The sequence below is a fragment of the Gnatocerus cornutus genome, chromosome 1, assembly GCF_029298725.1.
Source record: "Gnatocerus cornutus isolate USDA-ARS CGAHR chromosome 1, icGnaCorn1.1, whole genome shotgun sequence".
Lineage (NCBI taxonomy): Eukaryota > Metazoa > Arthropoda > Insecta > Coleoptera > Tenebrionidae > Gnatocerus > Gnatocerus cornutus.
The window spans coordinates 34,110,682-34,180,471 of NC_142233.1; the positions used below are offsets into that span (position 1 = coordinate 34,110,682).

Here is a 69,790-nt window from a genome sequence, read left to right on the forward strand (position 1 = left end):
ACCCATTACGCATAAGGTCCACTTTTAAAAGCACGATTTTCCGAAAGTTTACAAAGAAACGGAGAACTGCGCAAGTGCGTCTTACAGCGTCGTGGTATTCTGGTGTTTCCCTGAATTTCGCTTGTGTCTGCAGATAAGCGTTATTACAAGTGAAACAGTTCGATTTAAGACGTAAAAATGTAAGTAGAAGCTTTTCTTTAAGTAATTTCTCCGATTTGAGTCAATTCGAGCTTTTACACGTGTTGGAACTAAAGGCAGCAGCTCCGACAGACATTACAGCATTCGGTAGAACGCAATCTTGCAATTTCACTTGACCAGAGACATAAGCTAGATCTTAACGCCCTAAAAACGTAAAATTTGATCGCCTAAACTTCCATGAAAAAAATTCGGGTTATCTCTACATTAGTCATCAAGAAATAGAGAAGAGATGACATCATCGGATGTTTAGATATCTGATATCCAGCTCTTTCACTAAAATAAACATTTACATATACAGGGTGATTATTCAAAGTTGTTTAACAACAAAACTCGACCTCACAGTCTTTTTTGCACTCCAGGAACAAATCCAACAATGCAGAACTCGGGGCCTTCATCAAGAAAATGTTGGCCGAGAAGGCCTTCAGCTGCTCGATCTGCGAAAAGTTGCTCCTCGCGCCTGTAATCATCGTCGACAGCATAGGAAATGTTTGTCAACCTTGCTATGAATCCGCTGATAATTCCGACTGGACCAGCATCCCCAACACTAAACTAAACGTGATTCTTAAAGAGCTAACTTTTCCCTGCAAGTTCCAACCTGAAGGATGCAGCACTAATGTTATTTACGACGAGTTAAAAAACCACGAAGAAGAGTGCGTCTATCGCTCCATTTCTTGCTTATTGTCGGAGGACGACTGTGAATGGACCGGGCGTCCGATTGATCTGTTTCAACACTTCAAAGACGACCACTCAAGACACGTAATTATTAGCCCGTTCAACGAGTTTTCCTTTGAATTGAACGTGGCGCAGTTCAGCAACGTGACGAAGATCCTCAACAACAAAGGGAGGACTTGTGTCCTCAGGATCAAGACGATTGAAAACGACGGTTTGATTCACTCTCTTCAAGACATCCAACCCGGTAGCGACGTCTTCTTAACACTCAAATACGTTGGAGAAACCAGTGAGCATAAACTCAAAATGAAGTGTTTACCTTTCTCTTCAAGTGTTGATAAGCGCACTTCTCGAAAAATCCGCCTGTCTATGTTGACAGAACTTGGAGGAAACACCGTGAAAGTCGTGATCCAGCCGGACTTGCCAGAACTGAAGAACTTGAACGCTGAGGTTATCAGACACTTGGAGTGCTTTGTCTGCAAGGACTTGATGCGGCCTCCGATTGTGCAGTGTCCAACCGGGCACAGCGTCTGCGGTTCTTGCAAAACGAAGTTAACGGAGTGTCCTCCTTGTCGCGTCTCTTATTATGGTAGCAACATAAGAAACTTCTCTCTGGAGGGTTTAACACCTTCTGTACAATATCCGTGTGTTTACAGTCAGTACGGCTGCATCGCCACATTCCTAGGAACGGAAATTGACAAACACGAAGCAATTTGCGAGTTTAAGATGTACGATTGTCCAGTCACTTCCTGTAACTTCACAGGGAGTTACTCTGCTTGTAAGAATCACTTTAAAGCGAACCACAGCTGTAGCTTCATTCAAGGTACATTTTACGAAAGTAATTTTACTCTTGGTTCGACCACTACAGAGACGAAGTATTTTTTTGAACACAATAATATTTACGAGTTGACGTTTAGCCGATCTTCAAGATCGTGTTCTTGGTCCGTTCGCATTTTGAATCATTTTGATAAAGATGCGAAGTTCTTTTTTATGGTAGCTGTGAACGATCGGCAAGTTTTGCAAAAGAAAATGACCAAGGCTACCTTGTGCATGGATCAGGGTACTACGTCGACTGATGAAAATATGGTTTCGTTTCCTTCTGATGTTTTGAAGGTCTACGAGAATGTTGAAAACAGCATGATTTATTATTCTTGCGAAATTTTTGAGCAAGCAAATTGAAGTGTTCTTTTTATCTTATAACGTATGTTATAATTTTTATATCTTACCATTTGTGTTTTTTTACTTATTTTCGTATTTGCGATTTTGAATTACCATTTTTGCTTTTGTTTCTGTTCTAATTTTTTATTAAATTTTATTTGCATTCTTTTCGTTTTTCTGTATTAGATATTTAACAAAGTAAAAATTTTCAACGATTAGATTTTCAAGTTCCTCGATCTTCCAAATTCCCAATTTCCAGATTCTGGAGCTTTAGGTTCTTATTTTTTTAAATTCTTAGATTCAGTTTCAAAGTATTTAACTTTCTTCAATTGAGACTTCTTTGGATTCTCAAAATTCGAATTTAAATAATTAAGGGGATCTCGAACAAATTTTAATATAAGGCAATTTCAATGTATTTTTCCAAACACGATTACTCGAAAACTATTTGAGTAAATTGCTTTCTGTTTTTTGCATATGAATCTGTTCAACGTGCACTATGTTAAATGCTATATACAATATTTGTAAAGTGAATATATTTGATTAATTAAATACGAAAACTTGGCTGAAAGCGAAATAATTTTTAGCATTCCACATGCGTAGACTTTTCAAAATTCACACATACGTATTTTGAGAACAACCAAACAGTAGTATAACGTCTTGTTGTCAAAATTATGACTTTGGGGTGGTGAAACGACTAAAAAATATCTCGTAATTTAATAGCTATTAAGACAACTAGTGTTTTATAGAGAGTTTAAAAATCGAGTTCGTAGTTAAAATCCGAGCGAGCGGAGCGAGCGAGGATTTTATAGAACGAGATTTTTTAACTATAAAACATGAGTTCTCTTCAAGATTTTTTCTAACACTAATGCTTGTTTCATGAAAAATGTTCTTTGATTATAAAATTCTTAATTGTAGCAAAATTGACACATTGTGTGTGGTGGGTAAAGGGTGCGGTGGTAGGTTTCCTATAGTAACAGTAAACAAATTGTGAAAAAAACAATTTGCATCGGTTAAAATGTGCGAGAGTGTTCCTCAAAAAATTAAGGAAAAAGGTAAAGAATTACGGGGCAATTTGTTACCTGCAAAATCAAAACCCGCCTACGAGAAAGTGTATCATTCATTTCATGACTGGAAAAATAAGAATGGCATCACGGAAGTAACGGAAGATGTCATTTTAACATTCCTGGATATTGAGGGTAAGTGCGTAAACAGAAATGGAACATTTTTGAAAAACTAACACATTTACTTTTTAGTCGCAAAAGTTGTCACCAGCCTCATTGTGGCCAGAGTATTCCATGCTCAAGGCTACACTAAAAGCCAAAGACAACATACAAATTGACAAGTTTGGTGCTGTTATTCCTTTCTTAAAAAAATTAAATGTTGGTTATCGCAGTAAAAAGTCCAAGGTCTTGACACAAGAGGAAATTAGAACATTTTTACAACAAGCGGATGAAGGGGAATATTTATTTGTCAAAGTAAGGAATAAATTATACTTAGGGTGGGTTTCACCGACCGCAGTTAAATAACTTATTAACTGTCGAATAAGGATATTTTTTAAATAAATGTGACAGCTGTCGTTTTACCAACTTCAGTTAACGTTTATTAATCAAATAAAACCATAAATAAACTAACTGGGCAAAGTTGGTCGGTTAAATCAAAGTTAAATCAAATTCAATTTTTTGTGCAATGGATCCATTTTCTGTTTTGTAAATCTCAACTTGTATAATAATAAACACACATATTTTATTTGTATTACAAGCTTTGTAGGCATAGATTTACAACACAATTGCAAATATTCCACCTTTTGCACTATCGACCTCCAAAAACCTCGGTCTGTAACTACTTCCATCCACTCTTTCAAGATCCTCCTCGACCTTTTCTAACCATCGTTTTCTTAGTCTCCCTTTTCTTGTTTTATCTATCGGTCTCCTGCATAGGACTTGCTCATGGTAGAGTGCATACACACCTCTTGGTTAATTCTTCTCTGCCATCCCAATATTTAGATTTCAACATAGCTTTTAAACTTTCGTATTTTCAGTTTTCCTTTGCAACTCTGGCTTTTATTTCTTTCTCCTCTTTTCCTACTTGCACTAGATGCACGAAGTCTTCAACATCTTCAAAAATATATTTTCTATTAATTTCGCCGTCTCTCACTTCACATTGTCCAGCTTATTCTCTATCTGGACTCGCTATCACCATGTATTTTGTTTTTTTCTCATTAATTTCCAGTCCGACTTCAAATACTTCTCCTTATTCTAATTTTCTTACCACCCCCTTTAGCTCTTTTTCCGATTTAACTAACACACAGACATTTATAAAGCGATTCACCAACCCAAACTTTCATATCAATTGCTTGATTTCCTCAGAAGTTAGGACCACCATTTTGCCAATAATGCAATGTCGTTCGCAAATGCAATGCACTACCTCATTTATTGTTTCTACCAGCGTCATTCTTGTTAATCTTACTGATTTTTTCGGTATTACCAACTGTAGCATTGCGCGATAAACTTATTCTCTCTTGATACAGACATAACAAGGAGTTTTGGTATAATTTGCTGACTGTTTTCAAAAACGTAAACTTTTATATAACTGTCAACGATGGCACTTCAATGTACACTCTAGGCAAAAATAACTCTCTAGTTAACTATTCGTTAAATAATAAAACAGATGTTAAAATATTTTGGTGAAACAAAATTTTACTTAACTGACAAATAAAATTTATCTATTGAATAACTAACTGAGCATTTAACTGAAGTTGGTGAAACTCACCCTTAGACATAAATTTTATGAAATTTTTCAGGTTGCACTGATCTTCGGAGTTGCTGGAGCCTGTAGAAAAACCGAATTGGCCGCTATGGAATTCAGTGACGTACATGATTGTGGTGACACAATAAATGTCATTATTCCGGATTCTAAAACCCATAAGGAACGACGATTCACCATTGTTATTGAAGGTTTTGGGGTTAATCCCATCGAATTATATAGACGTTATATTGTTTTGCACCCAAGAAAATCGCCTACAAGATTTTTCTTACATTACAATAAGGGTAAGTGCAGCTGCCAATGTGTGGGAATCAACACCTTTGGGGCAATTCCTAAGAAAATCGCAACATATCTTAAACTAGAAAATCCATCGAGTTACACTGAGCATTGTTTTCGCCGCACTTCGGCGACTCTTTTTGTTACTGCTGGTGAGTAGTCAGTTTATTATTCAGAACATATAATAAAATTTACAATGTAGGGGGAGATATTACGTCCTTGAAGAGACATGGAGGATGGGAATCTGCAAAAGTAGCAGAATCTTATATTGAAGAGTCGCTGGGAGAAAGATTAAAGATAGCTAGACAAGTTTTTGGGAATGGAACATCTAATACTACGAGCGCCATTGGGAATGAAGTAGTCGTAGTAGAAGAATATGCTGGAAGAGAGTTTAAGAATGAAACGGCTATTACAAGAGCAACTGTGAATGAAATATTTGCAGAAGAAGCTGAAAACACATTAACGATGTTACGAGAGAAATGTGGTAGTTCTAACAACGTCGGTCAAAATTTCAATTACTGTACTTTTAACTTTTATGAAAAATATAAGCAAAATGAATAAAGTAAATTTTTGAATCGTATTTTATAACTCTATAAGATACGTTGCCATTGACGACGTACTTTATAAAAAAAAGCGTATTTTAAGAGCAATATAAAGGGTGAGTTCTTATGCACCATAGAAACAGTATAACAGTGTAATTAGTGTTAGAAAAAGGTTTTAAAAGATAGATCAATCACTAAAACAACAGAATATAATTATTATTTATAATTTAATTATTTCTAATCATGTTTACTATTTTTTGTTACATTCACAAAAATCTTGGACAAAATTTGAAGATCGCAGTCCATCTATTAATTCTTCAATTTTTGCAATTACACAAATCCTACCTTTTCGGGAAAAATTTAATTTATTTATGAAGATAAACATTAAATAAAAATAATGAGATATTGTAATTATTAAGTTTCATGGGTGTAATTTGTAAAGTATCGGACTCAACTATCAGAGAATTTAAGATTTACTGGCCATGGGCAATAATAATTTGACCATCAGTGCTGTCAAAACTATTAGCTATTGTCCTGACTACAAGATGATGATGGTAACAATAATCTAAACCACTCGGGCTGGGGTTTTAAGAAGTAGTTTTTATTTATGGTTTTATTACCGTAGTAAAGAGACTGACCAGGGGTAACTCACTAAAAGAGTGCCGTCTACAAATAATGAGGGTTGAAGGGAGATGCTACATTTGACGTGTGGATGTTTAAAATGTTTCAAATAATTTTTCCTTTACGCTGGATTTTGAAGCAGAATTTACCGTTACAGTTTGTTAAATATCCCCTTAATAAACGAATTTTATATTTCGTCAAAATTTTGTTTTTTTTATGATTAAACTATGCAGCTTACCAAATTTTATATGACAATGGTCGAAATTTTTGGTTGAAATGAAAATGGAAATATGTATTTATCTTCATCGATGCTCTAAAACTTTGCAATTTGGCACAGTTTAGACACATCTCTAAAGTAATAACTTCGTCAGTTTTCACTGTTTTCGGACCTAAACTGTCCAAGTTACGAAATTTTATAAAAACGGTGCATAATTTTGATTCATCCTAAAATGAAAATTTCTAAAAATGTTGGTTTTTGATTTAAAATTTTGAAATTTAGCACCGTTGACAAACAGATCTCAGACAGTAACTTCTACAAATTTCATTGTTCTAGAATTGAAACGATGCAAGTTACGAAATTTTACATGGCAGGATCGAAATTTTTGGTATAAATGGAAACCAAAATTTCTAAAAATCTTCTCTCTTGCTCTAAAATTTTGAAATTTAGCACTGGTAATGAACTGATCTCAGATAGTATTTCCTTCAAATTTAATTGTTCTAGAATTAAATCGAAGCAAGTTACGAAATTTTACATGACAATCGAATTTTTTGGTTGAAACCAAAACCAAAATTTCTAAAAATTCTCTTCTTTGCTCTAAAGTTTTGAAATTTGGCACAGTTAAGAAACAGTTTCAAAGTAATAACTTCTAAAAATGTCATTGTGCAAGGACGAAAACTCCCAAAATTACGCAATTTCGTTTCTTATTCGACGTTTAGAATTGTAGAGAGAAAAGTGCATTTTATTTACAATGCCATATTGTTCAAATTTTGACTATTTTGAGTTGCGATAATTCTTTGCCAGTCGTTACAAAACGTTCTAAAAAGTGATTCATTCATAATCCAGCCTGCATCGCCGTACGCCTCGTAGTACAACCGGAATTTTCTTGGAACCAGTCAGCCAAGCGCCTGAGGCCGCATTTCCGGATTCGCACCTGGCTAGCGCCACCCGCGCGCGTGTGTTTTTTAGCCCGAAGTGGTCGACCTTCACAGCGAAGAAGCGTGAGAACTGGAGCACTTTCACTGAAACTTGTTTGCCTGAATGGGCGAGCAATGACGCGGATTAAAACTGCCTATTTAATTCTAATAAAAAAAATATTTTTCATTCAAGTATTTTACAAATATAAATTCCATCTTCACTCTTCAACCTCCAACATAAATAATTTCCTAAAACAACCCCCGAATTTCTCCAGTCTCAGTATCGATATCAATATCATAAATCGCCGGCCTCGTCGGCAACCCCGGCATGGTAGAAATCTGCAAAACACCCTCAATTCAAACCCCCGAAGTCTCAACCCCCAAATCTCACCTCTCCAACAATGGGGACAACGAATCCCGCCCCCGCCGACAAACTAACGTCGTTAATTTTCAAGTCGAACCCGGTGGGAGCCCCCTTGATGGTGGGATCTCCTGTCAAAGACCCGGCGGTCTTCGCCATGCAGATCGGTAATCCTCCATATCCTTTCTCTTCGTACATCTGCAGCTTTGTTGCCGCTTCCGGTGTGTAGGTCACACTCTTCGCTCCGTACATTTCTCGTGAGATTGTTGTGATCTTCTCATCCAAAGACGCGTCTAAATTGTACAAGAACCGGAAGTTCTTCGGTGTCTCACAAGCCGCCATGACAATCTCCGCCAAGTTTGCCGCTCCCGCGCCGCCTTCAGACCAGTGGTTGCTCACTGTTGCTCCAAAAGCTCCGTGTTTCATTGCTTCGTCTTGGATTAGTTGGATTTCAGCGGCGGTGTCGCTTCTGAGGAATCTCTTTAAATTGGTGTTAAATTTGCGAGGTACTTACTGGAAGGAGTTGATGCACACTACGACAGGCAGGCCGTACTTCCCTCCATTGCTAATATGTTTGATTAAATTCGGCAGGCCCTTCCTCACCAGCTCTAGATTCTCGGTGGTGTACTCTGGTTTAAGAGGAGCCCCTGGGGGCACCGGCGGCCCTCCTCCGTGCATTTTCAACGCCCGCACCGTCGTCACCAACACCACGCAATCGGGGACGTCTCCAGAAGTCCGACATTTAATGTTGAGGAGCTTCTCCATTCCGATATCCGAACCGAAACCTCCTTCGGTGAGCACGTAGCCGTCTTCTCCAGCGAGTTTGAGAGCGACTTTGTCGGCCAAAACAGAGGAGCACCCGTGGGCTATGTTGGCAAAAGGTCCAGCGTGGACGAGGACCGGCGACCCTTCGATGGTTTGCATGAGATTGGGTTGGATTGCGTCTTTAAGTAAAACCATAAGAGCGCCGGTTACCCCCAAATCATCGGCGGTTACCGGATGGCCTCTGCGGTCAAACGCCACCACCATGGAGGCGATTCTTCGTTTAAAGTCTGAGAGGTCTTTTGCTAGAGCTAGAATGGCCATAAGCTCGCTGGCGACGGTTATCTTGAAGCTGCTTCCACGCGAAAATCCCTTTTCTGTGGGATTCTGCCCGATGGTAATCTTCCGGAGATACCGATCGTTTGTGTCCAGAACTGGAGGCACCAAAATCAGTCAGTTACTGGTAACAATAAGAGTTTTACCTCGACTCCATAAAACCTGCTCGGGGTCGATGTCCAACCTCGCGAAACTCGCCTTTTCCTCCTCACTAAGAAGCTCGGGGCTTCTTTTCTTGATTCCGAGCCTCTGGAGCCGCCTCAACTGAATCTCAGTAAAGTTCTTCGGGACGAGTCTGTTAAAAAGAATTTTGTCCGTCTGCGTGGCTTCGTGGAACATTCTAGCGTCCATCTGCGCCGCCAGTAAGTTATTCGCAGCGGTCAGAGCGTGGAAATCTCCGGTTAGATGAAGATTGAACTCCTCCATGGGGATTACTTGGGCGTAGCCGCCACCAGCAGCCCCTCCTTTAATCCCGAAAGTCGGACCTTGTGAGGGTTGGCGCAAAGTAGCGAAGGCGTTTACCCCCTTTTGGAAGGTCAGGGCTTGGGCTAGACCTATTAAAGTGGTGCTTTTACCCTCCCCCAAAGGGGTTGGAGTTATCCTGAAAATCAACTTCTTGTTTAGATAGGGGGAGTTGAGTTGGGAAACTTACCCGACGACCACGACGTATTTCCCGTTTTTCTCCCCTTGGAGGCGGTCTAAAATCGACAACGACACCTTCCCCTTAGTGGTACCATATGGGAGAATCTCGTGGGGTTGCACCCCGATCTCGTCCGCCAGCTGGAGGATGTGCTTGGGGTGTTGAGACCGCGCAATATCAATATCCCTGTAAAAATTCCTCTAACTTTGAGTTAAATGAAGTTTGAAGTACCTCGGCACTGGTCTCTTCAGATTCAAAGGAAGATGACTCAAATTCCAGGTGGTGTTCAACACCTGATCGCCGAGTTTTCCCACTTTTTGAACGCCGTGCTTCAACATGTCTATACAACTGCAGGAGAAACTGTTCAACACTCGCTTTTAATGAAACCGTTGCATTGTTATCAGCGAATTTGAGCGGAAATTGTACAAATGTGAATAAATGAAACTTGGAGGAAAGTGGTACAACCACCAGACACAATAAGATTTCAAAATTGATAAGATTACGCTAGAACAGGGTTAAAATTGCTAAAAATGGCAACATGTGTGGCGAAATGTTTGATAAAAAGAGGAAATTCGTACTTTAAAGATAGCATCTAAAAGTCAGTCCAAATTTCATATGAAGTCAATTTGGTTTTGTTTGATTGGTTTAATCTTCGCATTCTGCATCTAAAGTGGTGGAAAATTCATAAAAATAAAAAGATTTTGATTAGATGAGGCTTGATAATAATTTTGAGATTTCCAAGATTTAAGCTTGAGATTTAAATTTTTCAATTCGAAGAAAATCCTCTCCTGGTATTTGCCGTATGTCTTAGCTTGAATTTACAGTTCGTCCCCGACAGTTGGCCCCCAATCCCCGGTCAATTCGTCTCCCGGTTAATTCGTCCCCTTGAAAATTCTTCCTCTGCAAATTTGTCCCTAAAAGCTTCGTTTACATGCGCTATAATACATAGTAATAAGAGCATCAACTGCACGTATTTGCAGTTACATTCAATAAAAATGTAATCCGTTTTTTATAATTTATTGTCTGTCAATATTGCAATTTTTTGTACGATTTTTCTATAAATGTGTTTATTTACTAGTGACAATTTTATTATATTTGAATTTTTTAATTGCAATAAAACGATTTTTTAGTATATAGCTACCTTGTGTTGCAGATATCAATGGAGTTATTTTTCAAAACTCAATAAATCCAATTTTGACTGATAGTGAATTTGATGTAAATTTGAGATTATTTTGGGTAAATCTAACAATGAATATGTTTTATTCAGTAAAAAGCCTCTTTCTAAAACATTGTGTTACCTTCTTATGGCAAAATAGTTGAAGAAAATTGAACAATTTTTTTTCTAAACCCTTGTAAAAATTTATGAAATGGATTTATTGAGTTTTGAAAAATAACTCCTTAATTTTAAGCTAAAATTATATAAATCACATTCTTCAATTATTACCAAAAAGAACCCGGGACGAATTGACGGGGGCAAACCGTCGGGAACGAACTGGTCGTATCCCCTTGGCTTGTCAGAATTCCAAACATTTTCGAGATTTTCAAATTTAATTTTCCCGGAAAATCTTAGAAATAGTGAAGAACTGTAAAAAATAGACTAAATCAAAAGTGCTAAATTATGTTGCGAGCAAAGTTTCGTGTTGATCTGCACAATTTCATATTTTTCGCACAAAAAAGACAAATTCTGAAATCTAAAACCGAATTTTTCTAGCAATTTGGACCTCAGGAACAAGAATATCGTGACGATTTTTCCATTTGGTCCTCCGTACATATTTAATCGATTTTTTAAATTTGTCGCCTGACCTATTTTTTTTGGTGTCAATAAAAACATAATACGGTAGACTTTCGATAATTTGGAGTTTTTTCCGGGTCTCTCGATTTCTCTCGATAAATTGAAATTTTTTAATGTTTTTTGGGTCCCCTCGTTAATTTGAAGTAAAATCTAGAACTTTTTTCCCGTCAACACTCTATAATTTGAATTTTTCCTTTCCGAACTATCGTTAATTTGAAGTCTCTCGCGTGGGCAGACAAACAGAAAACTTCTGAACCAGAAATGCTTAAAACTTCCACTGCAGCTTTAAAATAAGATTTTTTTGACTCTTTTAATAAAGGGATCTTGAACGTTTCGTCGTAGCATAAATCTGTTTCACCAGAAGAATTTCTAGCTTAAACATAAGTTTCACGATATTTTTTCAAACTGGAGTTACTGGATTTTACGCTCTCTTTTCTGATTGATTTGTTTATTCTGACTATTGTCTGTTTGCCTTTAAACTCTCGATTATTTGAATTTTTTCTTCTCTTTCTCTCGATTATTTGAATCACACTATATTTTGAACTCTCGATAATTTGAACTTTTTGCCAGATCCCTTGTATTTCAAATTATCGAGAGTCTACTATACTTTTTAAATCAATTTTTTGTCCCATGAGAAAGAATCTGAACTCTGATTTAGGATTCAGGACTTAACTATTATTTTATTCTAAAATTTAATATTGTGTCTGAAGATAACTTTTTGACATCTGTCTTAGTTTGGCAGTATTCGAATTCCACTGGACTTCCAGCTGTTGTATTGTTCATATTTTTAAGTGCATTTTTTAAATGAATCGTTGAATCTAATCGAACTTCTATTAATACTCGTTCTTGGAATTGCAATCCAAAATCGTCATCACCTAATTACTGTTATTTCTTCTTATCTCTGATAGAGTTTGATTCATTCGTTTGTCATTTCATAACAATATGTACTTCCCATAGCATTGTCTAATCCCCAAACAATTCCAACAACTCCAAATCTTGATAATCAAATATTTATTATAACAATCACCTCTCCACAACATTAAAAATATTTATATCTCATTAAAACAATCCTTCGATGGCCCCCGTCTCAATGTTCACATCAATATCGTAAATATTCGGTCTGGTTGGCAACCCTGGCAGTACCGAAATCTAAAAAAAAAAAACAAATTCGAATGTCTTCTTTCGGTATTCTTATTTTACCTCTCCCACGATGGGCACGATGAACCCAGCGCCTGCCGACAAAGAAACATCTTGGACCTTCAACTCGAAACCTGTGGGGGCCCCTTTGACTGCCGCATCCCCCGTCAACGAAGCGGACGTCTTCGCCATGCACACCGCCAAGTTCCCGAAGCCTCTGTCTTCGTAGAATTTGATTTTTTCCAGAGCCTCCGGGGTGTAGGTGATGGTACCAGCGCCATACATCTCCCGAGCGATGATTTGGATTTTCTCCTTGATCGGTTTGTTCAAATCGTACAGGAATTTGAAGTTTGACGGTTTCTTGCAAGCTTCGACGACGGCTTCGGCCAGTTTGACGGCGCCGGCGCCTCCTTCCGCCCAGTGGTTGCCGATGACAGCGTCGAAGGCCCCGTTTTCCATGGCTTTTCGTTGGACCAACTTCAGTTCGGCTTCGGTGTCAGTGCTGGAAAAACAAGTCAAAGGTTGAGTTAACGCGAGTTAACACTAGAAGAACTTACTGGAAGGTGTTGATGCAGACGACGACGGGAATTCCGTATTTCACGCCGTTGCTGATGTGTTTCAACAAGTTGGGGATGCCTTTTTCCAACAACTGGAGGTTTTCTTCGGTGTATTCAGGACCAAGGGGTTTTCCAGGGGTCACCGGAGGACCACCTCCATGCATTTTCAACGCTCGGACTGACGACACCAAGACAATACAGTTGGGGACGTCCCCAGAGGTGCGACTCTTGATGTTGATGAGCTTCTCCAAACCGATATCGGAGCCAAAACCGGCTTCGGTGATGACGTAGCCGTCTTCTCCAGCGACTTTAAACGCGACTTTGTCTGCAAGGATGGACGAGCAGCCGTGGGCGATGTTGGCAAAAGGTCCGGCGTGGACCAACACCGGCGTGCCCTCGAGAGTTTGCATCAGAGTGGGATTTAACGACTCTTTTAACAGCACCATGGTGGCCCCAGTCACCCCCAGATCGTCGACAGTGACGGGGTGGCCCTTCTTGTCGAAAGCCACCACCACCGAAGCCACACGTTCTCTGAAGTTCTTCAGATCCGTAGCAAGGGCCAGGATCGCCATAAGTTCGCTCGCGACTGTAATCTGAAAACCGGTTTCCCGGGTCAGATTTTTCTCAGTGGGGGACTGGCCCACTGTGATCTTCCGCAGATATCTGTCACTGACGTCGACCACTGAAAAAGGGGGTTAGCAATCACAGACCGGCGGGAGCGAATTTTGTTCGAAAAAATTGCTTATAAAAAGGAAAACAAACAACCCTTTTTCAAAAAAAGTCTAATTTTAAAATATCTTAGGTTGAATTTCTTTTATTTTAAAAAAATATGAAAATTTATCTATCAATATTTGTCATTACAACTTTAAAACCAAGACAGAGGGGTAAGAATTTGCAATAACGTGGGTGCCCAAATGTCATAACTAGTTTTATATAAATTTTGATAATTTCAGTGCTACGGCTATGAAATTTGGGGAAAATACAACTTTTAAGCCGTCACCAAATTACAATACTGTAGAGCAAAAGACCCAATTTTAGAAATTGTTAAGATGGAGCAAAAAATTTAGACACCCTTTGTTTAAATTCCGCATGTTTTTATAATTTCAGTACATCGGCTACGAAATTTGAAAAAGTTACTACCTATGAGTTATGTACTAATTTTATTAAATTACAAAAGTCTAGAACAGAAGACAGACTTTAAATTTTTTTTTAAAAACGAAACAAAAATTTCCGACATCCACCATTAAAATGTCGGTAATTTTATTGCTTCAGCATGAACTTTGGGAAAACTACTACTTTTGAGCCGTGTATTAATTCTACCAAATTGCAAAAATTGCAGAGCACTAATTAGCAAGATGTTCTGACATCCACCACTAAAATTCGTAATTTTAGTAATTTTTGAGTTACAGCTATGAAAATCGGGGAATTTTCTACTTTTCACTCGTATATTAACTTTGGCAAACTGGAAAATTGTTGAGAAAAAAATTATTGACGGGCGTTATTTATCAAAACTCAATAAATCCATTTCAAAATTTTCTACAAGCGTTTATAAAAATCTGTAATTTGTTCAATTTTCTTCAAATTTACTTTAACCATTTTGGCATAAGAAGGTAACACAATGTTTAAACAAGAGGTTTTTCACTGAATAAAATATACATATTGTTAGATTTACCCAAAATAATCTTCAATTCACATCAAACCCACTGTCAGTCAAAATTATTGAGTTTTGAAAAATAACTCCTCATTTATAGGACAATCCAAAATTACATATTAAACTTTTGTAATGCATTCAGAACTAAACAGTTTCATTAACTGATTTAACACAAATGTGACAAAAAATCCTTAAGAAAGAAGTCAGAAATGGCTGTAAGCCACGAAGAATACTGACTGTTATCAGTATTCAAGAAAGTTAAACACTCTGTCGAGACCAAATGAGGAGTTATTTTTCAAAACTCAATAAATCAAATTTTGACTGACATTGGGTTTGATGTGAAATTAGGATTATTTTGGGTAAATCAACAATGTGTGTTTTTTATTCAGTGAAAAACCTCTTGCTAAAACATTATGTTACCCTCTTATGCCAAAATAGTTTAAGTAAATTTGAATAAAATTGAACAAATTATCGTTTTTTCTAATCCCTTGTCAAAATTTATGAAATGGATTTATTGAGTTTTGAAAAATAATTCCTCAACTGTAAAACTCCAGATAAAAATCACAGCGATTCCCATTTGTGTTTTTTGTAACTATTTTGCAACAAGTGTCAATTTTGTGGAAAAAAACTGATATTAAATTGTCAAAACTACTTTAAAATGCGCCATCGCTGCTCAAAAAAAAACTGAGACAAATTTGAACAGCGTATAAATCTGAAATCTAGTAATTTAAGCTACATTTGGTGACGTTTTCTAAATGATCTTCTGTATCTTTTAATTGTTCCAAAGTCCCAGTATTTGTGCCAACACCTAATTCTTGAGCAATAACTTGGATAGTTACTTCATCTCTTAACTGTTGAGCAATCATTTCTTTCTGAATTAGTGTTAACGAAGGCACTTTTTCAAAATTTGAAATATGACAAGTCTGTAGCCTGATTTTACATTAACAAAATTTCCCTTGTCTCGGTTTTTTATGCTCAGCAAGGGTACATACATACAGCCGGGGACAAAAAATCTTAAGACGTCAATGTCATCTAATTGTCACATGGTGTAAAACCCCACTTAGAATTTGTCAAAATGGTTAGAATTTTCAGAGTTTCCAATATTGTAAGAACTTGACTGTAGATCATACCACTCTGTACTAAAAAAAATATTCTAATTTTATCGACTTCAAATACTTCAGTCATGACAATTCTGAATTGACAACTTGTCAATACTTTGATGTTTTAAACGTCAGTAATGACAATGACAGTAATGTACAGGCTACACTAAAATTTTTGAAATGTCAGAAAAATGACGTCTAAGATTTTGTGTCGGCGGCTGTATAAGGGCCCAGTTCAGTTTGAAAAAAAATGCATATCGTCGGCTTAGGTCGTTAAGTTGCTAAGTCCATTTTGACTTAATTCTTAATCATAATTTTTACGTATTTGTCGTCAAATCTGGGATTTCAAAATTTGGGGAATCAATATGGAATGTTTCTTAATTCTAAAATAATGACACATAAAAGGATTCAACGCTGAACCATTCTGTTATGCTTTTTATAAAATTGAAAACGCATTTTGTTTAAAAATAGACTTAACAACTTAACAACCAAAGATATTTAAAAAAAAATTGCGTTAATTTTGCGGCGCAGTGTAGTTTTCATATTTTGCCAACTACTTCTTTTGAAAGTGGGAATGTTCTAGAACACATGGTACCACTTCAATTGCAACTGACCTCGTTTCCAAGTAATCGTTTTGGGATCGATATCTAATCGCGCAAATCGGGTCCTCTCATCGGAAGTTAGCTCATCTGGGTCAATTTTATTGATGCCGAGTCTCCGAAGCCGACGCTGTTGGATCTCAGAAAACTGCCTCTTTCCTTTGGTTTTGGGGACGAGGCGGTTGTACAAAGCCTCGTCTTCCTGGGTGGCCTCATGGTACATTCTTGCGTCGAGTTGCGCCGAGATGAGGTTATTCGCAACAGTGACAGCATGCAAATCACCAGTTAAGTGAATGTTGAATTCTTCCATCGGGATGACTTGCGAGTACCCTCCACCGGCGGCGCCACCTTTGACCCCAAACATGGGCCCTAAAGAGGGCTGCCGGAGCACCACAATCGAGTTGAGGCCTTTGTGGGCCGCCAAGGCCTGGGAGAGTCCCACGGAGGTCGTCGTCTTACCCTCCCCCAAAGGCGTGGGAGTGATCCTACAAAAACGCGATTTAAGGGTGGAAATGTCACCGGAAGTACCCACCCCACGACCACCACAAGTTTCGCGTTGTTTCTCTCCTTCAGCCTGTCGATGACCGACAAAGCCACTTTGGCTTTTTTGTGTCCGTATGGGATGAGCTCGCTGGGACTTATGCCGATTTGGTCGGCAATATGATGGATGTCGATGGGTTCGTGGGCATGGGCGATGTCTATATCTCTCGGTACGGGTTTTTCGAGTTTTAATGGGACCGTGCGTAAGTTCCATTTGGTTTCGAGCAAGTTGTCGAGGGATTTTTGGGCACTTAGGACTGTGTTTTTCATAAGCATGGCGACGGTCATGGGGCCCACTCCTCCAGGGACGGGGGTAATGTAGGACGCCACTTTACTTGCGGATTCGTAGTGGACATCGCCGACGAGTCTTTGGCCGGATTTTTTGGTGGGATCTAGAGAGGGATTTTTGCTAATTATGCGCATTCTTGGCTGTTTTGAAAAATGTAAAAACATTGGAAGTTTAAAGGAAAAATATTGACACTAATAGTTTACTAATTTAATTAGTGTGTGCAGTGCATACATTTTTAGTAATTATCGCTTGTTATTCTTCGCAATGCAAATTAAAGTGTTTAATTAATACTAATTTGCAATTAATGAGAAGTACAAGAAAATACAGTCGCGGTCAAAACATTTTGGGCATCATTTTATTAACGTTTTGTAAAATTGAGTGTAGTCTATGCATTAGTGTCAATTTTACGTGCAAATTTCAATCCATTTTGTCAAAAGTGACAGTAATAATAAAATTTATATAAAGGATGCTTTACACTTTATGACAGTCAAATGACTTTGATGTCCAAAATGTTTTCCATGGCATTTGTGATTCTCATTTGTGACAAAAAAATCATTTTTTGAAAGTTTATACAATCAAAAACGTGGCTTTTAGAATAGTTGGTTTTATTTTGCTAGTTGGCATCACTGCATAAATGCCAATTGTATCAATTTGTGTAACGTTGTGGACGTCAAAGACCTTCGAAAATAATGAAGGTAAACTAATTAAGTAAAGTTAGAACAAAAATATTCAGAAATACATTTGAATTTAAATGAATCATCAACTGTTCGGTTTGAATACGGTGCTACCAACCTATTTCCCTACTGATTAAATTTCCCTAAATGAGTGAATGACGTTTCAAATTCATACTAAAAAAAGTCAAAATCCTAAATAAACAGTTGGTTTAGGTTGCAAATATCTACTTTGGCAGTTATTTCTTTATTTAAGGTTGAAATCTTGTTTAATTGATTTTTAATTAAAGAAATTTTGATATGGCTAGGTTGGCATCATTGTCGCCCAGAATTTGACATTTGTCCATTTTGACATTAAATTAGCTGTGCACCAAAATTTACATAATTTATTAGTATTAAACATGTTCTAATTGAAGTAAAATTTTCCCAGATGTGACTGCTGTTCAAAAGCGGTAAGAAACAAATGGAATTTCGACATATTTTATTGACAGAACTTGTATGATCGTCCATTATACCCCAAAACCTAATTCACAAAACACCTTTATTGCAAAATTTGCAATTTGTGACCTTGAGTGGAAATTTGCAACTGTATAATTATCACTAGTCAAAATTTTGAAGATATTGATTACTTTGAATTCTGTAAAAGTAGCCTTTCTGTCTTTAGAAAAATGAATAAAGAGGCGTTTTGGAACATTACAACCACATCTGCTGGTAGTGACGTCAGCAATGTTAAATTTTCCACCCCGCAAATTAACAGAGAGGAAAAAAAGGAAAAATCGCAAATTGTTACTCCACGAAATATTTAGTCCATTTTATAACCATAATTACACTACTCTAGTTTGTAAATACGATTTGCATGTCTTGTTTACATTTCTTTCGCGATGCAATTTCCAATGATTGGAAAATTACAGATTGCATGCAACGTTTTTTTTTTTAATTCCACTTGAAATGCAATAGATAAAATCATGTAGGCCCCCTTCAAAGCATTGACTAACACCGATTGATGGATAACATCAATAACAGTTTAGATCGCAGATAAAATCGTATTGTAATCATATCAAAACGAAATAAAAAAATCAGACTCTCAGACATTTTTAGATCTTACCGTCATCTTGCTTGGAATCCATTTTTGAACAGCTCGCGAATACAACAGCACTGACTGCGCGACAGTAACTCAATAACACACAAGAAACAAAATACGACTCATTACACGCTGTACTTAGAACTTTTACTCAAACAATTTGTACCTATTTGTTGAAGGTCGAGAAAGACTTATTTTCCTTTATTAGCCGTGCAAAAAGTGACGATAAGCGAGGGCCAAAAACATTATCACTCTTGGTGAAGCCACCAGAAGCCCACATGCAGTAAACTAGTTCATTAAGAACAGTTAGAATCGATTTACGTCCGTGCGTCATCAATAAACTCAGATTTTTTTTCACCTGGAATAGCATTTATCCCGCAATCAATGACGACAGCTCCTGGTTTGATCCAACTCCCTTTAACAAACTCCCCCTTGCCGATGGCCACCACCAGGATATCCGCCCTTCTGCACTGAAATAAAATTACCAGTTTCAACAACAAAATTGTTTTCATGCGATAACACAGAAATGACGCAATGTGTGATAACAGTTCTTTCTTACCGTGGCTTCGAGATCCTTCGTCTTCGAATGGCAGATGGTAACGGTGGCGTGGGCCCATTTCAACAACTCGCTGATGGGGGTCCCGACGATCCTGCTTCTTCCCAAGACGACGGCCTCCTTCCCTTCTATCTTAATCCCGGATTCTCTTATCAATTCCATCACGCCATTAGGGGTGCAAGGGATAAAAGAGTAAAGATCGCCCACGGCAGCTCTTCCTTCGTTGACAGTGTTCAAGCCATCGACGTCTTTGTCCGGGGAAACGGCGTCGGTGATGAGATGGGCGTCGATTTTATGCACACAGTCGAGGGGCATCTGCACGATGATCCCATGGACGTTGGGGTCGTTGTTCAAATTATCCAATTTCGTCAATAACTGGAAGATCCACAATCAAATCGTTTCTTTAGTTTAGTTTCGTACCTCAGTCTCCGTCGTGGTGTTAGGGAGCTTAAGATGCTGAGAAGCAATCCCGATCTCCGCCGCCGACTTTATCTTCATTCTGATGTAGACATTCGAGTCTTCGCGCCCTCCAACTTGCACGATGGCCAAACCAGGTTGGAACCCTGGAACGCGACTCTTCATCACCTCCACATCTTTGGCTAGTTGCGCCCGAATTCGTCTAAAAAAACGAAACACCCTGTAGAAGACAACAGTAACACGCGAATTGTAATTACTTGGCTACTTCTGTTCCTGAGATCACTTGCCCTTTTACATCTGCCATCTTCAAGAAGTACTCTAAAAGTGATAGGAGCCGAAATGAAATTAGTTGTTTTTTGAGATTCTTGTGCGTCGGAGGGGTCAGGAGTTATCGCGTTCTTTCAACTTACTTGAGCGAGTTATTATTCTCAGAGGAGTCATTAAAAAGATGCGAGATTCTTCATTGCTGGCTCAAACTAATCGAGACTTTGCCTTTTGATTTTTGAATTTGAATTTTGAAAAAAAATGCGGAAGAAAACAGGATATTGGGGAACGAGGGCGAAAAGGAACGTGTTATTGACCGCGCTCGGGTTGGTTGCCGAGCGCGGCGCTAATACGAATCTAATTTCCTTGTTACATAATATACTATTTGCATCCGTCTTTTTTTCCCGGGATATAAAAAATAGTTTATCTAAAACTACTTCGATGAATTATGTTTCTTACGAAAATCATAATAAGATTACTTCAGCTTATTACGAGTTTGTTTATTATTAACAAAATTATTTAATCGCACGATAAATCTCTCACATGACTCCCAATTGCGCAAATAAAACAGATAAAAACCTAAAAAACAATAAAATAATAAAATAAATAAACACAGTCTTCGTTTTTTGATGCAACCAAAAATTTTACCCCTTAAAAGAGCCCCGCAATCTTCCCCGTCTCATCGTCCAAATCAATATCATAAATATTCGGCCTGGTGGGCAGCCCCGGCATCGTCGAGATCTAAAACCACACTTGCACCCCCAATTTCTCCAACCCCCGTTTTACCTTGCCCACAATGGGCACCACAAAACCAGCCCCCGCCGACAAACTAACATCGTTGATCTTCAAATCGAAGCCGCTGGGAGCCCCCTTGATCGAAGGATCTCCAGTCAGCGACGTGGCTGTTTTGGCCATGCAAACCGACAAGCCCTTGAAGCCCTTGTCCTCGTACTCCCGTATCCTCTCTTGAACTTCCGGTGTGAAGCTCACACTCCCCGCGCCGTACATTTCCGTCGCGATGACGCGGATTTTCTCCTGGATGGGGAGCTCCGAGTCGTACAATAATTTGAAGTCGCTGGGTTGATCACAAGCGGCGATGACGGCGTCGGCGAGTTGGAGGGACCCGGCGCCTCCTTCCGTCCAGTGGTAGCTGGTGGCCACTGCGAAAGCGCCGGTGGTTTTAGCGTGGGTTTCCACCAGCTTGATTTCAGCCGCCGTGTCGGTGCTGCGAAAGAATTTTAAGAGTCGGTGGAGATGACGTCCAGTCTTACTAAAAAGCGTTGATGGCGACGACGACGGGGACGCCGAACTTCTTCCCGTTACTGATATGCTTGAGAAGGTTCGGTAGCCCCTTTTCTAACAACTCCAAGTTTTCTTTGGTATACTCGGGGCTGAGGGGGTGTCCGGGTGTTACTTTGGGCCCCCCTCCGTGCATTTTCAGCGCCCTAATGGTGGCCACCACGACTATGCACCTGGGGGAAGTCCCCGACGCCCGACACTTAATATTACAGAATTTGTCCAAACCGATGTCGGAGCCAAAACCGGCTTCTGTGATAACATAGCCGTGCTCCCCCACGAGTTTCACCCCGAGTTTGTCGGCTAGGATCGAAGAGCACCCGTGGGCGATGTTAGCGAAGGGGCCGGCATGCACCAACACGGGGGTGCCTTCTAGCGACTGCATTAACGTGGGGTTGATAGCGTCCTTTAGAAGCACCATCACGGCTCCTGTTAGACCGAGATCCTCCGCAGTCACTGGGGCCCCTTTCCTATTGAACCCCACGACGATTGAAGCGACGCGCTCCCGCAGGTCTTGGACGCTTGTGGCCAGAGCTAACACCGCCATAATCTCGCTGGCGACGGCGATTTGGAAGCCGGTTTCTCGCGTCATGTTCTTCTCAGTGGGGGATTGCCCGATCGTGATCTGCCGGAGGAACCGGTCGCTCACGTCCACCACTAAAAGAGGTGCGTCAAGTTTGAGCATCATACATCGCAAAAAAATTTCAAACGTGCCATAATTTTGGGCTAATTCTGTGCTAATTTGTGCTGCATTTCTTAAATTCTGTGTTCTTTTCGTCTTTGAGTTATCTCAAAAGCAAAAATGGGTGAGCGTCAAGTTTGAGCATCGTACTTCGTAAAACAGATTAATTAATATGCCATAATTTTGTGCTCATTCTGTGCTAACTGTGCTAACTAAATGCAGATTTTAACGAATTTTCTTCCAAGAAGCATCAAGTTTGAGCATCATACATCGCAAAACAGTGTAATAAGTGATATGCCATAATTTTGTGCTACCTAATGGTGCTATTTCCCAATTCTGTGCTTTTTTCGTTTTTGAGTTATTTTAAAAAACTTACAGGAAATAGAAGGCAAACCAAATTGCACCATCATCAGCACAGAATTAACACAAAATTATAATTATAATTTGATTCATTTTGATGACAGATGATGCTCTGCGTCAAGTTTGAGCATCATTTTTGTTTCTTGAATAACTCGAAAACGAAAAGAACACAGAATTTAAGAATTGCAGCACATTTTTTTTTGCGATGTATGAGGCTCAAACTTGACGCACCTCACTAAAAGACAATAAAAAAGAGCGCAACCGGAGCGAAACTACCTCTTTTGAACGTAACGGTGCAGGGATCGATGTCCAGGCGAGCAAACCGCGCCTTCTCCTCTACGCTCAGCTCCTTGGGGTCGCTCTTTCCAATCCCCAACTTCTTGAGTCTCTTCAATTGAACCCCACAGAACTTCTTCGGGACGAGTCGGTTGAAAAGAACGTCGTCTTTTTGGTTGGATTCATGCAGAATCCGCGCGTCTACTTGCGCCGCGATTAGATTCGTCGCGATGCTGATGGCGTGCAAATCCCCAGTGAGGTGCAAGTTGAAGTCTTCCATAGGGATTACCTGGGCGTATCCACCCCCAGCGGCGCCTCCTTTTATCCCGAAAGTGGGACCTAGGGATGGTTGCCGGAGAGTCGCCAGAGCGTTAAGTTTCTTGTGGGCGGCCAACGCTTGCACTAAACCCAGAGCGGTGGTGGTCTTCCCCTCCCCCATAGGGGTGGGTGTTATCCCAACCATCACCACAAGCTTTCCGTCTTTTCTCCCGGCGAGGCGCTTCAACACTTTTAAGGAAACTTTGGCCATTTTGGGGCCGTATTGAATAAGCTCGCAGGGGTAAATCCCGATTTGTTGCGCCAGGTAAGAGATGTTCACTGGCTCGTTGCTTTGCACGATTTCTATGTCACTGAAGAGTTGGTTAGTGGTAACGGTTGTGGTGGTACTACCTCGGTACGGGTTTCTTCAGCTCCAAAGGAAGAATCCGCAGGTTCCACTTCGCGTCTAGAATATTACAAACGGCGCGTTGGGCGCTGAGGATGGTGTTTCGCATGACCATGGCGACGGTCATCGGACCGACGCCCCCAGGCACTGGAGTGATGTAAGAAGCGACTTTTTTAACACCTTGGAAGTCGACGTCGCCGAGGATTTTGCTTCCGGAAGTGTTAATCCCGCAGTCAATTACAACAGCGTCGGGTTTGACCCACTCGCTTTTAATAAATTCCGGTTTTCCGACGGCCACTACCAGTATATCCGCCCGTTTACACTGAAAAACACCTTGGATTGTGTTGGGGCTGCAGACGATTTTACCAATTCCGCAAGATTCTTAGTGTTGGCGTCACAGATGGTGACACTCGCGTTCGCCCATTTCAACAACTCCGCCGTGGGGGTGCCGACAAATTTGCTTTTACCCACAACCACGGCTTGGGAGTTTTCCAGTCCAATTCCGGTGCTTTTAAGAAGCTCCATGACACCAGCAGCGGCGCATGGAACAAACGAGCACCCATCACCAACTGCCATTTTGCCTTCATTGACCGAGTTCAAACTAAAACTCTACGTGGAGGTTGTCCAGATCAGTGGACACTTACCCATCCACGTCTTTCTCGGGAGACACTGAGTTTGTGACCATGACTGGGTCAAGTTTCTCTGAAGACTCCAGAGGCATTTCCACGATGATGCCGTGGACGTTGGGATCATTATTGAGACATTCAATAGTCGAAATCAACTAAAAGTGTCGAGATAAGAAGTGAAGGGGCGAAGGGACCAACCTTCGCTTCGCTAATATTTTTAGGGAAATGGATATGTTGGGCTTTGATTCCAATTCGTTGGGCAATTTTAAGTTTTTGTTTGACGTAGACGTCGGCGTCGGGACGACACCCGACTTGGACGATGGATAGTTTTGGGCGGTGACATGGAAGGAGTTCTTGGAGTTTCTGGACGTCTTTAGCGAGTTGTTCTGTGATTTGTCTAAAGAGGAGGAATGTTAATAAGACGGTGCGGAAACAGGAAAAGTACTTTTGCAACGCTACTCCGGAGAGAAGTTCGCCTTTGGTTTCTTTACTAATGAATCGGACTGAAATGAAAGAAGGGAAGTTCCGCAGAGTGGAAAGGGCGCACCAGTGGCTTACCGAAGATTTTGCCAAAAGTCGAAAGGGCTCTTTGAAAATGCATTTTCGAAAAGAAGTAAATAAAAAAATTACTTTGGCACTGCATTAAACTGACACTGACAATTGAGTAAACGAAACTTCATAAGGGATGCAAAGATTGTTATTTATGTAACAATTATGGTAAATATTTACACGACTAATGATTTGTTAGATAAAACTGGAAGCTTATCGCTATGATTTCGATAATTTGAAAGGCCAGTGTGAGTTCTATGAAAAATATTTCTCAAGTCCAAAAAATGAGGCTAATAAAACGCATTGTAGCCGAAAAAAATTGAAAAATAGGACCCCTAAAATCGATAAAAGTTCTTCATTCCTAATTATATAGACTATTAACCTAGCAAATGCGTATATTTGGTTGCATACGCAATTGGCAGAAACTGGGAAAGTTTTAATAATAACTTTTGATCATTAAAATTAAAATTGGCTTTACTTGAGAGATTCTACTATACTTCATCAAAAATGAACTTCAAAAATTTCGCATCTACAATCATTCAACAAGAATAATAAAAAAACAATTTACTTACTCTTCCTGAATCTAAAATTTAAAGCCGAATCGAACCCATCACTAATATTTAGTAGTTTTATCATTTTTCCAAGCAATTCAAACAGAAATTGACTAATTACAGACCACATTTTCACTAAAAAATTAAGTTTTAACACAAAAACGAAATAAATTAAGGTTATCTAAAGTTTAGACGTTATGTTTTCGCGCCACTTTACAGGGAAGTTTGGTCTGGCTACGTTGGTACCGCGATTACGTAATCACATCGAAATTCGATCTACAAAATTATAAATTTGACGTACAAACAGTACCATCACTAAAAAGTGCAAAATTTTCGAGAATCTTCGAAATAAATTCCGAAATAAAAAAACTCCGGTACAAGGTCGTACGGTTGGCACCTCTGATTTAGTAACATTTCCGTCATCCACCTGACACTTGACGTTCAGTGATCATTGTGGTTAGAAAATCAGGTAAAAATCTCGGAAAATTCCCATTTCACCTCATTTTTGACCCAATTTTCACCCAAATTTCTTAATTCTCGACCCATTAAAACCCGAATTGCCTTCTTCCCCGACTCGTTATTTCAATCAAGTGATCCATGACAGGGTGATTACATAAACCCATTTTTGCTCAGCAACGATTTTTTGTTCAGGTGAACCATGGCCGACAAAGCAGTTGAAAAAATTTCCAGACCCATGAAATTTCCATACACTTTTTCTGCGAAAATCGCGCAGTTTCCATACAAATTTTATTTTAAGAATAACTGGATCTGGAGATACTACCCAATCGCGGTGCTTCTATGTATACCAATCTTCAGCTCCATCAGCAGCTTAGGTGAGGATTGATGGGAAGTATACAGGGTGTTTGTATGATTTTTTCCAGCTAATTCACCTGGGAATGTCTCCAAATGGGCGGAAATTCGTCGCAAGGAGGCGGCTGAACACCACCACTAGAATGTTCAGAAAGTAGCCACAATAGCCGCATTTTTATGTTGTCTTATACACTGTATACAGATATGAAAAGTAGCTGTTTCTTTATTGTAATTTTCTTTTAAAGTAAAATTTATCGCTAGAACGAAATGTATAATTGGTTGCCTACCCTCCAGTTTCCACTCTTCTAGAGTTGCTCAAGAAGAGAAAGTAAAGGCGCACGTGAACAAAATATTCAAATCTGCTTGCGAATAATCCAGTGTTGGATTACTCATTCATTCTTACCTCACCCACGGTAGGAACCAGTGTCTCCGAAGGTTAAAATATTCGTATGAAAGAACCTCATTCTCAGCGATGACGACGATTTAATAATCAAAAATTTTCTTTGTGTTCTCGTAACTAGTGCGCGTGTGAAAGTGCTCTTATTGAAAATTTAAAAAATTATCATAACAATGAAAGTGTAAAAAAGTGCTAAATTAAAACATGTGATAACAATGGTGAAAATAAAAATGTGGTAAACCGAAATGGCTCTCGTGGAATCGTGTTTCTGTTGCAGTCTGGCTATAGCTTCTGGATTCTTCGCGGTGTATCTTCTGGTATTTAATTATCGGGGTTAAAAGTTGGTGATTGATGGTCATTTTCATCCACGCAAATACGAAATAGATTTGCTTGGATGTGTAGAAATGTTTGTTTAAACTTTAAAGTTGGACGGTTCAGGGTCCTGTCAAGGTATAAAAAATTAATAAACGATTATTAATATTCTAATTTTGATAAACAAGTGACGAGTTCTGTGGTCTTTTTTTATGAGCCACATTTTATGCATTCATTGGAATTGGCGTCTAATTAACGAGCTCCTTGCAAGTGTCCTAACAATTGACGCCGAGCATTGAGGAGCAAAATCGAAATCTTTTGATATTCATGAACAAAAATGTTATTAATATTTATAACGTAGGAGCTGAAAGCATTACTGGAATTTATTAAAATCTGGTGAAGCTACGAACTGACAAATTTTCCAAACGTTACAAAAGAGATTTTCGATCAGTTAAACAATTCTAGAAAGTATTTTATTCTTTTAGAAATTCGTATTATTTTGTTGTTGCGCTCGCACCGCCTCAAGCAAAGTTATTTCTGCAAATAAATTTTAATTAAAATGAAAATGAAATGACAAAAACTCTCGTAAGCGATTACCGCGATCATGGGAAGAAATTTGAGCCTTTACATTCACATTTACAAATTACCGAGAACTGAGGGAAACGGAAACTGTTTTCATTACGTTTTTGCTCGAATATGTATAATTTCCAATATTATTCCGATTTGTTTGTTCTACTTTAATCGCCAGCCAATTTTTACCGCTGCCGGTACAATCAACAGCAAAAGAAATGAGCTCATGAGCGGAAGATGTAGTTACCTCTCAATTTGCGGGGACGAAGAAATTTTGAAGTTTTGTTGTTCGTAACTAATTGTGATATTTGTGAGGTTTTGTTTTAATGTTGTTTTACATAGCTACCTTGATTTGTTAATACGCACTATGTTTTTTTACACAGCCATGGTTTGGTAACATGTTTGTACTTTTAATTGCTGAAATCTCACGATTTTGTTGTGTTTCTGTATCCAATATCGCGGAAACTACGACAGATTGAAAGAAACGATTTTCGCTATTGTTTTTCGCGCAATTTTTTAGCTAAGAAATCGTTTATGGATTTTAAAAAAAAATCCAAAGTTTGAATTTTTCGTAAAAATTTCATGACTAAAACTATGTCAAAGTTTTGAAATCGATATCTTACTTATTTATGAAGCAATATTAATGTTTTGGTGCTCATTTTACGCAGAATTTCGCGTAGAATCCAAAAAGGTTGTTAAAATCGGTCCACAAATAACGGAGTTATGGACGATCAAAGTTTCGGATGTTGAATTTTCAAAAGATTTTCAGAAACGGTTTTCACCATCGTTTTTCTCGGGTCATTTTGCTTTCGAATGCGCCCTCAAAAGTCAAAAATTCGATGGTCAATTTTTTGGGCAATAAAAAATTTTGCAACTCAATCGATGAAAATTTTTCAATTTTTCGTTTTTTGATTGCCCCTCATAAACTACTTGCCCTATCGATCTAAGATTTGGCCAGATGATAGATCTCGAGCTGCTCTTTAGATCGATGTATAACTCAAAGGTACTAAACGTCGTTTTCGCCTTGAAGCAGCGTCTTGAAAATGACCTTCAAAGACCGGTCGATATCTCGTTTATTTGTTAAGGAAAATTGAGCTATATCGGCTCATTTTTCGCAAAATTTCGCGCTGAATCTAAAAAACTACCAACATTTTTCTAGTCCGTCAACAAATGACTGAATTACAGACGTTTGAAATTTCGGGTTGTCGCCAGAGGGCAAAAATTTTGGAGGTTCGAAGACGATTTTTCTCGATGTTTCCGGAGTTAAGGCGAATAATCTTTTCGAAGTCGTTTTTATCAACGAATAAAACGTTCTTAGTTTTTCCAGAAGTCGAAAGTTTGAGTTTTTCAGAAAAATTCATGAAGTAGATATTATCATGTCAAAGTTCTGAAATCGAAATGTTGCTTATTTTTGAAGCAAACATGCGTTATTTCGGCTAATTTTACGCAGAATTTCGCGCAGACTTCAAATCCGGACTCAAAATCCGCATACGACAACAAACAACTGAATTACGACCAATCAAAATTTCGAATATTGAATTTCCAGCTCATTTCTTTCGCTGCTGACTATACAAAAAATGCCGATCAACAATTATTTCCCGCGGTCATTCACTTCCCATAATCGCACCTGATATAATTATAAATCTTTTCATTTTGATGATTGACTTTCCAACGTTTCCAGATGTTGTCCTCTTTCTGTCTAATTGCTAATTATTTTCGATTTCGTCTACAATTAATTAGTGCAGGTTTATCAAAACTATAATTTTTTTGCAGCTTTCACTGTAAAATTTCTCCAATCATCACTTATTTCGAAAATGATTGTGCAAAACCACCAACAAATCGTTTAGTGGTGATTAGAGCCACCGTCAATTTGGCGTGAAAATATTATAAAATACTCAAATATTCCAAGCAATTACGCGGTGTAAACATCGTTAAATATGTTTATTAAAATTCATTACTGGGATGATAAAATGGGAAAATCCTTCGCTTATGTAAATCATGACCCAGCACCGACTCATTCTCAAATAACGATGACATCTAAAAAATAGCCATTGTTCCATCTTTCAAAACAAAATACTTTCACTGTATCCTGAAACAAGGTAAAATCAGCGGATAGCATTTTCAAGGTTCAACTTCTGTAAAACTGTGGGCGTTATTGCGTGGCAAGTTTTTATTATTTCCAGAAATTTATTCAAGAAACTGTAAAACACAAAAATCGACTCTGGTAGAGCGTATCAGAATCAATTCATTTGCTTCAGTTAAATGATCGCTTTGTGATTTCCGCTTTCCGTGGGAAAACTAGTTAACTACTTTTGATTAAACGAGGCGATTGGTGAAAGTCTAGACACACCTAGGTGCGTTATGGTGTCATTTCAATAACAAAAGTCGTCGCAGTTTTGTGCTTCAGTGGAACGAAGAACAATTGGAACGAGCTTTCCTTCTAATCTTCAGAGTTATTGCCACTGGATTAAGAATTCAAGTACCATCGGACATTACAGTTACATTACTGTCTTGTGATTCAACGTTGACATAAAAGGCGACACACTGAAAAATGTCGGAGGCTTCTAACTCTACGAATTTACATGCGCGTGTTATTTATTCTCGCAATAAAAACGAAAAGAAATGCAGTGAAAGTATGTCGTAATTCGAGAAAATCCAAATCGCATATGTGTAATAATTTATACTTTCTCCATTAATTGCTCCAGATCAAAAAAGGGTGGTTTTATTACTCCCAGAACGAACTTTCGTTCCCATACAAAATCGCGCCCGATAAAAAATCTACACACTTTATGGTCACTTGCTCCAGTAAGAAAGTGTGAAGTGAGGTAATAAAGCGGAATTTAACATTCGTGATGTCTCGTGGCGATAACTTTTGCAGTTCTGGAAAAGTATTTCTTAATGTAGTGTGACTGACTGAATGGAGATGTGCATTTTAAGACTTTAACAGCTTTCTTCTCGTCAACGCGTCGGAGTTATTGTGTAATTTAATTATTCCTATCCTTGAAATTCGCGAAGACATTACATCATTGCGCTATTATTGTTTTCAGTTTGATGCATTTTCAAACTCCTACAATAACAATTCGTTGCTGTTTAAAATGAATGTAATTTGGTGCGAAGCCTTGACAGAGTTTGGGCAATTCCTGTTTCCTCTGATCTTGGCAGTGATAATGACGCGGGCGTTTTTTTGAGAGGGACCCAAATTCGTAATTAATTGTGTTGGTTTTGTTCCGAAAAAAAATTATATTTGTGTAATAATGATCTATTTTTTACGATATCGTTTAACGTCTATAATGATAAAGTAAAACCGGCCAGTAAAGTCTTGCAAGTTTCTTCATACACACTTCTGGACTGGAAGGAAGAAAAGATTTCTTAGCTTGTGATGCTATTTCAGTTATTTTTTCCATTTTATGTCCGATTGTATAATAATAGTTTATGTTTTACGATATCGTTTGGAGTCCATAAAGTGGCTCTTTTTGAACAGTGTTCGTAAAGATAAAATAAAACGGCCGATAGTCAGTGTCAAATAATTATGAATAAAATAATATCAAAATGCAGTTTAAACTCCTGTTTGCGTTGTAAACTTCTTTGAAACCGTCACAAATTTTAAAAGAAAATTTTCTTCCTGAATCGAAAATAAAGCCTTGTTTGTAACTCGTACATAATTAGGCTTTATAAACTCGCCCTATTTGTAGGCCTCGCTCGTAAGCTCGCTCTGCCCGTCAACAAAAACCTAAATTTTGTATTTATTATATGAATAGCTATGGTAGAAATTTAAACTTGAAAGTATCTAGAAAAATGGACAAAACATAATAAAACCAAGGAGTTTTTATTTTTAAATAGATTCTCCGGGATTCTTTGGGATTCCCAACATGTTTTAACATTGTTCAGGACTCTCCACAGTCCTGCAGGATTCTTTTTCATTTAGAAATTTTCGAAAAGCGGATCTAAAAACCTCGATAAAAGATACAAATTTTATCTCTTAATTGACCGAGTTATATTAATGCGCCCCATAAAATCCCCAATAAATCCCCTTCACTTGTTTATTAGTGAAACTATCGATCACCAACATATAAAAATTTTTGCACCAATTAAATTAAAACCGTCTCCTTCTCCATTCAACCTTCCGCATTTTTCCTCCACTGATTGGCCATTTTTTCAGATTGCATACTTGATCGCCTTTGCTTTCGAATTGCTATGGATTCTGGAGTCCGTGGTAGCCTTGCCGATCGCCGCAGTCTTGTTATGTGCAGGATATTTCACAATGGCACTCTTTGCAGCGTTGCTAATCCACGGCTTAGCCACGGTAAATAAATTTACGTGTATGCAGATTTTTCTGACCTTTCTAAAGTCGGACCAAACGCTTGTTCATAAATATGTATCAAATTCATCTTGGAGCTTTCACATATCAGACTTTCTCGTCGATAAATCGTATCAAAAATCGCTTTCTGATTGCAGAAAAACACGCTCTGTCTCATTGCGTGGATGTTCTCGGTCACAATCCTGACGTTTCCAGAGGCCGGGCTGGTCATCTACATGAGTATCCAGTATTGGGTATGTGCGCAAGTTTGAAGCTTTTAAATCTAACTTTCTTTCTCCAGAGGATAGAGACTCTCTACGGGGTAACCGAGTTAGCTAGTTGGTTAGTTAGGATAATAGCGAATGTGATAGAATTAATTTTAATCCAGTCCTTGTACACGTCGTGGAAGGACGAAGAAGTCGTGGAGAAGAGACTCAGAGACCTAAACATGACCGCCATACCAATACCTAGAGAATCGCTTCCGCCTCTCAATAGTCAGTATTACCAAAACAACGCGTACGAAAATTCCGAAGAGTTGAACTTAACGCTCAAACGCGCTGCCTCCACCCCTCAGATCTGGAACAACAATCTGGCGTCCCTCCAGTTCGACGGCTTCCAATTCTGCACCACTCAGAGCGAATTCAACGCGAGCATCTTCATGCCGAACTTCATCAGCAACGATATGAACTCAAGTAAGGGAAAATCGTGCGTTTTGATCTCCGATCTCTCATTCTTCGTTTGTAGGTAAGAAGGCGCAGTCCTTGATGGACTTGAGGATCCTGGAGGACGACCCGGAGAAAATCCCTTTTTCGTCCATCATCTCCACGGATACCAGCAGCACCCTCGAGTTCTCCCAGCCAAGAATGCAGAAGTACGCCTCCGTGGATGCGCTCAACGACGCAAATAAGTCGGGGCATGTAATTAAAAATCGGACGGGTTTCTATGCCCAACCCATTGCGAATTACGGCGTGCCGATTTACTATGGGCCGCTCGATGGGCCCGATTTTTTGATTTATAAAAAGCAGATTGATAAGTTGAGTAGTAAAAACTCGTTGAGTAATGCGTCGGCTGATGACGTTCAGAAATATCGGGATGTTGCTTTATAGGATTGGACAGGACTGTGAATTGTGCCATGGGACGTTGCTTGTTGAAATAATTTGTATATATTTTATCTTTATTAAATTTTACCATTTTGTAAGGTTTAGTTTACTGAGGTTGCCCAGGGAGGTGTCATCGGCTGCGGGTTTTGCAGGTACGACATTACGATGGCGGAAATTGACAACATGAAAGAGCTCAGAATCTGGAAAGAGATTTTTATCTTTAAAGAGAAACGAAAGTTTTGTTTTTTTTCCTGTAGTTCTGTTAATTTTGTCGCTAGAGCAATCAAATTTGTGGAGATTGTTTTTCTTAAATGACTCATTGTCTATACGAAATTAAAATTTTAGATCGGTGGAGACAAATTTTAGTTTTTCGAGCGAACCAAAAATTTTAAAAATTTTGGATTTGTTCCTATAATTCTGTTAATTTTGCTTTTACAGCATTCAAATTTATTGACGTTCTTTCTCGTAAGTGGCTCATTATCTGTGTTAAATTACAAAATTATCTAGCAGAAGGGATAAAATTTCGAAATTTTTATTTTCAGAATTAACCAGAAATTTCGAAAATTTTGCTTTTAGAGCATTCAAATTTATAGACGTTCTTCCTCGTAAATAGCTCATTATCTGTCTCAAATTTCCAAAATAATCTAGCAAAAGAGATCAATTTTATAAATTTTAATTTTTAGTGCAAACCAAAAATTTTGAAAATTTTGCTTTTTTTCTTCTAATTCTGTCAATTTTGCTATTAGAGCATTAAAATTTGTTGACGTTCTTTCTCGTAAGTGGCTCATTGTCTATCTCAAATTACAAAGTAATCTAGGAAAAAAGATAAAATTTAGAAATTTTTATTTTCAGAGCTAACCAAGATTTTCAAAAATTTTGGATTTGTTGCTATAATTCTGTTAATTTTAATTATAGAGCATTCAAGTTTGTTGACGTTCTTCCTAGTAAGTGGCACAATATCTGTGTCAAATTACAAAATTATAGAACAGAAGGGAAGAGAGAAGTTTAGAAATTTTTATTTTCAGAGCAAACCAGAAATTTGGAAATTTTTTGTTATTTTTTTGCAATTTTTCCCCTAAAACAATCAAATTTGTAGTCTTCTTCTTTAAGTGACTTATTGTCTGACATTGACATTTGACACTTATTTCTTTATTCAATGTTGGAATCTTGATGAATTGACTTTTTAAGTTTAAGATGACAAGATTGGCATCTTTGTCCCTCCCAGAATTTAACATTAAAATTTTTGACATTGTTTTTAGTGCCACTGACCTGTTTGGTGTCGTCGGAAATCCTAGAATTGGCAAAACTGATGCAGGAGCAATACAGGGCGACCCAAGCGCACCATTTGAGCCTCATCATGAGCCCACACATGCTGAAAATCATGCCTGAAATAAAATGACAGTTTCATTTAATAATCTTTATTTATATATTATATATATTCTGTAATAAGTGTAATAAAATATGAATGTTTTGTAACTTTATTACAAATTAAGATTATTCCTTAGGAACATAATTCTATATTCGCGAAAAGGTCATTTCACAAAACTTTCGTCTTTAAAATAAAGAAGTAATAGTTTTTGTAATAAAGTCGCAAAACCGATTACGATTAGTTTGCAAATGAAATGAATATATGGTACTTGAATAAAAAATAAATAATTCATACAACACAACAAGAAATTACAAAAAAAAAACGGAACTGGACTCGAAGTTCCGAGATAAAAACACACTTATTGTAATCGTTCGTGCAGTCCAGTTTTCAATCTTTGCATTCAATAATTTTATCGTTAACACAGCCATAATCTTCTACGTTCTCCATAAACTTTTCCTATGATTTCCCTAGACATCTAATCATGTAGAGACATGTAAAGGATTTACAGGTAATAGTGAGCTAACTACACTATCAAATCTCACACAGAATCATACAGTTGAAAGAAAACTTTAGCTCAAGCCTTGAGTATACATTACGATGATCTACGTCAAAAATGCCACTACATTGACAATTATTCTAATTTCAATTGGATTATTACAAAAATAGTGATATTGTAACAGTAGCAATTTAAATTTATGCAACGAACAAAAAATGATGTAAATCACAGTTTCAAATAGCACCAAATTCAAAAAAATTTGGCTTAATATTCCTCATTTTAGTCCTATCCTGGCCTTGGCACGGTTCCCAAACCGTGGCGCTACTGGCCAGTTATATTTACATACTTTACAAAATTTTACATAATTAATTTACAATTCATACTACTTCAGCCAATCAGAAAACGCCTTAAAACAACAAACGCTCTTTGGGGGCGACTGTAACATAACCAGAGTTCAACACACATATTAGAACATGGCAGTGTCACACTGAAAATTGCGAGAAATCAAAGCCATCATCGTCCACAGGCGCAAATACTTCACCAATACTAAGATAAACAAAGTTGTCATAGAAGCAACTAAGGCCAAAAGTGCAGAGTTGAGTATTGAATCGACACTAATCACCACACGCATGTCTCTACTGCTGCGGCGTCTCATTGGGGGCAGTACTCGTGGTGGTGGTCGTTGTCGGTTTGACCATCGGTGTCGACGTGGTCATGCTGGGGGTGGCCGCCCCCGGTATCTGCGACCGCAGGAAATTGTTCTCCGTCTCCAACTGATGGATCCTCTCCATCAACTCGGCGATTTTCTCCTTCAACACCTCGACTTCTTCGCGCACGGTGTACATTAAATGACTTTTGACCAAATCCATGGCTTGTTCGATCTTGTTATCGATCGCGTTGACCACCGGGTTGGTCTTTGACGGGTCGTCGGGGTTCTCCGACGTCGCGTCTGTTCCACTGTTGGTTTCATTCACTCCCTCCCCTGAAGCTTCTGGGTTTTCAAGAACTGTTAAACTGTTCACGTTCATGTCAAACTGCGGATTCGTATACACATTACTCGCCGGATTCTTGTCGAGCATTGAAGGAACTGAGACCACTTGCGGCGTTTGATTGTCGAAGACGCCAGGCGCCGGGGCGACTTTCGGTGTTTGGTTCTGGTCGAAGACCTGGACTTGGATCTGCGACGCGCTCGGGACTTGTTGGAAATTCGCATTGGGTTGGTACTGCTGGGTTTGCATCAAAGGAACTGACTGAGCTTGGCTGTTTTGTACGATTGGTATTTGGTTTTGAATCGGTTGGGTGATTTGGGATTGGCTAACCACCGGCTGTTGGACACTCGTGTTCAAAATCACACTCTTCGCCGCTTGCGTGGGTAAGCTGCTCGAGGTGACCTGCTGGTCGTTCTGCTGGGGGAAAGCGTGTCCGTTGACCATGGGGGCCGTCACGTTCGGTTGTCCCGCATAAGTCTGACTCTGCTGGAAGTTGGCCGGCAACTGCACCGTCTGCGACGTCGGAACGAACGCACTTCCTTGGTTCTGCAGCATGTTCGCCGGGACAAACTGAACATTCTGGTAATTCTGCGGGATGGCAAAACCCGAGTTTTGCACCACCCCCGTGGTGAAATACGGCTGCGATGCGTTGATAAACTGCGCCGGCATGCTGCTGGGCACTCCGGTGGTGTTGACCAACTGCTGCGGCTGCATGTTGGCCCCCGGCGGATAAAAATACTGCGTCTGTGGTATCATTTGAGCTTGCACGTTCGGAAAAAACTGCGTCCCATTGGTGAACCCCAGCATCTGTTGGATCTGCTGCTGGGGGAGACTCTGCGTCTGGAGATAGACGCCCCCGGCCGGCACCGAGATGCTCCCCGAAGACTGCGCGACTTTGCTCGGCTGTGTGAGCGGCGGCGGCGCCTCATCCACGTAATCCATGCATTTCCACCGCCCGCGCTTGAACGGCTCTAAACTTGCGATTTTCACCACTTTGAATCGGTCGTTTCTACTCGGCGTCGAATGTAAGTCTTTGGAATCATCCGGCGGTTTCGCCGTGGTGTCTACGACACTGTCCGTGGAAATGGTGACTGTTTCCGTCGCTAAATCTGCGATGCTGGCGGTGGTCGGTATTATGGCGACGCCGTATTGAGGGCTGGTGGGTATCACGTTGCTGGCGGCCGTGTCCTCGGCTTGGACTTCCTCTTGATGATTGGACTCGCTGGACACGGTTACATCGTGCTTTTCGCTCGCAGTTTCAGGAGCATTTGCCGTGGTCGCGCGTTGACCTACGGAATGCAAACATTAGAAGATAGTTTGAATCACGTGTTACCCACTCACACTCAATATGGCGAGTTAAATTCTAATATCACGCACTGTCTTAACCGCGACATGACATGATAGCGCGAAACTGATCGGACTTTCTAATTTTAGTCGCCTCTGACTTTATTTTGCTTAAAATAGAATCTAGATAAAGATAATTGTAAACCTCACTACATTAATATTAATAGAACTGGCTTGCTTGCGTATTATTTACATTCATTTGAAGCACAACTAACTGAAATCAAATACGCATATCGGAACTAAAAACTACTAAATACCTGGAATATTTTTAGACGAGCGAAACAACGAAAAAATACTTAAGGAGTGTCAAGGATACCGCCGTGTTGCAAATAGCTCGATAAAATTGGCTGTAATTGAACAATTGAACAATAAAAGGCTATTTTTTTTAACGGGTACTAATGACGCATCTACATGATTTCACTAACAATTTTCGTATTATAACAGAACGTGTTTTACATGACAACATTGCATTTCAAAAGGAGCTAACTTCTTTGAATATGACGCGAATTGCAACGCTTGTGGCTGTTTACCGCACCAAAGATAGCGAGTTGTTTACTGGCGACAAAAAGATTTTATTGTTGTCAAACGTAAAAAAAAGAGAATGGTGTTAACAAAAAACATTATCGCAAGTTTTTATCATTAGTTGACGCAATTAAAACGCCGTGCGCTCATTCTCATGGAATTCACTTTTTTTTCTTTGGAATAAGAGGTGTAAAAACAGACTTGGACCAACTCTGTGCAAAAAGATGCTTTTATAGATCGTTCATTAAACTAAAAATACGAAATGATACCGTTAGTTAACGCCCAGTAGCTATTTATAGATTGGAATGAAATATCGATGAAATTTCGACAAATAAAGGCTTGATAACTTTGGTAATTTACATTCTGATATCGTAAACTGTTTGATTTGTGTTGAGATATAGGTCATGGTGGCAGTAAATGTCAATTTGTTAGGCACAGTTTAAACTCTTTATCAATTAATGTCGCGAGGTGTCCCAACGACAGTCACGAAATAAATAAAATTGACATGAATTTAGAATCAAATCAATGAACTTCGCCCTTCTAAGGGTGAAAACTGAAAACGCAAGTGACCTAAAACATGAAAATTAGAGAACTAGAAACCAAGAATATAAGCAATCTTGGGCCGTCATGAACCTAGAAACCTTTTTTGACTAGCTAAGAACTTGAGAGCCTTGAGAAACCGAAGAAGAAAAGAAAACCTGAGGGCTTCACAACCACAAGTTTTAACCAAAAGTTCCAACCTAGGAAAAAGAAAACTACCTGAAACCTGATTGAACTCTGACGACTGAAAAAAAAAAACATTAACAGAATATAACCAATCTTGGGTACTCAAGAACCTAGAAACCTTTTTTGACTGGCTAAGAACTTGAGAGCCTTGCGAAACTGAACAAGAGAAGAAAACATGAGGGCTTCACAACTACAAGTTCTAACCAAAAGCTCCAACCTAGGAAAAAGAGAACTACCTAAAACCTTGAACTCTGACGACTGAAAAAAAACATCAACAGAATATAAGCAATCTTGGGCACTCAAGAACCTAGAAACCTTTTTTGACTGGCTAAGAACTTGATTGAGAGCCTTGAGAAACTGAACAAGAGAAGAAAACATTAGGGCTACACAACTACAAGTTCTAACCAAAAGCCCCAACGTAGGAAAAAGAAAACTACCTAAAACCTTGAACTCTGACGACCGAAACAGAAACCTAGGAAACTAGGCTGGTATATCGGGAAGCCCAAAATATAACCAAACCGCAGAAAAATGAAGAGACAATTGCCCCAAAAGCGCCTGATTTATGTCCCATTCAATAAAACATCCAACAAATAAACAATTTCTTTACACATCTCTGTGTGACCTGGCAAGGCTGCTTGAGACCCTGTCACTGATATGGCAAAGTGCCCACGCTTTAATAATGTGGGACAAAGTGTGTTTTGCTACATTTTTTATTCTTATCCAACTCTGTTAATATCTAACTGTTCTAAGAAGAACAAGAACCTCTTAGAGGCCCCCTTGGTAAAATTTTACCAGGAATAAGACTATGACTGTGTTAACGTCTTTTCCGACTACAACTCACCCAAAATATTCATATAATCCGGCGTGAGATCCTCTCCCTGTCCGTTAGCATTAGCTGTGGGTGCCTTAAACCTCTGCACTTTATCAGGCCTTCGAGGGTCGACATTGCTAGGAAGCATTCTGACCTAGAAACGAACCTTTGATTATTTCACTCGAAGCTACTGCGGAATAGTCATCAAAGTCAATAACAAAGCAATAAGAACGATAATAAACGAAGGAGACCAACACAGACAACTGTCAAACATCACATGAAATGGCGTTTTTTGAACACAAATTGACGCCAGAGCAGCGAAATTTAACCTCAAACGCAAGAAAAGTCCCCCAATTTATTACTTTAATTATTATTACGACAGGAAAGCAACAATACTCACTGTTTTTCTTAAATTACGGTGCTATGAAATCACAATGGCGACAAGCACAACCTATGCGAAATTAGTAAATGTCATAACGCAGTGGCGGAGAGTGGGACTGGGCATTTGACATTTCGTGGGATTAAAACACCGCGTGGCGAGTGCACAACTGTGTTTTACGCCAAAATGTGAATTTTTCGTCGTATTTTGGTCATTTTCGTCCCTAATTAAAGCGTGGAGAGGAATAAGGTCAGGGGCGTACCACTTTTTGTTTCAAGGCTGGATTTATTTTTACAGTCTCAATATCGGGCTAGTGCTAATTATTCTAACGATAAGACAACAAGAACAGTCAAAAATAAACTTTTATTCGTAACAATAACAGGAAATCATGGCGAATTTAACAACTGTCACCCTACTGTCTAGATGGGGCTACAAAATATTCCCTTTCATTAGTTTTCATAGAAGAAAAAGCTTATGATTTTGTACACTCCCATGAAAGGCAAAATTGTGAACACCACCTCGACTGCTAAGTATATCTTTGATTGCTAGGAGGCCGGCATCTTCGGAATTTGCACAACGTGCTTGTAAGAGGCAACAAGTAAGTTGTTTATTGCTTTAGCAGCTCCAACAAGGAAGGCCTTCGCGGGTTTGAAGTAGTATTTCGCCCCTAATTTTTTACGTAGAGCGTAGTTTTCCGCCGCCTCCAGTCGAGTACAATATGTCTGATAAGTCCGGTCGTTTGAAATCCCTTTGTCAGTGTTGGCAACGTATCCAAAGCCAATTTTAACCAAGGTCTCCCCTATGTTGAGAACCTCTGCTTTATTCTACAAAAATCAAGTTAGTTTTGGTTGAATAAAACCAAAGTTGAGGTACTTTTTTCATCTGTGGCAAAAAGACTTCACATTTGACAAAGTCTGGTTTTGTGGCCACTGGAATAAAAGTCACTTCATGGCCCGACACGACGGTATGCAGCCAAGTCAGTCCAAGACTTGACACTCTGACGCCGGAAATCTTGACAGGGAGTGACCCCTCTGGCAGTCCTGGGATGGGGAGCAAAGGCTTGTGGTTGATCATAAGAAGTCCGCCTTTGGAAGGCTCTATCCGCTCCACGACCCCCGTCAGTTCTCGCCGCTCTTGGATAAAACGGTTGGGGACGTCGGACGGCTTCCGCATCTTACTAAACTGTCCAGAAGTTAGTACAGTGACGGAAAAAAGTCTTGGAAGATATTTTTTCAAAAATGGCGCCGTGTAAAGTAGGCGTAACCTCGTCCCAGTAGTTCAAATTTGACAAAAAATACCTTCTAGGACGTGTCTCAGTTTTTTTGGTCTGACATTGTAGATACTTACAGGGCGAACCCTCCTTATGGCAACTGTTAGTCCCACCAATGCCACAGAATAACATCCGAGCTAGAAATGTTTTTATTATGATTTGAATTAACTTTTGTAATTAGCAAACAAACTTACTTGAACTCCTCGGTTGTCTTGTTCCAGTAAATCAATGGCACGGATGAGAACTCCTTTTAATTCGTCCATGTTATTTAATTTGATCAGGTTACATCCACATGACTGCCAAAATTTTCAGCCAAGAATAAAACTGCATTTGTTACACAGTGATGTCATAAACAAGTTACTAAAGTTACGGAGATTTGACTTGACACTGCGACGTTACCCTAACCTAGTCGTTTCGAAAAAAAAACGGGCAAAATCCATACCGGGTACAGTCCATAGTCGGATTCTACGTATAAAGAAGCAAAAAATAAATGTTATAAATAAGAAACGATTAAAGTAAGTGCAGTTTATCGTGAAAAAAAGTGTTTTTTAAAATGTTGTAACCGATTCACGCGACGTTTTTTGTATGGATAATGTCATCGCCGACTTCATCTTATACCAAGCCTGTTCAATTTTGATTTCTCCCCTTTGCAAAAAGTTCCCTCAAGGTCATGGCCGTACATACGCCAGCGACCCCAACGACGAGAAAACGTATCAAATTCTGGTGATAATTCTTTCATTTTGGTGACATTTCCGTCACTTTGAAAGTTGCAGTGATGATAGGTTAGGTATGTCGGGTAAATTCATCAAAAATTACGGCATCTGGAATGCAAGGAAAGCGATTTCTCCGAACTTCCATAAAGAAAAGAGATCATTCTCTTCGCGGAAACGGCTACTAATCAGAAATATAAAATTAAAAATCAAAAAATGCCAGAACGGTGTTTCAAGAAATCGTGGCGCTAGCTTACGTGGCGCTAGCTTACGCACTCCTTACGTACTCATGGCCTACTTCGCGGGAACAGATCTCGGAAGCTATTGAACAGGCTTGGTATAAGATGGAGTCGGCGATGATAATGTACGGATAGTTTAGCTACCGGACGATAGATGGCGCGGAAACAGAAAACTTCTTGTTATTCTCAAACAGTGGGGGATTGGATTTCAGAGAGATCGCTAGTCGGGCTGTTTTAAATAATTGTTTTCGATTATTAAATTTGTAATGAAGTAATTTTGATTCATGGGTAATTGGGCGCGAGCTGAACGGACATTCGAATTACAACAAACTTCACTTTCTTATTATGACAATAACGAAAATATTAGACTGCGCTTATAAATCGTGTTTTTAAGTCTTTAGAATGTCATGCTTTACATTTACTGGAATTTGAAAATTTAATTACTTAAAAAAAAATTGACAAAAAAATTTATGACTAAAACTATGTCAAAGTTCTAAAATCGATATCTCGTTTATTTTTTGAGAAATATTGGGAAACTGTTTGCGCCAGTTCTTAGATTTTCCAAAAGTCTAAAGTTGCAGTTGTTTGCGAAAATTCATGGTTTGCGCTATCGTTTTTCTGGCAATTTTTTACATAAAATTCATGACTAAAAACTATGCCAAATTTCTGATATCGATATCTCGCTTATTTTTTGGAGTAAACTTGTGTTATTTAGCTCATTTTACACAGAATTTTGCCCAAATTTTTCGTTTTTTGGCTACTACTTGTAAACTATTTGACCTTTGAAACAGATTTTGGTCAATATCTCGTTTATTTGTGAAGCAAACTCTTGAGTAATAACTTGTATTTGTACTCATTTTACGCAGAATTTCACGCACGTTCCAAAAATGTGCAATTTTGTACCGTACGTAAACAAATAACAGAATGAGAAACGATTAAAGTTTCGGACAGTAAATTTTTTGCTCGCGTTCTGTAATTATCCAAAAATAAAAACTACATACAATCCGTGTATTAAACCGCAATGTAAATATAAAAATGAAAATATAAATTCTCCCTTTGATTGTCTACAGGTATGCCCGTATTGTCCCGTCAATCATCCGCACTCTACCTCTTTTTCTGACACCCTGTATTTACTATCTCCTCCCTCGGAAGGGTGCGACCCTCGTCCACCGCCAGATTAAATTTTCTTCTTTGGGTTAATCATTTAATAAAAACCGATTTAATGCTACACCGTCCTCAAAATGTCAGAGGTACCAACTGGAGTTTCCCAAGCCTCCTTAGGCGCCTTGCCGGTGTAATTCGGTCACTGCACGTTTGGTCTGATGACACGCATCACTTGAAGCTCATAACTAAAATAGTAAACCATGACGTTTTCCTAAACAAAGCATAAGAGTGCAGTTGATGCGGTGCATTAATATTTTAGCTTATTTCATGGTTTGGTTGGTAGTAATTACAAAAAGCGAGATTAAGTTGGGTTTTGTTCTTTAGTGAGGTTGGTAGTAATTGATATGTAATGATGTCGGTGCTGTGACGGTAAATAAAATGCTAATTATTTCAGTGATAGTCAAACATGTCACTGTCTGCACTTGCAATTACCCCCGCATCCCATTACCCCACTTTACTCTAATTACTACCACATTTGCTTCTAATGGCATACTTATACTGCATCTCGAGGATTATGGAATTTATTTACATTGTAAATGTGTTTAGGAATTAATTGAACTACTCAACTCAATCTAAATACACGTCAATACTGTCAGTTCAATTTTTACCGCAGTCTGGGTCAAGCAGCGACGTGCGTTAATATATTCTACAGCTGATTCGATCAACAATTAATGATACATTGTCAATTGCGATCGTTAAGTATCTACTTTAGATTTCCAGGAAGTGATGAGCCTACTTAAGCTCAAAAAACGCTAAGCGATTTGAGTTTTTCCACAGTAATTATTCTCGTTGATGTACTTTAATAGACAGTAGACGAGTCATCATCGAGCGCTTTTAAAGCCAGTCAAGGAGCTAAAATAACAGGTAATTTTTACTGTTTGTGGACACGACTTGAAATGAAAAATGACCCTGAAAGACTAAAAGTAGAAAGCACTTGTCGGAAGATTTATCAACACTAAAATATCAATAATTTTTCGTAATAAGCGAAAGAGTGTTGCGATTGCATCTGGCGAAGTTGTTGAAATTAACGTTTTATTTGAAATGTCGATTTCATTCAAGAAAGTAGAAGGCAATTGTGCGATTTGAAAGTAAAGAGTTGCGTTAAAAGTCTGTCCATTTTGCAGAAAATTGGTGTTTTAATTAGACGAGCTTGCGGAGGTGTAGCGCTGGTTTTGTTGCAGAAAAAAATGATGGAAACGTGTAATTAATTTGAAAAGGAATGAGCAAAGCAATTTTCATACAGCTGATGAATTTATGTCTGTCAACCTAAAGAACTGAAAATTTCCAGTTATCTTGCAACAATTTGAGACATATGCTGGTTCTGTAAGCCCTGCTCCCACTTTGTTTAAAATTTCAATATTGTTATGGTGGGTAGTCACCCCTTGTCGCGGTAAGTCCTTTATAATCCTCGTCAGAAGCTCCCTCATCAAACAGTGAGATTGTGTCGGGTCGCATTTCATTTGAAGATCCTGTAACTTGAGCTTAGTCCTAGCTTTACATTTCGGCCGAGTTTTGTAAAAAATTAGCACATTCTACGATAACCTTAATCCTCCAAAATATCACCTTTTCCTGAGCTTTCGATTCGTTTTCCTAATGAATGCGCGGACAAACAAGGAAGCGTGTGCTTTCGTAAAAAGGCACAATCCATTTATGCGTCGACTCGGTTTTAATAATGTAAAAAGTACGAAAGTTTGATAAATGAAGCAGGCGTTAATTTATTATTCCTCTTAATTGGCATTGCGAGTACGTTTTAAAAATAAACAAAGTCGAAAAGTAAAATAAAATGGAGTTGATGCAATTTAGCTTTCGTTTGAGGGACATGATAAATTTTCTCCTTCAATTGAAGTGAAGAATTCGTTTTTAGATTTTCCGAAAGTCGAAAATCTCATGACAAAACTATGTCAAATTCTGCGGCCGATATCTCGTTGCTTTTTGTGCAAACTTGCGTTGTTTGGGCTCATTTTACGCAGAATTTCACGCAGATTCCAAATTTACATCCGAGCACAAATAACAGAGTTATGGCCGAGTAAAGTTTCGTATAGTTGATTTTCATTTTTCAAATTTTTAAAGCTAAATATCTACGAAATTTCTACACATCAAAAAAATTAAACTCAATCGATGAAAAATCTTCAATTTTTTTGGTTTTTGGCCAAAACTCGTAAACTATTTGTCCGATAGATCTGAAATTTAGCCAGTTGATAAATTAAATTTTGAACTCCTCTTTCGATTGATGTTTTAATTTTTGGGTTGTCGCCAGAGGGCCAAATTTTTGAGGTTTCAAAACAATTCGTGCCCAATATCCCAGAAACTATTCGAAATATTGAGAAACAGTTTGCGCCATAGTTTGTTTTGCTCGCGATTTTTTAGATAAAAAATTGTTTTTAGATTTTTCAAAAGTCTAAAGTTGCAGTTTTTCGCGAAAATTTATGACTAAAACTATGCCAAACTTCTGATATTCATATCTCGCTTGTTTTTTGGAGTATACATCATTTTACGCAGATTCCAAATTTGGAATTAAAATTCAGATCCGACAACAAATAACTGAGTTTTGGCCGATCAAAGTTTCGGATAGTTAATTTTATTTTTTTATAATTTTTCCTAATTTTTAAAGCTAAATATCCAGGAAACTATTAGAGATATTGAGATGTAGTTTGCGCCATCGTTTTTCTCGACTCATTTTACGTTGGAAAAAGTTATCAAAAGCCCAAAATTTGAATTTTCGGGAAAAAAAATCCGACTTATACGATGAAATTTTTTTTTTATTTTTGACCATAACTCGTAAACTATTTGTCCGATTGATCACAAATTTAGTCAGTAGATAGATCTCAAGCTCCTCTTCCGATTGATGTAAACACAAAGGTATTAAACGTTGTTTTCACCTTGAAAACAGTAATTGAAAATCACCCCAAAATAACAAAATCGATAAAAAATTTCCAATTTTTGTTTTTTCATCATAACTTGTAAACTATTTTTCCGATCAATCTCAAATTTGGCAAGTTGATAGATTTTGAGCTGCTCTTTCGATTGATGTATAACACAAAGGTTTTAAACGTCGTTTTCACTTTGAAACCAGTTACTAAAAATCACCCCAAAAAAACCTCTTCAAAACAGTTTTTTTGGTTTATTCATTAAGCAAACTCCACTTATTTGGGCCCATTTGACGCAGAATGTCACGCTGAATCCAAAACCATGAGAATTTTTAATTTTTGTCAACAATAACTGAGTTATGGCCGTTTGAATTTTTGGGTTGTCGCCTGAGGGCCAAATTTTTTAAGGTTCGAAACAATCCGTGCTCAATATTTCGATAACTATGACAGATATTAGGAAACGCTTTGCGCCATCGTTTTTCTCGCGATTTTTTAGCTAAGAAATTGTTCTTCGATTTTCCAAAAATAGAAAGTTGAAATTTTTCCTAGGTGAACCATCGTCGGTCGATTTCTCGCTTATTTTTGGAGCTCCATTAACGCAGAAAGTACGAAAGTTTAATAATTAAAACAGGCGTTAAATTATTATTCTTTTTAATCGGCATTGCAAATACGTTATCAAAATAAAGAAAATAAAAAAAAAAGTAAAATATATTGGAGTTGATTCAATTTAGCTTTCGTTTGAGGAACATGATAAATTTTCTCTTTCAATTGAAGCGTAAAAATACGGTTAGAAAAATGCTGAAAACAATTTATTGTTCGTTGCCGCAACGACGCATTTGTTATTTGAAAAGTTATGGTCCCCAATTTACAGAACAGAAGAAGTTGTTCGAGTGCGCAACAAAAACTCCACAACCCAAAAATAACAACGAAACAATCCAATATCTGGGGAATTGTAATCGAGAACCGGCCGAAACCATAACAAAAACACATAAGGACGCAATATCGAATATCATACAGCCATAAAACTTGCTATTCCTTTTTACTGTCCCATACATTGTAAGTTCCGCCGCGCCGCTTTAAGAGCCAGAATCGTGTGTCGGCCGCTATCTACTCCTGTTCGTAATAATAACAATCTCTTTCAGTGGGTCGCGGAAGGCCCCTACCACAAGCAGATGTCATTTTCAGTGATAGTTCGCTTCGTTACACGATCCAAAAGCGATCCAGACAAAAACTAAGCTCCTTTAAATTATCGTCTCTGAAAACAGGAAATATTGAAGTAGGCTCGGTTCTTGTCTCGATCCCACTTCTGATTTATAAAAGCTATCACGAGCTACGGCCTTTTAAATGTATTGTTTTTAATGTGCTGCTGCTTTGTCGGGGGCTCCGATTCGGTATTGCGTTTTCAAACGAAATTATTCTCTCTATTGTCTTCAACGAGCTTAATGCTATTTCTACTTTATGTCTGTAGGTTCGTAATTTTAGCTGAGGGGGCTCCACTAAACGATTTCCCAGAGATTAGCTCGGGGATTTTTTCATTTCAATCAACCCCCATCTACATCTTGTTTTGCCTTCTTCGCCATAGAGTAAAACTACCATTAATCGGCACCATTAGTAGATTTCTCAACTTCAAAACGCTGTATAAAATTGAATTTTTGTTCTACGTCTGTATGATTGTTGTCATTTTCCTCAGAAAAATTTTAATTTGTTGTAAAAATAGTTGTAATCGATAATGTTAAAAACTCGTAAATCTTCAAAATTCGCAAAACACAACATTCAGCTAATTATGTATAATGGGCACCTTTTTGCCAATAGTTGGCACCGCTATCGATTAATAGGGGGACCATTTCAAAACACTATAGAGGGTTACCAAAATCGCAAAATTGTAAATTGGTATAATAAGTTATTATTGTAACAAAAATTATTTATTGGAAAAGTCTTTTGCCTAGTTTTTTCGTTTTGGCTCAGAAAAGTACCTACATTTTCTTTCTGCTTCTTTTCTCTTTCAATCCTTTCTTTTTCGACTCTTAGACAATTTTCTTTTTCGCTTTCTTTTCCAAATGGATTTTTTTATTTTTTGTGGTAGTAACCTTACTTTGGTATAAAATATGAACACATTACTGAGACATGGATTTTGAGAGAATGTTACTTATCATTTTATCATTCATTTTTTGAAAAGTACACTTGACCATTTCAAATTTGATACAAACAGTGTTAAATAAATGTTAAATGTTAATTTTTATTTGAGAATTTTATTATAAGTTGGTTATTCAATAATCGACACTGTCCATTATTAGCTGTGGTGTGCCGAATTGTAGAAGAACACATGGGAAAACAAAATAGATTTTGCATGTAATTTAGTAAATAAAAATTAACTTAAAGATAACTAAAAACTTCAAAACAAATTAAAAAATATCGTCATCGAATAGTGGGCACTCCTATGCCGACTCTAGAAAAATGAGTTTTTAGATTTTATCTAATACTGAGCACACCAAATACTAACACTATTATTTTATAAATTTAATTAAAAAGCATCTGAATGAAAAGCTAGAACCTAGGATAACACGTTGTCACCAAGACCCAAAAAAAAACGCATTGCAAGTCAAAAAAAAAGAAAATAGCAAGCAAAGTCTTAGCAAACAATTAAAGACAGTTCACTTTTGAAAACGTATGATAACTATTGAGTAAAATATTGTTTTTAGCTGTCGTCATACTCAGCATATTGATTAAATTAAGGCCGCCCTTTCATCCAAAATTAATGTAACCAATATCCTTGTCTGAGCCATTTCCGTTAATAAGCGATTATCCCAATTCGATTTCCGTACCAGTGAATTTTTTCGCAATAACCCCCGAATGGCCTTTAGTGTTCCAGTCACAACTCGTTAATAATTTCCGCAACAAACGGTGCAATTGACACACAGCTACACGAGACAACCGAACAGGCCCCATGTAGTTGAATAGTACAACAATAACAGATAATGGTCCATTTGCCCTGCTCTGGGGCCGCTGTAATTAATTTATGCCTTGGGGCGCAACTGCAACTGTTATTGTTCGATAAAATTTGTATGGAGAGCAGTTTTTTGTTGATAACGTATCATTTTATTAAGCCGAAAGTGACATGGTTCATGGGCTATTTGTAGCGTGCAATCAGTGTACCGTAGATGGACCCTTTGATATTTAATGCTACCCTGAAGAGCTTCAGTACGAGCCTGTGGAATTAAGTTCGTTATGCTCGGGTTTTTTCATTATGCCGTTCCATGCCAACGGCCGCACCTGACTGAAATGAATCAATTCGATCAGCAAATTTCAAGAAGATGGACACGACTGATGAATGCAACGTAATTAAAACTGACTAATAAAGGATAAATTCATTACAATCTTGCAAAAAGTTAAGCTACACGCAAAATCTTTATGACGACAAGGATTTATGATGGGGCAAAAGTAATAAAGTATCGTTTGATATAAATAAAGATTTTTCATCTCATGATAAATGAGAATATCATTTGTCATTTCTGAATAATGTATTAAAGTGTTGTCTTTGAAACAACATTTTATGGGGCTTTGCGAAAAATTAAATCTGTCCTAGCGAAACGCCGACTCTCGTTTACCCAAACTTTGTCCATTCTTGTCAAATAAGTATGTAAATGAACATTTCCCGGATATAATAATCAGAACAGGGACTAAGTTATGCAAGTTGGAAACACCGGAAGCGCTTATTTAAGACCGACTGCGATTTAGAGTGCTACAGTTAATTCTAAAGATTTACGGGAATTTCCACTCTTTGTCTAGATTTATAAGCAAATTTAAATTAATGAGGTTTTGTATTTTCTTCGACCCGGAATTAAAACCCTTCAACTTCGAAAAACTATTATCATTCATTGTGCCGTATCACGAAATGTGCAGCCGAAGAATGAAAAAGTAACGCGCCGTGAAAAAACTTGCCCCGGTGCCGCATTGTTGTCGGAATTAAAAGTTTAAAAGTCAGCTGGACGTGCGTGTGGATGTCTTTAATATCCTCTTGGTACAAATTGCTCATTATCGCGTACAAAGAACGGAGAACAATGAAGACCGCACCACCACACAAAAGAAACTTTTAATAGCTTCGGAATTATTGTCGTGGAGGGCGGCTTTTCTACACTATTTTAGTTGTGTAATACAAATAATGTTTTGAATATCAATAGACAGTTGTCACGAGCAGACTACAGAGACTACAGGCCAAGTAACGAGGTTTTGTTCTGCACAACTTCAAAAGTTTAAGTCGACTCCTCCTGATGCAAACAATAGTTTTGGTAAATGTTTCCATTCAGAACTTCCGCCTCTGACTCCGGGAGTTCTGTGAGTTGAATTACGGGGAATTAGGTCCGACTACATCAACATCGGGTGGAAGTTGCGCTATTGAAAGAAACGAGACAATTACTCGTATTTTGTAATGGTTTCTACGGGCTTTGCTTCGATTTCTGAGTTTTTAGGTTTGCTTTACTGAATTCATCGATTTTCTGTTCTTCGGCTCACAATTTTTCTATAAATAAGTCAAACATAGGTTCTATGAACCAATGCAAACAAAAAGTCACAAGTTAAAGAAAACTAACAAAAAATTAAAATAATTATTATTAATAAGTATTTTTTTTTTAGTTTTAAAAGGTTCTATTGTCGGAAACTACGACAGATAAAAGATTAGATTAAGTTAAGGAAATTTTACGACTAAAACAATGTCAAATTTCTGCGGTCAATATCTCACTTATTTTTGGATAAAACTTGCGTTATAAGGGCGTGTTTTACGCAAAATTCCAAATCCGAGCTCAAAATCGATGTACAACAACAAATAAGTTATGACCGTTCAAAATTTCGGAAAGTAAATTTTTAGTACAAAAATTTTGAATCCTCGATATCCTCAAAATTACAATAAATAAAAAAAACGGTTTCTTAAGAATTCGTCCTCAAATACCCAAAATTCAATAGATGCAAAAAAAATTCTGACTTAATCAATAATTTTTTTTAATGTTTTGTTTTTTTTTAGGCGATCACGTGTAAACTATTTGAGCAACAAATCTGAGATTTGGCCAGTTGATAGATCTCGAGCTGCTCTTTCAACTGATGTAAATTCAAACGTATTAAACGTCGTTTTCGCTTCGAAAAAAAAAATTGAAAATCACCTCAAAAATACTTCTTCAAAACAGTTTTTGACAAATGTTTTATTTCTTTGTAAAGCAACTACAATTTTTTGTTTTTTAGGCAAAACTCTTAAACAAAATCACCTCAAAAATACTTCTTCAAAACAGTTTTTGACAAATGTTTTATTTCTTTGTAAAGCAAAACGCAAAACTTTGCTCAACAAATAATTGAGTTTGAAATTTTAGGTAGTCGCCACAGGGCTAAATTTTTGAAAGTTCGAAACTGTTGATGCTCAATATCTCGGAAACTACGACAAATGAAAAAAAAAGGTTTTCTGCGTTTTTCTCGCAATTTTTTAGTTAATAATTCATTCTTAGATGTTCCGAAAGTCAAAACATTCCTTTTGTTGTAAGACAAGAACTATGTTCCTAAATTTTCTTTGGTCGATTTCTCGCTTATTTTTGAAGCAATTTAGAGTTGTTACCGCTCATTTTACGCAGAAGTTCACGCAGATTCTAAATCTGTGCTCAAAATCGACGTGCGGCGACAAATAACTGAGTTATGATCGTTCAAAATTTGGAAAATAAATTTTCAGTTTCGAAATTGTAAATGCTCGATATCCTCAAAGCTACAATAGATTAAAAAAACGCCATCGTTTTTCTCTCGTTTTTCGAAATATTTTCAGTTCTTTGTTTTAGGGTCGCCATTGGTGTAGAACAAAGGTATTAAACGTCGATTTCGTCTCCAAAAAAAATATTGAAAATCATTCCAAAAAAACAGTTTTTCATCTTTTTTTTTTGTTTATTTGTGAAGCAAACTCAAGTTATTTGAGCTCATTTAACGCAAAACTTCCCGCAGAATCCAAAACCGGACAAATTTTTAATGTAAGTCAACAAATAATTGAGTTATGCCCATTTGAATTTTTGGAGTCGCTAGTAAGCCAAATTTTTGAAAGTTTGAAACCATCTATAGTCAATATCTCCAAGACTACAAAAGATCGAAAAAAACAGTTTTTGGCATCGTTTTTCTCGCATTTTGTTTGCTAATAAGAATTCGTTCTTAGATTTTCCGAAAGTCAAAATTTTAATTTTTTTCGTAAGAATAAAACCATTTTATTTTTTAAAGCAAACTTGGGTTTTTAGACTCATTGAGATATCGCCGATTAAAGTTTCGGATAGTGAATCTTAAATTCCGAAATTTTTAATGATTAATTACTATTACAACTCAACTTTCGTTTCATATTGAGGTAATTTTAATTTGGTCTATTCATCGATAAATTTTGTGTTGCCTGTATCTAAATAAAGAAGAAAAACGAAAAATGCGCGTTAATTGTGAAGAGCAAATGAAAAATATTTCAGTGATTTATGCCTGTAAGGACCGCTTCTTATATTCATTATTTCGTCTCTTCCCGAAAAGGAAGAGGCGGCTATAGACACAAGGAGCGCCCGAGCGATAAGGAATGCCCCTAATAAATGTTTCCGTTCTTTAGGAAGCTCGAAGCAGTCGAGTGGTGGAACTTCAAAGCTCGAAGGACAATTACTGGCGATGATTAATTCGAGTCAGCAGTCTGTCGGCGAGCACTAGACTAGGAGTGGGTTTGGCAGGTCGGCAGCAATGCTAGTTTGAAGACGTCGTGCTCGAGTTTGAGCCCATTGTCCCAGCAAGTGATATGAATGGTTCTCTGATGACCTAACAATGCGCCGCCCTCACTTATTCGTCTATGACGTCAGAGCAGCATTGTACTTCGAGCACCTTCAGATATGCATATCTGCGATGTCGGCAGAGGAGTCGTAAAAGGGTTACCAGGTTCCAACGAATAAATTTTTGTTGGCACTGCCACAAAGTGTACTTAGGTCAGTAAACAAAGTCGACGTTTATGGAAGAGTTATAAAAAAGCCGTCGATATACCGTCGGGCGGCATTGTTTGCATTGTTGATTAGTAAATTGGAAAGTGCTGTTTCTAAAAGATATTGGTGTGAATTGTTTGCAGTTGGGTTACGTTCGATGGAGTGCCAGCAAATGCTGCATGTATGGGGTCCTCTAATCGAACGGCAAATACCCGCAAGTTCGGCCAAAGTCTTTCAGTGCGCTTTATTATCTCACTGATAGACATGAAGTCGTAAAATTATACATTTTGCGGCAAACCACAAAGGGCGCAGGACGCAGCTTTCATCTCAGGATTTACTTCGATGGTGGTTTCTTTAGAACCAACACCTGCTGGTTATTAGATCAAACCTTTCACACACCACTGCAAATTGTATTCTCCCTTCACTAGCTTGGTATTTAAAGAGCGCATAATGAATCCAAAGACCAACAAATCGAATAATGGATAATTTCCTACGGAACCACATGCTGGATAATTGATAAAAAACGTGGCGTGGCCATAACGAAGGTTTCTCATAACTGCGATGAAATATAGCATCACGTGTCTTCAATTAGCGCGCTTTTCCGAACACAAAACTTCCATTTCGCATTTCCCAAAGTTGTGCCGTTGGCATTCCCTTTTATGAAACAAATCGCTGTCATGACAAAACCCATTCACATCAGTATCTCCACAGACGTATCAAAATCTTGCATTCATGGCATTGTCACGGCTATCTACGATCTGCGACGGAGCCTCGCCTGCTGCGACCCGGAGCACCGTAATTATGCCGATGCAACAACAGCTAATGGTTGGCGTGCATTATCGAATATTGACGACGCTTTGTTTCGCTATACATAAATCACGACCCACGGGAAACTACCCTTTAATTCATGCATGACGTGGGATTTTTTCATAGTGCGTTAATTAAACCTGCGGAGGATGCTGGATTTTTCAGTTAAAAGGCCGTCATTAATTTCACCAGGCGAGCTAAAAAACCTATTAGGCTAACAAGGTCACAACTACATGCTTCGTAGGTAAACTAATTATATTTAATTGCTTAAACTCTTAATTGATGGGTCTTACAATATCGGCGACGATGGAAAAATAAGCACAAAACTTAATTAATAAATTACGGACATGATAACTTTTACTGACACGAAAATATTAAATTACAGCGTAAAATTTCTTGTGAGGGAGATTCTTAATTATAGTTACCTGAAACTGATACAACGTTTTCTTAAGAGTTTTTTAAATAATAGTCCAGGCAAAATAAACAAGAACAAGAGTTATCTAGAACGATAGTTTAAAATATTTGAGCAATTCTTTGAACACAAAATGACAGAAGTGTCTTTCACGTGTACGAAAACGATATGACTGATGATAAAATTCTTAATGTATAACAATAGTTATTTACAGTCGCGTGTGGTAACTTACATTTTACAGCGCGAAATCAGTTTGAAGCACGACGGCGTAGCCGGATTGAGCGCTGTAAAATGGTTAACGCACAAGAGTTGTATTAAACTTTTTGGCCGAAAAATTTTAATTTAAATAATTGGGTTTTTCGAAATTCATGAGAACTGTCACATCTGACATTTGTAAATTTCATCATCTGTCAATTCTGTCAATTTTGTAGTTGGTGCATAAAAAGTACACAAGATGGCGCTGTATAAAAAACTTTTTAATATTACTTTAAAAATAGAAATATTGTCTTAATTGAGATAATAATTTAGGTAGATTTCACTTTGGTGATCAATCTTCATTATGGTAAAGTGATTTTAATTTGTAAACGCATCTGAAGAGCAGACGATTTGGACAATTTTTACCGCACGGCGTGTGTAAACGTCCAGGGCGCTTGTAAATCTAGTGTTTCCGAAGATGTCAATTGAATGTTAATTTGACGTTTACAATTCATGAGGCCAAAAAGTATTTTAAAGACCTCAGAACTACTTTTAAAATTTAAAGACCCATGAGAATTTAACACTTTATTCCAATTTACGTTTACTATCCGCGTCGTACTGTAACATTGTTGTCGCAAAAGCAAAAGAATGATTTGAAAGGTGTGAGTACTTCTAGGAGTCAACCTCGCAGCAGACTTCCACAAAGTGAAACTGTTTTTGCTTTTAAGAACTTTTAAATATTGGTAATGACCAACTTTATTATTGTTGATTGTTGCTGAAGACAGATATGAAGAGTAAATGAAGTTTAGAAGGCAATTAAAACTGTGTCTTCATTTATTTCAAATAAACTAGTCAAAAGTAATTGTTTTAATGTGGTAAGAGTCATAGTTTTAATTTTGCGTGAATGAAAAAGTTAAGTTTTATTTTTCAACAGTAGATATCCACATACTGTTGAAATCGTACAATTTAGACTCATTTACCTAAGATTCAGGTAAGATGAAACCGCGGCAATCACCACTGATTGCCGCGGTTTCATCTTACCTGAATCTTAGGTAAATGAGTCTAAATTGTACGATTTCAACAAAAATATACATAAAAGTCTTCCTGTTCTTTTGATAACTCTCAAAAACTAGAAAAAGTTCTTGAAGAAAATAAGTATCATGAAAAAGTATTTCCAGAAAATTAATTTCATAAGTTGCTGGAAAATTTCGTGGGCTAAGTTTACTCAATGCTTCCTCAATATAAAAAAATCAGCAAGTTCTATGTTTCGACTATGGTGCACAAAAGAATAAAATTCTTGAAATTTTGAAAAATATTTTTATATCTCAAAAATGGTAACTCCTACGAAAAATATTATGAGATCTTTTTCGTGGGAAATTTAATAAGGTACAATTTTCATAATAAGTATTTTTGCGATTGGTATCACCAGTGACAAGATATTTGCAAATATTTGTTTTCTTTGATATTTACCACCGCGTAACTTTTTTAGCAGCACACCTATGGATGGAGACTTTTGACATTTTGTTTGGAACAAGAAATCAGCCTTATGCGAATTATTCCGAGCTTTTGAAATTTTTGTGTTTGTTTTGCCTGGACTATAATAGAACGACGGCGGCGCGGCGCTGAATGATTTCATTTGGCCTTTCTTATCACCGATTTCCCATTTTTATTTCATTAGACACCTTTATCGCGTATGAAATGAAATTCATTGAAAACGAGTCAAGCGTGAACAAGTAACTCCTGTAATTGGAAAAAGCCATAACATGTTGGCGATATAACACACTAATAACAAAGATAACGCACCATGAACACACATTAAAGAGAAAAGTTGAATTGAGCTAAAAACGAACGGTTCAACTTAGGAGCTAATCGTAAATGCTTTAAAGTGATATGAAAAGTAATAAACATAAATTGAAAGATAAGCGTATGGAGTTATAGACAGGCAGAGAGGCCATGTTAAAAATTCTCTGGGAAAACATTTTGAAAATCGCGTTTTACAAATAAAACAGCTTTCAGGATAATATCCGATTACGTAAAACTAGCTTGCATTCTGTCGAGCCGGAAAACGATATAACTCCGCCGTTAGCATAAAATGTGGAAAAAACACACATAATACGGCAATAAAAGAAGCCGACAGCTCGCTAATGGAGGCCGCAGCGCAATAATCCAATATGCCTTGGACGGAAGAGACATGCAGCAATTGTCCTTGCGGAAATGTCGCTGGCCTGAGTGTTTCCGGCGAGCGAGTTGCACGCACGTTATTCCAAAGATTACCGCCACTGAAAATATACCTAACGTGTCAAATTGCGCGTGAATATCCATCCAATCATAATTATTTAAATGGTTAAGATAGTCACGCGACAGCCCGACGCGTATTATGACGCACCGGGTGGCCCAAACTCTGCAATTATAAAGCAATTTCCTCGAGCGTTCAAACAGACTTGGAAAAGGATTTCTTCGACCAAACACTCCAAACGGACCGTGATATTTATTTTTGACTATAAACAGACGACCTTATCGTCTGATGGGACTAGCACGTACGCTGGAGACCACCAGCGTGTAAATATCGCTATTATCTTGCTGGGGGTGCGTTTATTTACTTACTGAAGGAAATTTCAGACGACCACCCAGTTATCTCGAGGCAACCCTGAAACATGAATAGATTCATCAATATGTCATGAGTCATTAATTGCTAGTGGAAGATTGTTTACCACAGCGTTGAAGAGGTCTTTATACTCTCTGCTCTTATATCATATTCGGAGGATGCCGATGACTCTACACGCTCTTGTTTAAATTTGCTTTCAAGCGTGAGAAATGGCGCCCTTTTCGACACAAAATCCCCCCAAAAATCAACACAAAAACTATTGAAAATGACATTTCTTGAGAGTCATGGCCGGCTTGATTTCGTGGTGTCAAATCAGAATTTTCACTTCGCCACCGTAAATTTAAAAAATAAAATTCAAAAACCCAATTCGTGACTGAAAAATGCTATATTGCTAAAATTTCATTGCAAAAGCGTTAAAACTGCCATAATTAGAAATTAAATTTCAAAAATTATAAAACTCGGGTGGTTTGAAAATTAAAAATTGCCCAAATTTGCTCCTTTTGCTCAATGATTTTGGGGTTTTGTAGAGTTAATAAGTAATTCAAGAGTACTAATGTCTCCAAATTTCGTTGCAAAAGTGTTAAAGCTGACAAAATTATGAATTTTTCTAGAGCATGTTGGAAAATTTGCGCCGTTCTAAAATTAAAAATTACTTAAATTTCCGTCTTGCGCTCTATAATTTTGGAATTTTCTAAAATTAATAAACAATACAAGCATATTAAGTTCCCCAAATTTCGTTATAAACGCGTTAAAACACCCAAAATTAGAAATTCTAAATAACAATTGAAAATGACATTTCTGAGAGTCATGGCCGCCTTGATTCCGTGGTGTCAAGTAAGAATTTTCACTTTGCTAGTGTAAAATTGAAAAATAAAATTCAAAAACAATTCGTGACTGAAAAATACTATTTTGCCTAAATTTCATTGCAAAAGCGTTAAAACCGCCATAATTAGAAATTTGAATTTCAAAAATTGGAAAACTCGGGTGCTTTGAAAATTAAAAATTGCCCAAATTTGTTCCTTTTGTTCAATATTTTTGAGGTTTTGTAGAGTTGATAAGAAATTCAAGAGTACTACTTTTTCCAAATTTCGTTGCAAAAGTGTTAAAACTGCCAAAATTATGAAGTTTTATAAAGCATCTTGGAAAATTTGCGCCGTTTTAAAATTAAAAATTGTCTAAATTTGCTTCTTGCGTTCTATAATTTTGGAATTTTTCTAAAATTAATAAACAATAATTCAAGCACATTAAGTTCCTCAAATTTCGTTATAAACTCGTTAAAACACCCAAAATTAAAATTCTAAATAACAATTGAAAATGACATTTCTTGAGAGTCATGGCTGGCTTGATTTTGTTGTGTCAAGTCAGAATTTTCAATTTGCCAGCGTAAAATTGAAAAATAAAAGTAAAAAATCCGATTGGTGACGAAAAAATACCATTTTGTCCAAATTTCATTGCAAAAGCGTTAAAACTGCCATAATTAGAAATTTAAATTTGAAAAATTGGAAAACTCGGGTGGTTTGAACATTAAAAATTGCCCAAATTTGCTCTTTTTGCTCAATAATTTTGGGGTTTTATAGAGGAATTAAGCAATTCAGGAGTACTAATTTCTCCAAATTTCGTTGCAAAAGTGTTAAAACTGCCAAAATTATGACTTTTTATAGAGCATGTTGAGCCGTTCTAAAATTAAAAATTGCCGAAATTTGCGTCTTGCGCAATTAATAAACAATTCAAGCCCATTAAGTCCCTCAAATTTCGTTATAAACTCGTTAAGACACCCAAAATTAAAAAATCTAAATAACAATTGAAAATGACATTTCTTGAGAGTCATGGCCGGCTTGATTTCGTGGTGTCAAGTCAGAATTTTCACTTCGCCAGCGTAAAATTGAAAAATAAAATTCAAAAACCCGATTCGTGACTGAAACCAATTTAAATCTCCACCGGTGTTTTGTGTATTTGTCCGCGCGAAATTGAAAGTTGCGTAAGTCGGAATTATCCGCTCTGTCATGAAGACAAGTGTGTGAAAAGTGCAGCGTCACTTTAGTCAAAACAATAAGAAAAGCGGCCGATATGAAGAAATGGAAGTCATAATTAGTTAATTTGTAAGTTGTAGGCAAAGTTCAAAGAAAACTCAATTACACAGATGTGCGTTTTAAATGATATTAGCGAGCGTTAAGCGTCGCTGAAACTATGGGAAACTGCTCTATTCACACAATAATTGGTAATTGGTAACAAGTTCTCAACATCTGTTGCAGGACAAGTTCATTACAGTCACTTGCGCGCATTAGGCATCCGAGTAACAGCACGGAGAAGAAATTTTTCTGGCCCGCGAGATAAAGAATGATTCATTAAAGTAGCTCTCATCGGTGTGATAAAATCTAATGATCCCTTGTTTGGTTGTAAGTAAAATTCACGGAAAGTTGGGAGCTCGCAGCATGTGGCCTATTATGTTACGTCCCGTCGTCCATTGTGCGTCTAGCTTAATGAACAGACGAGCGGACCCTTGCCCAATTCCACACACACAAATTTACATCCAGACTACTTTTGTATGCAATACAAAGTGCGAAATAGCAGTCATTACTTATTTAATAAGACCAATGCTGGAGGGTCTTTTATTACCTCGGTTTCTGGGATTGCCCTCGGCACGTTCTGCGAAACAGCACCGCTTTCCCATAATAAATAGTTTTGTTATATAGCCGACATCAATTAAGTTTATGGACGCACTTCGTCTTGGGAAGCTCACTAAGTTGCCTCGAATCTTAATTTTGCCCCATACTTAATAACGGCGAAATCCAATTACATTACACGGGTTCGCCGATAGAAGCCGTTTAAAACTTTACCTGATTACACTAGTCAACGAAAACCAAAACCATCAAGCCGGGACTTTTTTAGGAATTTTTAGTTAACTTCTTTCTAGTTTTACAGCCGGCGAGTGCCCCGATACTATTTCATCCAAATTTGGCCAGTTTGCCCTATAATTTTGTGATTTTATCAAATTATTTAATAGACAAAATTTCGATATTTCGTTAAAACTATCTGAATTATAAATTTTAATTCTAAATATTCGAAAATTAAAAATTGCTCAAATTTGCTCCTTGTGCTCTATAGTTTTGAGATTTTATATAAATATGGGAAAATTTGGGTGGTCTTAAAATTAAAAATTTTCCAAATGTGCCTCTTAAGCTCTATTGTTTTGAGATTTTGTAGAGTTAATAAGCAATTCAAAAATACTATTTTGCCCAAATTTCATTGCAAAAGCTAAATAATTTTGGGATTTTGTAGAGTTAATAAGCAATTCGAGAGTACTAATTCCTCAAAATTTAGTTGCAAAAGTGTTAAAACTGTCAAAATTAAAAATTTTTATTGAGCATGTGAAAATTTGATCCCTCCTAAAATTGAAAATTGTCCTAATTTGCCTCTTACGCTCTAGAATTTTAAAAATTTTTAAAATTAATAAGCAGTTCAAATATACTAAATTCTCAAAATTTCGTTGCAAAAGTGTCAAAACTGCCAGAGTTAGAAATTTTAATTCTAAATATTGAAAAACTTGGATAGATCTAAAATTAAAAATTGCCCATATAATTGATATTAAATATTGAGCAAATTTGGGCTCTTTAGTTTTAAGATTTTGTAGAGTTAATAAGCAATTCAAGAATACTATTTTGCTCAAGTTTCATTGAAAAACTGTTGAATCTCCCAAAATTAGTAATTTTTATTGCAAATGTTGGAAAATTCGGGTCGTTCTAAAATAAAAAACTTCTTAAATTTGCCTATTGTAATTTTGAGATTTTGTAGCGTTAATAAGCAATTAAAAAATAAATTTTCCCAAATTTCTTTGCAAAAGCATTAAAACTACATAATTAGAATTTTTAATTCCAAAAATTGAAAAATTTGGGTGGTCTGAAAATTAAAAATTGTCCAAATTTTCCCATTAGACTCTACAATTGTGGGGTTTTGTAGAATTGACAAGCAATTCAAGAATAGTAATTTCCCAAAATTGCGTTGTAAAATTCCCAAAATTATTGAAAATGTTGACTCATAGATTTTTTGTTTACTTGTGCTTTTTTTTCAGTTTAAGAAAACCTTGTTGGCTGGTGTTGTTTACGAGCCTTTCGTTATTTAAAAGCCACGTCAAAAGCGGGGCAATTCCCTTTAATTTGCGAAATGTTGTTTTCTCATCAGCCGACGAGCACCTCGATACATTTCCATCCAAAAGGAGCAAAGTGAAATCATAATCAACAAACTTATCATATAAAATGTAGACGTCAAAACTGTTTCCCCTTATAAAACTCGTCTCGTTCTGCACTCTCGAGCACGTTTCGTCGAGTCCATCCAGAGATGCATTATTACTGCGGATATTTCGACCCTCTCACTTCATCGCACCGCCGAATGTTTGCACAGTTACGACCTAAGGGCCGCAGATCATCCCCAAATTCTAATTCGTTCAGCGCTTTAATTATCTCGAAACTCTCCCGATCCGGGATCTTGAAAATATCCCAATTTCAAATTGTGATTTATCCTTTCGTTCACGGCTCGTTTGATTAAGCTGCGGTTCTCACGAGATTGTTAAATGCCATTATCACGAATAGCTGAAAAACCAAATCAAATCCTTGCATGTATTCCCAGCCTTATCTGCCATGTCCGTGCTACCCCATTTAATGGTTTCAAGCATAGCAATATATAACTTTTCAACTACATCGTATCTCCGAACTTTCTGGGCATTATTTTGCTTTGCGGTGCACGGGAGCCGTGTAATTGTTCAATTCGATAACTCCCAGTTTTTCGATATAATCCGACTTTCGAATTCCGAGTGCGTGACGCAGCGTTAGATAAAAAACATGAAATAAATTCAGTTTACGATCTGCTGTTGGTATCTGCCGACGGGCATAGTCTTTTCATTCTCTGCCATACAAGGTTCAAAAGTAATGGCACGTTTCGCCCCTTTGCCTCAAGCCAAGCGTTACGGCGGCCACTTTTGCAGACAGACGACGGTAGCACGTGACGACGCCCGATCATTTTATATACAAGCGTCTTTAGCATTTATGCCTCACAAACATTTCTTCGATTTTGTAACGCAAATTCAATTATGCAAAGTCGGGGACTGACAAGCTCAAAACAATCGCGGCCACTTAACTTTTAGATACTTTTTGCAAATTGCCGTCTCAAGTAGACCGTAAAATATCCACACCGACTCTGCTAATAAAATCCGCAATTAGAAAAGTTTGCCCGTTAAACTTTATGTAGCTTCTGATTCGGATGTGTTTGTTTTTGAGCTCTGAAATGTGATTATTAAAAAGTGGGTTTCATTGTCGTTTTAATTCCGAAATAAATTCCCCCCGTCCCGGCGAAAAGTTATAAATTAAGGACGTAGCTGTCAGGAAAATCCAGGTACAACCACCCAAAATAAACTTCGACAAGTCGAACCGATTGCAAACTAAATCACTGTAGTTGGCACATTTCCAAAGATCTTAAGTCGTTTTAAACCCAAGTCATCGCTTCGCATCTCCATCAATCATGGCCGAGAACAAAGCGTTCTAACACTCGATGTAATTTTTGCTCCGCAATTGTACTTTTAACGTCTAAAATTTTTGAAGCGCTATAAAGCAAACTGCAGGACTCATCGAGCGGTTTCGTGGCATTCCTAAATAATGGAGGCCATGTATCAAGTCCCCGAGAGATAATACAAGCTGCGTGCTTAGCAGAAACCTTGGACGAGTCTTTATTATCCTGTCAAATTACGTGGTCTAGCCCACGCTCCTCTACGTTGGTGCTATGAAAGAAACCCGACTCTTTATTCAAGCGTGGTCCGTCCGCCCCTCGTCATGGAGAAAATGTTGGATTAATGCTTCCTTTCGTGTGTCACGGGATTACCTGGTGCCGGTGTCAATATTCGTCCAAGGAATTCGTGAGAGGAAAGATATTTTTTTCGGAGAATCAATTGTTGCAACTACCCGAACCTACATAAATTCTGATGCCTTATAAGTAGCAAAGTTATTATCCGATTTATTGGTAGTAATTTTTAATTGACAATTAAAAAGCCGGAGCAATTTAAAACATTATTTATTTTTAAATGCCAGTCACGTTTCATCTACTTTCAAATGGATTTTTAATCTTTATAGACTTGTTAATGATTATTTAAATCATTACTATCTATTCTTGTTATCTGACGTTCGCAGCGGACCAAAAAGTCAATTTTATACAACGCTGACGGGCCCGACCCTGGAGAAACTAAAACAGTAAATAGGGTAAAGAAGTTTTTTTATTTTCCCCCATAAAGTCGTGTGCTGTAGGTAAATAATAATGATCCGTTTATTAGTTTAATATGGAGACCGCATCACGAACATCTGTCCTCTGCGTTACCACGTCATATTTCCCTCATTAAATTTACTACCGCCCTCAAAACTTGACATATTTTTTATGTCAGAAATTCGGCCATATAGACGTCCATTTGAGCGTGATATATAGCTCTATTTCTTATTTCATATCTTATTTGATAATAATTCTGAAATGGAGCTTTCGGAACGAGGAATAGCTCGACTTCGCTTCATTATCTCTTTTATGTCAGTGTAAATTTGAAATTTTGTATCCATAAGCCAACTGATGGGACATTTGAAAAATGATAAGAGGCGTATTGGATTTCGTTAAAATTGTTACGGAGACGACGTCTTGCTCTTTGAATACGATATTCTCGCGTTATTAATTTATTTTGCCTTTTTACGATGTAATTTTATAGCCTTGTTATTGCGGCGCGGAGAAGATCCGACTAATAGATTAACCCTTAGTTTGTGGAACTTAAATATGGAGAATTTATACGCCAAGTTGAATGGGACGAAATCTTAGATGACAAAGACGCATTTTGAAAACTTGGAAAATGAACAAACAGCACACGGCGCCGGCGCCGCCGCTTGCCAAGAAAATAATTGCACAAATGAGGCGGTTCTAAAATTAAAAATTTACCAATTTTGCCGCTTGCGCTCTATAATTTAGAGATTTTGCAGAGGTAATAAGCAATTAAAAAATATTAATTTCCCCAAATTTCGTTGCAAACGCGTTAAAACTGCCAGAATTACATTTTTTTTTATTGAAAATCGTGAAAAATTTGGTCGTTCTAGAATTAAAAATTTCACAAATTTACCTCTTGCACGTTATAAGTTTGAAATTCAGAGTTAATAAGCAATTAAAGCGTATTAATTTCCCCAAATTTCGTTGTAAAAGCGTTAAAACTGACAAAATTTTATTTTTTTAATAGAAATCTTGAAAAATTTGAGTTGATCTAAAACAAAAAAAATCCCAAATTTGCCTCTTGCGCTTTATAATTTTGAGATTTTGCAGAGTTAATCAGCAATTAAAAAATATTAATTTCCCCAAATTTCGTTGCAAACGCGTTGAAACTGCCATAATTAATTTTTTTTTATTGAAAATAGTGAAAAATGTAGGCCGTTCTTAAATAATTTCTCAAATTTTCCTTTTGCGGTCTATAATTTTGAGAAATATTAATTTCCGAAAATTTCGTTGCCTAAGCGTTAAAACTGCTAAAAATTTGAATTTTTTATAAACATGTTAAAAATTTGAGTCGTTCTAAAACAAAAAAAATCCCACATTTACCTCTTGCGCTCTATAATTGTGAGATTTTCAAGAGTTAATAAGCAATTCAAATAAATTAATGCCCTAAATTTTGTTGCAAAAGCGTGAAAACTGCCAAAATTATCAATTTTTTGTTAAAAATATTGAAAAACTTCGGCGGTTCTAAAACTAAAACTTTCCAAAATTTGCCTCTGGCGCTCTATAATTTAGAGATTTTGCAGAGTTAATCAACAATTCAAGAAAATGTTGGTTACAAAAGCGTTAAAACTGAGATAATTACCAATTTTTGATTAAAAATTTTGAAAAATGTAAGCCGTTCGAGAATTAAAAACTTTCCAACTTTGCCTCTTGCGCTCTATAATTTTGAGATTTTGCAGAGTGGAATAAGCAATTCAAGAATATTAACTTGCCCTAATTTCGTTGCAAAAACTTCAAAACCACCATAATTAGAAATTGTTGTAAATAAATAATAAATAAAACATTTTGTGAAAGCTGTGATTAGTAAAAGTGTAAAAAAATTAGCCTTGTTATTGCGGCGCGGTGGAGATCCGACTAATACATTAATCCTTAGTTTGTGGAAGTTAAATATGGAGAATTTATAGGCTAAGTTGAATGGGATGAAATCTTAGACGACAAAGACGCATTTTGAAAACTTGGAAAATGTACAAACAGCAGACGGCGACGCCGCTTGCCAAGAAAATAATTGCACAAATGAGGCTGAGATGGCCTACATTCCCATGGCGGGTGGACATTTGTTAAATTTTTGAATTAAAAACGTAAAAGTCTGAAATAGTAATGTAAGTTCAGAATGTTTTAATGAGGTCAAATGAACTCCACGCGCAGTCCGGAATCTGTTTACGTAATTCCGCACTACATTTTCCATTTCCGAAGTTCCAAGTCGCTCGAAGAACATTTAGCGTTTAGCTTGTTCGTAAATTACTTTGTGACACTTTTAATTTTAGTTCTCCGCCACAGGATAATTCCCGATGTCCTTACGCCTTAACGATCGCAGGATTTGATTTCGTGCCAGTAGTGTATCTCGTTTAAGCGGAATTCGATAGCATGCTGGTCGTTAGCTTACCATTTAGGGCGAACATGCTATTTCCATCATATTTCCTGGCGGATTTAGGCCCTGTCCGACGACTCGAGTGTTTTACCAAATGACGTATGGAGCCATTACTGAGATCACATGCCGTAATTTACGACCATTTCCAATTACATATGCACTCTTCGTCATTTTAATTTTCTTTGGGCGGAGCTACCATGTTACCAACACATCTCGTTATGGAAGCAAAACCGCCTGGTAATGCCATAAGCCATAAGCCATTAAAATCAGCTTTGGCAAGTGGCAGAATAGGAGTTTTTCAGTTGATGTAAGTTGCCTGGAAAGGATACAAAACATGCTTGCGCAACGAACCATCTTCTAACCAAATTACTCTTTTTGTGAGTTATTAAAAAGTGCGCAATCAATTTAAAGCTGGTTGGCGTGTCAGATACACTGTGCTCTCATTGACGCCGGATTTGGAGGAAATTTTTGTTAGTACCAACTAGCAGAACACGTTGATTATTATGTAAAGCGGGTTATTAAATTGAAATTAGGACTGACTCAGTTTTAAACAACAGTCGTTTCTAGCCGAAATTACTTAATAACATGTCTATTCTAAAACAGTTTATGATTTATACACGGATTGAAAATTAGTCATGCAAATGTTATCTAATTTGGAACCACCTATATCGTGAATAGGCTCGGCTTTTATAACTGTGTACATCCTTAATTTGGGAGATTGCCTACTCGGAATTTCGCCATTGTTGAGGAAATTGGCTAAAGGATTTCACAATTAGAAAAAATGAGATTAAACGGACAGTTCCAAGATCTAAAATTAGGGAAATTTAATCTTATTGGGTCCATAATTGGAGCATTGCTAGAAATCCAAAAGTTGCTACAAACTAAAAAATTATAACATTTGTCCCTTTTGATCTATAATCTTGGAATTTTGTTATTAATTTCCCCAAATTTCGATGCAAAAGCGTTAAAACTGCCAAAATTATCAATTTTTTATTTAAAATGTTGAAAAATTTGGGCTGTTATAAAATTTCACAAATTTGCCTCTTGCCGTCTATAATTTTGCAGAGTAAATAGGCAATTTAAGAATATTAATTTTGGAATTTTGTTATTAATTTCCCAAAATTTCGGTACAAAAGTGTTAAAACTGCAATAATTAGAATTTTTATTCCAAATATTGAAAAACTTAGGTGGTTCAAAAATTAAAAAATGCCAAATTTGTCCCTTGTGGTCTATAATTGTGAGATTTTGCAGAGTTAATAAGAAATGTATGAATAATTATTTTCCCAAATTTCATTGCAAAAGCGCTAAAACTGACAGAATGATTAATTTTTTATTGAAAATATTGAAAAATTTGGACGGTTCTAAAATAAAAAATCTCAAATTTGCCTCTTGCGCTCTATAATTTTCAGATTTGGCAGAGTTAATAAGCAATTAGAGAATATTAATTTGCCCAAATTTCGTTGCAAAAGTGTTAAAACTGCCAAAATTATCAATTTTTGAAAAATGTTGAAAAACTTGGATCATTCTAAAACTAAAAATGTTCAAAATTTGCCTCTGGCGCTCTATAATTTTGAAATTTTGCAGAGTTAATTAGCAATTTAAGAAAATTAATGTCCCCAAATTTCGTTGTAAAAATGTTAAAACTGACGGAACTATCAATTTTTTATTCAAAATATTTAAAAATTTGAACCGTTTGAATTAAAAATTTTCCAAAGCCCCTTGCGCTCTATAATTCTGTGATTTTCCTGAGTTAATAAACAATTCAAGAGTATTAATTTCCCCAAATTTCGTTTCAAAAACGTTAAATCTGAGATAATTATAATTTTTTTATTGAAAATGTTGAAAAATTCATGCTGTTTTAAAATTAAAAATTTCCAAAATTTGCCCCTTGCTTTCTATAATTTTGAGATTTTGTAGAGTTAATAAGCAAGTCAAGAATATTAATTTCTCCAAATTTCGTTCCAAAAACCTTAAAACTACTATAATTAAAAAAAAATTAGTGATAATGTTGTAAATAAATAGGATTAATAAATAAAAATTTGCAACATTTTGTAAAAGCTGTGAATTATAAAAGTGTAAAAAATGAATTCGACTTAAATCTCAGTAAACTTAAAATGCAGTTCAGAATAACGTAAACAAATCCCCGACTTTTAAAGCTCCGCGCAAAGCTTCTTTGACCTCATTAAAGCATTCAGAACTGGTGTTTGCATTACCGGCAAAAAAGCACTTTTAATTTATCAATATTACCGTTAGCTAATTGGGCAAGCTTAAAAGCTGTGAGTGTATACTGAGAACATTTTAAAACCAACAGATTTACTCAACTAATGGGAGACTGGGCGTATCTTTTCGTGGAATCCCCGACACCTGAAAACGAAGAAGCTTTTCAGCGACTCTTCCCAAGTTCAAGATCAATAAAAATATGAGCCAGCGAAATTTGTCAAATTGATTGAAGGAAAGCAGCCGTCTGGCGGAACGTAATCTGTTTGATAGCACATGTAGAGATTAGAGCTAAATCGCTTTAACAAACATCATTTGAATTAATTCAGGCATCAAAAGGGAGCCGGGATGTTTTATTGCCAAGTTCCGGGATGTAACATTTCAAAACTTACTTATACTGGTACCTTCATTGCCGTACATTGTGTGAGAATAAATCCACAATGGAAAGGCCACGTCATTGATATTACTTCATAATAACGTCGACTAAAAATACACTTTACAACTACAACTTAGTGGATTATTTATTCATCACTCGTTAATGAGAGTGATTATAGAATGCGCCATTAATTATTTGCAACATGTACCTAGGTAAGTGTGGTTGCAAGGCTGAAATCGATCGATCTTGAATAAATTGTGAGAACCTCTTTGTATAGATTTTACTATTTGATGAGATGGGCGGTGTTGTAACCACTTGTTTCAATATTGAAACCTCTAATATTATCAAACACATCTTTTTCAATTATGGTGATTTTTAAAGCCACATCATCCTAAACATGTCGATATTTATTATTGCAAAACTAATCACGTTTTACCATTCACTTGAATGGACCCAAACACGGTCAGAATATAGAACCATTTCCGGCTGCACTGCGAAGCGTTTACAAAAGCTCTCGCCATGAATGCGTGAATCAAACGTACACTTCTCTTGATGGTCTGTTTGCTCGCAAAGGGGAGAGTATGGCACGTCCGGGATTACAAGAGAAAATAAGAATTACCCGCGGTTTTAACGAAAAGACAATGTTCCGACTAGTCGTAAATAAAATACTTCGATCTTATATCTATAATATATCGGTTCCTTCTGTAAAGCAATATAACCAAGCCATGGTCTTTATAACCGAAATACTCGACATAGATCACATAAAACCGTGGCCAAATGAAAGCCATGAGACAATTTAGCGACCGTATCGGCCGATTCTCATAAATTAGATATAAATGGCGGCTTCGGGCCTGGCAATATGGGACTTGCGTTGTCTAGTTCAAACGTATGTACCCGTGATTTATGAGCGAAGGCCTGTGCATGCCCATTACCTAAACTATGTATCTGTGGCTAGATATAGATTACATAGAATTTAAGCTCAAGCACTGGTAAGAGATATGCAGATGTAGTGGTCGTATTAAATTATGTTTCTATGATAAAGATAGCGTCTAGACGAAAGCTCATTAATGATAAACAACGAAGCGGGTCAGAACTGAAGTGTCCCAGTTATTATTTGCGAGCGGATTGATGCAAATCATTATTAGTCTAGGCAAAATAGACACAAAAATTCCAAAAGCTCGGAATTATTCTCATCAGGCTGATTTTTTGTGTGCACGTTCATTTTATTGTTCTAAAAATGTCAAAAGTCCTCATCTATAGCTGTGCTGTTAAAAAAGTTACACGGTGGTAAATGTCACCAGAAAACAAATATTTGCAAATATCTTGTCACTGGTGATTCCAATGGCAAATTACCTATCATGAAAATTGTATCTTATCAAATTTGCCACAAAAAAAATCTCGCCATATTTTTCGTTGGAGTCACCATTTTTTAAATATGAAAGTATTTTTCAAAATTTCAAGATTTTTTTCTTTTGTGCACCACAGTCGAAACATAGAACTTAGTGCCTTTTTTTAGATTGAGGAAGTATTGAGTGAACATGACCCACGAAATTTTCCAGCAACTTATGAAATTAATCTTCTGCAAATTCTTTTTCATGGTACTTATTTTTTTCAAGAAGTTCTTTTAGTTTTTGAGTGTCCTTAAAAGAACAGAATGGATTTTATGTATATCTTTGTTGAAATCGTACAATTTTAAGATTTAGGTAAGATGAACCGCGGCAATTACCACATACTGTTAAAAAATAAAACTTAACTTTTTCACACAAAGTTTTAATTTACTCTTACCACCATTAAAACAATTACTTTTCACTAGTTTATTTTAAATAAATGAAGACACAGTTTTAATTGTCTTCTCAACTTCATTTTAGTCTTCATGTCTGTCTTCAGCAACAATCAGCAATAATAAAGTTTAATATTTAAAATTGGTAATGCACAACATGTTTAACCATTTTGTCATTTTGTAAAATTCTTTCGGGTTCTTAAAAGCAAAAATGTTTCTACTTTATGGAAGTTTGCTGCGAGGTTGACTCCTAGAAGTATTCACACCTTTCATATCATTCTTTTGCTTTTGCTACAACAATGATA

General features: G+C 37.2%; 8 protein-coding genes across 8 annotated transcripts; 3 read left to right on the top strand and 5 right to left on the bottom strand.

The window, feature by feature from the left end:
- Nucleotides 1-76: 76 nt before the first annotated feature.
- On the top strand, nt 77-2,129 carry LOC148181992 (uncharacterized). Its single transcript, XM_088041587.1, has 2 exons — nt 77-179; nt 558-2,129. Coding segments are annotated over exons 1-2 (1,491 nt in total). The 5' UTR covers nt 77-177; the 3' UTR covers nt 2,047-2,129.
- A 5,390-nt stretch (nt 2,130-7,519) lies between these two features.
- Nucleotides 7,520-9,866, bottom strand: LOC148181993 (C-1-tetrahydrofolate synthase, cytoplasmic-like). Its single transcript, XM_088035865.1, has 6 exons — nt 9,692-9,866; nt 9,473-9,646; nt 8,967-9,421; nt 8,237-8,918; nt 7,753-8,191; nt 7,520-7,700 (listed from the first exon to the last, which is right to left on the bottom strand). The coding sequence occupies exons 1-6, from the start codon at nt 9,796-9,798 to the stop codon at nt 7,611-7,613; spliced, it is 1,947 nt and encodes a 648-aa protein (XP_087891991.1). The 5' UTR covers nt 9,799-9,866; the 3' UTR covers nt 7,520-7,610.
- Nucleotides 9,867-12,244: 2,378 nt separating this feature from the next.
- LOC148181994 (C-1-tetrahydrofolate synthase, cytoplasmic-like) lies at nt 12,245-20,279 on the bottom strand. Its single transcript, XM_088035841.1, has 10 exons — nt 20,261-20,279; nt 20,108-20,168; nt 19,854-20,052; nt 19,437-19,808; nt 19,236-19,347; nt 16,829-17,228; nt 16,312-16,781; nt 12,947-13,628; nt 12,453-12,891; nt 12,245-12,401 (listed from the first exon to the last, which is right to left on the bottom strand). The coding sequence occupies exons 2-10, from the start codon at nt 20,152-20,154 to the stop codon at nt 12,312-12,314; spliced, it is 2,811 nt and encodes a 936-aa protein (XP_087891967.1). The 5' UTR covers nt 20,155-20,168; nt 20,261-20,279; the 3' UTR covers nt 12,245-12,311.
- A 486-nt stretch (nt 20,280-20,765) lies between these two features.
- On the bottom strand, nt 20,766-24,619 carry LOC148181995 (C-1-tetrahydrofolate synthase, cytoplasmic-like). The gene is made up of 10 exons (XM_088050816.1): nt 24,577-24,619; nt 24,464-24,521; nt 24,217-24,415; nt 24,037-24,173; nt 23,759-23,993; nt 23,398-23,714; nt 22,729-23,357; nt 21,386-22,067; nt 20,901-21,339; nt 20,766-20,855 (listed from the first exon to the last, which is right to left on the bottom strand). Exons 1-10 carry the CDS (start codon nt 24,617-24,619, stop codon nt 20,766-20,768), a joined length of 2,829 nt encoding a protein of 942 aa, XP_087906942.1.
- A 779-nt stretch (nt 24,620-25,398) lies between these two features.
- On the top strand, nt 25,399-26,196 carry LOC148181996 (uncharacterized). Its single transcript, XM_088035853.1, has 3 exons — nt 25,399-25,587; nt 25,770-25,951; nt 26,000-26,196. The coding sequence occupies exons 2-3, from the start codon at nt 25,777-25,779 to the stop codon at nt 26,068-26,070; spliced, it is 246 nt and encodes an 81-aa protein (XP_087891979.1). The 5' UTR covers nt 25,399-25,587; nt 25,770-25,776; the 3' UTR covers nt 26,071-26,196.
- A 114-nt stretch (nt 26,197-26,310) lies between these two features.
- Rcd6 (Reduction in Cnn dots 6) lies at nt 26,311-32,702 on the top strand. The gene is made up of 5 exons (XM_088033208.1): nt 26,311-26,642; nt 31,367-31,510; nt 31,663-31,758; nt 31,806-32,196; nt 32,249-32,702. Exons 1-5 carry the CDS (start codon nt 26,571-26,573, stop codon nt 32,608-32,610), a joined length of 1,065 nt encoding a protein of 354 aa, XP_087889334.1. The 5' UTR covers nt 26,311-26,570; the 3' UTR covers nt 32,611-32,702.
- A 1,326-nt stretch (nt 32,703-34,028) lies between these two features.
- On the bottom strand, nt 34,029-39,354 carry LOC148181998 (uncharacterized). Its single transcript, XM_088033203.1, has 3 exons — nt 39,262-39,354; nt 38,892-39,015; nt 34,029-36,747 (listed from the first exon to the last, which is right to left on the bottom strand). The coding sequence occupies exons 2-3, from the start codon at nt 39,007-39,009 to the stop codon at nt 35,105-35,107; spliced, it is 1,761 nt and encodes a 586-aa protein (XP_087889329.1). The 5' UTR covers nt 39,010-39,015; nt 39,262-39,354; the 3' UTR covers nt 34,029-35,104.
- A 230-nt stretch (nt 39,355-39,584) lies between these two features.
- On the bottom strand, nt 39,585-40,991 carry LOC148181999 (mitochondrial inner membrane subdomain organizer). Its single transcript, XM_088036781.1, has 4 exons — nt 40,705-40,991; nt 40,588-40,647; nt 40,114-40,422; nt 39,585-40,064 (listed from the first exon to the last, which is right to left on the bottom strand). Exons 1-4 carry the CDS (start codon nt 40,771-40,773, stop codon nt 39,786-39,788), a joined length of 717 nt encoding a protein of 238 aa, XP_087892907.1. The 5' UTR covers nt 40,774-40,991; the 3' UTR covers nt 39,585-39,785.
- Between the last annotated feature and the right edge of the window lie 28,799 nt (nt 40,992-69,790).

Coding starts and splice junctions, on each gene's coding strand:
- LOC148181993 (XM_088035865.1), bottom strand. CDS start 9,798: ATGTTGAAGCACGGCGTTCAAAAAGTGGGAAAACTCGGCGATCAGGTG. Junction 9,422..9,472: donor AAATACGTCGTGGTCGTCGG/GTAAGTTTCCCA, acceptor GTTGATTTTCAG/GATAACTCCAACCCCTTTGG. Junction 8,919..8,966: donor GCAGGTTTTATGGAGTCGAG/GTAAAACTCTTA, acceptor TGGTGCCTCCAG/TTCTGGACACAAACGATCGG.
- LOC148181994 (XM_088035841.1), bottom strand. CDS start 20,154: ATGGCAGATGTAAAAGGGCAAGTGATCTCAGGAACAGAAGTAGCCAA. Junction 20,053..20,107: donor TCAGGAACAGAAGTAGCCAA/GTAATTACAATT, acceptor TCGTTTTTTTAG/ACGAATTCGGGCGCAACTAG. Junction 19,348..19,436: donor CGAAGGATCTCGAAGCCACG/GTAAGAAAGAAC, acceptor ATTTTATTTCAG/TGCAGAAGGGCGGATATCCT.
- LOC148181995 (XM_088050816.1), bottom strand. CDS start 24,619: ATGCATTTTCAAAGAGCCCTTTCGACTTTTGGCAAAATCTTCG. Junction 24,522..24,576: donor GACTTTTGGCAAAATCTTCG/GTAAGCCACTGG, acceptor CTTTCATTTCAG/TCCGATTCATTAGTAAAGAA. Junction 23,715..23,758: donor CTAAGAATCTTGCGGAATTG/GTAAAATCGTCT, acceptor GGTGTTTTTCAG/TGTAAACGGGCGGATATACT.
- LOC148181996 (XM_088035853.1), top strand. CDS start 25,777: ATGGCCGACAAAGCAGTTGAAAAAATTTCCAGACCCATGAAATTTCCA. Junction 25,952..25,999: donor CAGCTCCATCAGCAGCTTAG/GTGAGGATTGAT, acceptor GATTTTTTCCAG/CTAATTCACCTGGGAATGTC.
- Rcd6 (XM_088033208.1), top strand. CDS start 26,571: ATGGCTCTCGTGGAATCGTGTTTCTGTTGCAGTCTGGCTATAGCTTCT. Junction 26,643..31,366: donor TCTTCGCGGTGTATCTTCTG/GTATTTAATTAT, acceptor CCATTTTTTCAG/ATTGCATACTTGATCGCCTT. Junction 31,511..31,662: donor TAATCCACGGCTTAGCCACG/GTAAATAAATTT, acceptor TTCTGATTGCAG/AAAAACACGCTCTGTCTCAT.
- LOC148181998 (XM_088033203.1), bottom strand. CDS start 39,009: ATGCTTCCTAGCAATGTCGACCCTCGAAGGCCTGATAAAGTGCAGAGG. Junction 36,748..38,891: donor GGATTATATGAATATTTTGG/GTGAGTTGTAGT, acceptor TGCATTCCGTAG/GTCAACGCGCGACCACGGCA.
- LOC148181999 (XM_088036781.1), bottom strand. CDS start 40,773: ATGGACGAATTAAAAGGAGTTCTCATCCGTGCCATTGATTTACTGGAA. Junction 40,423..40,587: donor CCATAAGGAGGGTTCGCCCT/GTAAGTATCTAC, acceptor ACTTCTGGACAG/TTTAGTAAGATGCGGAAGCC. Junction 40,065..40,113: donor TTTTGCCACAGATGAAAAAA/GTACCTCAACTT, acceptor TGATTTTTGTAG/AATAAAGCAGAGGTTCTCAA.